The sequence below is a fragment of the Miniopterus natalensis genome, chromosome X, assembly GCF_054644295.1.
Source record: "Miniopterus natalensis isolate mMinNat1 chromosome X, mMinNat1.hap1, whole genome shotgun sequence".
Taxonomy (NCBI): domain Eukaryota; kingdom Metazoa; phylum Chordata; class Mammalia; order Chiroptera; family Miniopteridae; genus Miniopterus; species Miniopterus natalensis.
Window position 1 is genome coordinate 74,949,017 of NC_142103.1, and position 68,923 is coordinate 75,017,939.

The 68,923-nt window shown below is 46.0% G+C and overlaps 5 protein-coding genes and 1 long non-coding RNA gene across 10 annotated transcripts in view; 1 reads left to right on the plus strand and 5 right to left on the minus strand.

The window, feature by feature from the left end:
• Positions 1–2,921: 2,921 nt before the first annotated feature.
• RBM3 (RNA binding motif protein 3) lies at positions 2,922–6,328 on the minus strand. Of its 2 annotated transcripts, none has more exons than XM_016218456.2 (7): positions 6,225–6,328; positions 5,491–5,610; positions 5,155–5,261; positions 4,405–4,510; positions 4,210–4,303; positions 3,694–3,777; positions 2,922–3,531 (listed from the first exon to the last, which is right to left on the minus strand). In XM_016218456.2, the coding sequence occupies exons 2-6, from the start codon at positions 5,591–5,593 to the stop codon at positions 3,720–3,722; spliced, it is 468 nt and encodes a 155-aa protein (XP_016073942.1). In that variant the 5' UTR covers positions 5,594–5,610; positions 6,225–6,328; the 3' UTR covers positions 2,922–3,531; positions 3,694–3,719. The 2 variants fall into 2 exon arrangements, with proteins under 2 accessions (XP_016073942.1, XP_016073941.1); XM_016218455.2 differs by having other exon boundaries at positions 3,694–3,780.
• A 6,187-nt stretch (positions 6,329–12,515) lies between these two features.
• On the minus strand, positions 12,516–24,984 carry TBC1D25 (TBC1 domain family member 25). The gene is made up of 6 exons (XM_016218396.2): positions 24,804–24,984; positions 23,142–23,251; positions 22,043–22,197; positions 14,711–14,838; positions 14,387–14,575; positions 12,516–14,110 (listed from the first exon to the last, which is right to left on the minus strand). The coding sequence occupies exons 1-6, from the start codon at positions 24,924–24,926 to the stop codon at positions 12,749–12,751; spliced, it is 2,067 nt and encodes a 688-aa protein (XP_016073882.1). The 5' UTR covers positions 24,927–24,984; the 3' UTR covers positions 12,516–12,748.
• Positions 24,985–27,891: 2,907 nt separating this feature from the next.
• Positions 27,892–32,760, minus strand: EBP (EBP cholestenol delta-isomerase). Of its 2 annotated transcripts, XM_016218449.2 has the most exons (5): positions 32,622–32,760; positions 31,393–31,748; positions 29,632–29,668; positions 29,373–29,503; positions 27,892–28,386 (listed from the first exon to the last, which is right to left on the minus strand). In XM_016218449.2, exons 2-5 carry the CDS (start codon positions 31,691–31,693, stop codon positions 28,163–28,165), a joined length of 693 nt encoding a protein of 230 aa, XP_016073935.2. In that variant the 5' UTR covers positions 31,694–31,748; positions 32,622–32,760; the 3' UTR covers positions 27,892–28,162. The 2 variants fall into 2 exon arrangements, with proteins under 2 accessions (XP_016073935.2, XP_087669564.1); XM_087813438.1 differs by lacking the exon at positions 32,622–32,760 and having other exon boundaries at positions 31,393–32,515.
• A 774-nt stretch (positions 32,761–33,534) lies between these two features.
• Positions 33,535–44,008, minus strand: PORCN (porcupine O-acyltransferase). 2 transcript variants are annotated; one of them, XM_087813436.1, is made up of 13 exons: positions 43,947–44,008; positions 43,119–43,291; positions 41,499–41,691; positions 41,152–41,195; positions 40,583–40,764; positions 40,372–40,502; positions 38,506–38,631; positions 38,247–38,347; positions 37,083–37,159; positions 36,929–36,992; positions 36,736–36,821; positions 35,598–35,708; positions 33,535–33,974 (listed from the first exon to the last, which is right to left on the minus strand). In XM_087813436.1, the coding sequence occupies exons 2-13, from the start codon at positions 43,252–43,254 to the stop codon at positions 33,873–33,875; spliced, it is 1,353 nt and encodes a 450-aa protein (XP_087669562.1). In that variant the 5' UTR covers positions 43,255–43,291; positions 43,947–44,008; the 3' UTR covers positions 33,535–33,872. The 2 variants fall into 2 exon arrangements, with proteins under 2 accessions (XP_087669562.1, XP_087669563.1); XM_087813437.1 differs by lacking the exon at positions 43,947–44,008 and having other exon boundaries at positions 43,119–43,312.
• Positions 41,923–58,939, plus strand: LOC148090577 (uncharacterized). Its single transcript, XR_015713703.1, has 3 exons — positions 41,923–42,104; positions 57,734–57,847; positions 58,885–58,939. It is a non-coding gene; the product is annotated as an uncharacterized LOC148090577 (long non-coding RNA).
• Positions 58,940–61,521: 2,582 nt separating this feature from the next.
• The window catches only part of FTSJ1 (FtsJ RNA 2'-O-methyltransferase 1), a 7,906-nt gene continuing 504 nt past the window's right edge, over positions 61,522–68,923 (minus strand). The window contains exons 2-13 of one of the 2 annotated variants that reach the window (XM_016218438.2): positions 67,489–67,633; positions 67,318–67,387; positions 67,140–67,230; positions 66,690–66,768; positions 65,171–65,223; positions 65,032–65,085; positions 64,843–64,945; positions 64,611–64,694; positions 63,841–63,938; positions 63,553–63,750; positions 63,296–63,337; positions 61,522–61,855 (exon numbers count right to left, since the gene is read on the minus strand). In XM_016218438.2, coding sequence (XP_016073924.2) covers positions 63,305–63,337; positions 63,553–63,750; positions 63,841–63,938; positions 64,611–64,694; positions 64,843–64,945; positions 65,032–65,085; positions 65,171–65,223; positions 66,690–66,768; positions 67,140–67,230; positions 67,318–67,387; positions 67,489–67,609 — 984 coding nt within the window. In that variant the 5' untranslated portion in view covers positions 67,610–67,633 and the 3' untranslated portion in view covers positions 61,522–61,855; positions 63,296–63,304. Of the gene's footprint in view, positions 61,856–63,295; positions 63,338–63,552; positions 63,751–63,840; positions 63,945–64,610; positions 64,695–64,842; positions 64,946–65,031; positions 65,086–65,170; positions 65,224–66,689; positions 66,769–67,139; positions 67,231–67,317; positions 67,388–67,488; positions 67,634–68,923 lie in introns of both variants that reach the window. The other variant, XM_016218437.2, reaches the window with a different exon arrangement.

Here is a 68,923-nt window from a genome sequence, read left to right on the forward strand (position 1 = left end):
AGATATTTCCCACATCTTGACTCATTTAACAGGTATTATCCCCACGTTGCTGTTGAAGAGACAGGCTTTTAGAGGCCGGGGTTTTGGAGGAGGGAAGGCAAGATCATGCTGGGCAAAGGGATGGTCCTTATGTCCAGAAAATCTAGAGGGGTCCTGAGGGGAGGTGAAGCAGGAAGCCATTACCTGGAAAATACAAGGTATGTCAGATGTCAAGAAATAGAAGCTAGCATTTATAGTGTGTCTTGAGGCCTGGAGTAGAAATGCCTACAACTATGGAGAAGGCTTTGGGAGACAGGGCAGGCCTGCAGAAAACAGTTGACAGCTACCCACTTCCCACACCAACATGGCACACCTCTTTAGAGTTTTCTTTTTAACTTTTTATTATGGAAAATCTCAAACTTACACACTAGTTTTGATAGAATGAACTTTCATTTCATGTACCAATCACTAAGATTCAACAATTATAAATATAGCGTTTTTCTTGAGGATTTTTTTAAAAATTGATTTTACAGAGAGGGAGGACAGAAACATCGGCGTGAGAAACATCAATTGGTTGCCTCCTGCATGAGTCCAGACTGGGGATCAAACCCCCAATCTGGGCATGTGCCCTGACTGGGAACTGAACCCATGACCCTTCAGTTCATGGGATGCCACCCCAACCAAACAAGGTACATTGACCAGGGCTAAACACAGCAGTTTTCAAACTGCAGGCTCCATAAGCATGAGTGGTTTTGGGCCAGCTGACTTTAAACAAACACAATAAGCTAGGAAACATCAGGGGACTCTGCACATTCCATCATTAAACTTTTCTTCCACTTACACAAATGGGTGGACTGGACCCCAATGAAGAGAAGTGTACTTCATACTATGGATTGCAGTCATAAAGTTTAAAATAGACTGCAAATTCTGTGCTTGAAAGTTTAAAAATTTCACTTGCTGGCGTATTAGGAATGTTTATGCAGAACAATGACACAGATTTTTAGAAAAACTTATCTTTATTGAATTAGATGTCACCTTTCTTCCCCCATTGACCCCTTCTACCCTGCACCCACCCCAGGCCTTCACCACACTATTGTCTGTGTCCATGGGTTATGCATAATGCCACAGATTAAAAAAAAAAATTATCTTTGTTTAAAGTACTAGATATCCATTTTCCCCCCACTGATCCCCTCCACCCTGCATCTGCCCCCATCCTCCACCACAGATTTTTTAAAAAACAATTTAGAAGCTGTAATTTTCTTTGAGCATTCACTGTAGGTAGGACTCCCCCCACCCATAGGATTTAGGGAGGCTCTCCATAACCACTAACATTTCTCCAGTGTATTGTATGCACATTCACAGAGTGGGAAAAATAAAGTTTATAAAAAGCAAGTCTGTCCTGTCACCAAATTTAAAAATCCTTTTCAGATCTTGAGGCACTCTGAATTACAAGGGATCCTGGTCCTTATGTTAACACAGGAAGGGGTGGGAGATGAAAGAGGTATGCAGCTGGGCAGGGACATGGCATGTTTTGTCTTGATAAGCAGAGTGGTAGGAACACTGGTACTGATCCTTATCCAATTCTATTTTTTACATACCTTAAGTATTCACAGCATCTTTTAAAAGGCTAGTTCAAAGTTTTCTACACCTCTACATTTAGAATGGGAACAAGGGTGTGGGGGTAGTATCAAGGACCCTTAATTCCTCCATCAGGTGTGGACACTATTCCTTTACATACTTTGAACCTGAGGCAAAGGAAGGAAGCAGGGTCTGAAACAGTGATTCAGCTCACATGGCACCCCATGTGAAGGGCAGGGCTTGGGGTTTGTTCTGGACCTTGAAGTAGGGGGGTTGTTCATTGGGTGTTTGTATAGTTTTTGGTATAAGCCAAGATTCAGGGCTTGAAAAGTATTTGCACGCCAGGGGTCTGGTCTTCACAGGCATTGGGACACAGGTTCTAAAGGTACCTTTGAGTGTTTGGGAGGTCCTGTTTTCTGTGGGTTCTTGGGAAACATGGATGTTACTGAGATGCTGGTAGAACTGAAGCAGAGGAATAGGTACTTTTGTCTTAAAATTTTGATTAGCATTTTTAGTGCCAGAAAAAAACCAACTGTGAGTTCTCCAGGCCCTTCCTTAGAGCAAATAAAACAGCAAGAGACTAGGCCTCCCTGGGTTGGATTACTGCAAGGCACCTTCTGAAACCAGGAGGGCAGAGCAAGTTGATCAAGTTATCCTTCAGGTCTAGGTGGCTATTTATTGTCTGTATTGATGTCACTTAGGGGATGGATCATTTTGTTGTAGGAACTTTGTCGTTTGATAATGGGATTCTCTATCAGGTGGCACTGGGGGTGATGACATTTTATTCCCAGAGGTGCTGGGAGCAGAAAAGCCCTTCCTCACCCCCTCACAAGGCTGTATTAGTGGTCTACTGCCTTAGCTCCTTGAAGGTCCAGCACAGAATGCCTACTCAGACCAAGTACTCAACTGTTAAGGGCAGCCACAATGCCTTTACCTGGGTGGGAGGAAGAAGTGTCTGTGGGGCCTGTCCCAAATAGCTGGTAGACCCGGGAGCAGGCTGCCTATACTGCACTCACAATACAGGGAGCCATGCTGTCAGTTTGGGCTGCTTTAACAGTACCATAGATTAGATGGCTATAAAAAGAAATTTGTTCTGAAGGTTTGAAGTTCAAGATCAGGGTACTAACATGGTTCAGCTCTGGTGAAGGCCCTCTTTCCAGAATGCCTTCTATTCTCACATGGCAAAACAGAGTGGGGAAGCAAGCTGCCTCCAACATCATGAGGGTCCCTTTGAGTCACCCCCCAAAGGCCTCACTTCCTGCCCACCTCCCCTAAATTCTTTGCTCAAAGTCTCCCTTCCCAATCTTCCTCTATTTTTAAATTACAAACTAGGTAGAGTAAGGAAAAAGCACCATTGATATCAATTTGTTTTTAGGTTTCATTTTTTTAATCAGCTCCATGAAGGACATCCTAAATACTACATGAAACGCAACAGAAACTTTTTCTTCCAGTATTTAAAAAAAACCGACATTCACAAGTATTTTAAGAAACTTCTAGATAATCAGGGCAGTGATCTTCAGTAAAAACACAAAAACACAAAAACAAGAAAACCTCTAAGTAATCATGATTTGAGATTTCTTGCAGTTACATTTGGAAATTGCTTCCTAACCATGATAAACACTGTGTACAAATTTAAAAAATGTCCCTAAATATATACTCTTTCCTGGAGGGGATCAGTCTGGCCAAACTTTTTTTTTTTGGCCAGGACCAATCCTGAGAGCCCAAACTAAAAAAACTGGTAAAAGGAAAAATTCTGGACTCTATAAAATGGCCCAGAATTTGTCTTTAAATGGGAGAGAAAAAATAAAACACACGGAGCTTTCTAAAAGGTCTTTAACAAGCTACCCTGGGAGCTCAATTCAAAAATAGAAGTCGACGTACTAAAACAGATGTTTCAGTGCAGCTCCAAAACTCTTTATAAATACAGCCATTTGGAAGGATGATCCTGGATCAGAAGTTTTATTCCTTGTGTATCTGAGAACAGTAAGGAGAAGTATTGGGATGTCAGAAGGAACAGGCTGACACGCTCACCTTCTGGGGTTGGTAAGGTTACTGAGGGCTTCACAACAAGGATACCCCTTCATCTCCATGCCCAGCAGATTACAGGGGAGACAGGTTTTCACATATAAGTCTCACCTACATTAGGTGCGGCATGCCTCATCTCAGTTGTCGTAATTGTCTCTGTAATTTCCTCCTGAGTAGCGGTCATAACCACCCTGGCTTCTGGGAAAAAACACAGTGTTATAGAGGAATGTATCAGAAACTCCTAGCTAATATTAAAAACCATATTTACATATTCCATCACATTTTATTTTCTAAATGTCAATGTGTAAAACAGGATATATTAAACACAGGAACATCATGTAGAAGTCACAATTATACGGTATACAAACACAGCATTAAGTCGTATTAAATGTTAATGCAACAGACACAATTAACCAACACAGTACAATAAACATTACCACAGACTACCATCTTGTGATCTTACATGTAATGCATTACACGTTTTAACTCAAAATATAATGCTTCATACTTGTCTGTAAAAACAAACATTAGTAACACCACAGTGATAAGTATGAACACCGAAGCAGACCAGCTCTTAAGGAGATAAAGGCAGCACCATGAGAATGCTCCAACTCTTTAGCTACCCACCTGCCACCATAATCTCTGGACCTTCCATATCCATATCCATATCCTCCAGGTCGGCTGTCATACCTGCCACTCCCATAGCCCTGGTCCCCACCACCTACATGAGAGACAAATATTTAAATTGGAATTGTCCAGACATAGGCCACTAACAGGTAGCTCTCCCTCACACCCCATGATGAAATTTACCATTGTAGTTACCTCTAGAGTAGCTGCGACCACGCCCATGGGCCCCAAAGGCACCCCCTCTGGTTCCCCTGGCGGACTTGCCCGCATGGTCCACACGGATCTGGCGACCATCCAGAGACTAGGTGTGAGGAGACACAAAGAGGATGGGTTGGTGGTCACACAAGGAAGTGGTAAGTAAAGAGCGGGCAGGGCAGGTGGGCAAAAGAGCCCAGAAACTCCTTCTGGGCACCAGGTTCTGGGTGCCATGTTCCAGAACAAGCTCCTTTGACCAGAATGGCCTTATCAGGAGCTATAGAATCCCACAAAATGACCTAAATCCACCGTGTTCCCCTGCTACTACTTACATCTTGACTGAACTCAGGTGAGTTCTCCTCCCCACTCCTCTAAGCTGCCCAACTATTAGGGCTAGATAGACACCTCTCTTGGTTTGAGGCTTCAGAGTCCATCCCAGAAGACTCACGAGGTCCTCTCCGGGCCAGGCCCGCAGGTCTGCAGACTCTACTACCTAAGCCCAGGGCAGGTCAACCATCCACAGGTGGCTTCTCGGCCTCATGCAGGACCAGTCGTCGCCTCCCAGGCAGCCCGGCTCTGTCTGCCGCTGCCCTCCACCCCCTAGAACAGAAGGCAGTCACGCTCCTGTGAGTGGGCACTGTGGGGTTTGGTGGCCGCGCTGCCCCTAGCAGACACAGAGGGAAAAACAGAAAGAATGGTGGAAGTGGTAGAGATGGGGGCAGGACCCCTAATGCAGGTAGAAGGCCTCACCTCTCCATTCATGGCTCTCATGGCATCTGAGGCGTGCTCTGGATTGGTAAAGGTAATGAAGCCAAAACCCCGGGATCGCTGAGTCTCCCGGTCCTTGACAACGACCACTGGGGAAGAGAAAGAGAAGATGGATAAGAGGAAAAGTGACCAATCCTCAATTTAGAAGTTATCTGATTCTCCAAAGCCTGAACTACACCTTAGACTTAGGAACCAAGCAAAGAAAGAGGTACACGAAGGCCTGGCGCCCTGACCTCACTCTCAACGTTGGCTGAAATGTAAGGGTCCCAGGTTTCCTCTAACTATCCACCCCCATCATGGGTCTAGCCCACCTCTCACCTTCAGAAATTGGCCCGAAGCTGCTGAAGTGATCTTCCAGAGCCTGTTCATCGGTGTTGAAGTTGAGCCCTCCAACGAAGAGCTTCCCTTCTTCAGAGGACATGGCAATGAATTCAAGTCCTGTGGGGAGAACATGGAAGAGGGTGGGGTGGAAGTGGGAGAAAAAGGTTGGAGAAAGGATGAAGAGAAAAGGCGGGGGGAAGAACAGAAAATAGACACGAACAAAATAAGGCGTAACTAAGAAGAAATCAATAAGGCAGATCGAAAAGATGGAAATCTGCGGGCAGGCTGAGCGAGGTGGCCATTTGGGGGCCGCCTTCGCGCATGCCCACAACATCCCCTGACACCACGCCCGTCATTTTGTGCCGCTGCGCAGGCCCAGAATGCCCATGCGTTGGCTGCGCCCGCCGAACAAGATGGCGGCGGTCACGTGGGAAAAGTCCCCCCTCCCCCGCAAGTCTCGGCCGCCGCGTGTTCACTCGGGAGACCAACCCCAGCCCCTCCTGTCCCAATCAATCCCCCAGCCCCTCCCAGCACTCCTCGCGCTTGGATACAGCTCGCCAGCCTCCCACCAAACCAAGTTTGACCTCGAAGCACGGGACCCCCCGGCCCAGAAGCCCAAGCCTACGTGTCCGAAGCCGCTACTCTTCCCACTTGCACGCCTTGCTCTAGGTCGGCGCGGCGCACACCAGTGAGGCGAGGAGAGGCCGCTCCTTAAGTCAGACACCGCTTACCTGAAAATTAAGTAAAAGGGCTGGAAGGACAGTTACCGCCAAGGAGCCGAGCGACTGAGGAGGAGATCGCGCGGGAAGACGCTTAATAAAGCGTACGTAGCGTACACGTCACTGAACGTCCTCCCACGCGCGCTCATTGGCTGAGGCCAGCGAGGGGCGGGGTGGGAGGAATGGACAGCGGAGCAAAGGAAGCCAAGTGCTTTGCATGCTTCCGGGAACTGAGGAGAGCTTTTTGTGGTCCGGGCACTATGACGTAAACATCCTTCCACAGACCCCAGCCAGCTTCGCCCCTTTTGCGCACGAACCTTTTCGCTTTCACATCCCTTTCCCTCTCTGCTCTCACTTCCTTGACGTCATTTCCCCATTGGTTCCCACGACTTTCTCACCATCTCGGTCGTCTTTCCCTAGGTCCCTGATGACACAATTACCGTCCTCTGATAACCTCCTTCACCTTCTAGTCCTCTAACCTCATCTCTCTCGAGGGCCCTATGTTTTATACCCCAAGGGCCCAATGTTTAATCCCCCACTTTCCCTGACAGTCCTTAACATCAGACCTTACATCTTCTCAGTGCCTTACCCTGACCTCTACGTTTTCTTCTCTGTGCCCAACATCTAGCCGCCTGTCGTGGGACCCTTTTCCCTGGCATCATTCCTCCTCATTTCTGACTTCAGCCTTCATCTTTACCTGATAGCCTCCTGAAGCCAGTCTTTTGATTTACCCGCCAGTAGTTGTGCCTGAGGTGCCTTCTAAAAACCAGGATGCTCCAATCTTCAGAGGAAATAAATCCCAGTCCACACATTTATTGCTGTCACTCAGGGTTGCTGAGCTCTTGATACACAGAAAGGACATTGACAATACACAGTGGACTTATCCAAAGCAAGGTGTGTCTGAGCCTACTACCCACAATGTGGTCTTGTGCAGCCTTCAGAGTGTCTGAGCTACTTTTGCAATGAAAGGATTTGCAAGACTTCATTTCTGAGCTCCCTATCCAGGAAGAAATGAGTTAGTTTGCCCTCAAAGACTAAATTTCTCATCCACAGAATGGACTTGTCTAGCTTTCTAAGGGTCAGCCCCCAGAACACAGACTAGATTTGTTAACTTTCAGAGTACAGTATCATATGCATCCACAAAATGAACTTTTCTGTTTTTTGCTATATTCAGACCTCCTATGCCCAGGATGGACATGAACAGATTTCACACTGTCCACATACATGCAGGTCTTAGATAGCTCTCAGAGAATCTGAGCCCCATGCAAAAAAAAAAGAGGTACTTGTTTGCATTTCAGAGTGTCTGACCTCTGATCATATTCCACAGTTCATGACACATAGTCATTGTTGTTCCATGCAAAGCCCCTCATTTTATTTATTCTCTTTTATTCCTGCACCTAACTATCATTCCCTTCCTCCCACAGTTGACCATTTTATTGGGTTTAATGTGTATCTTTTTGTGTGATTTCATATAAAATCTACATTTTGACTATGCTTTTAATTAAAGTAAATGGTAGTATTATTCTGTCCCCCTACCCCAACCAACATTATGTTAAGATTCATCTGTGTTGTTATTGGTGCAGCTAACCTATCTGTTGCTTCTAATGGTTGCAATAAACTCCAATGTGTACATCCACTGCATCATTTTACCCCTAGGTGCTCCCAACGAGGGACACTGGGCTGCCTCCAACACCCCATTTCAATAAATTATGCCTTGTAAATGCTCCCTTATGGGCCAGTGTGAAAATTTTTTTAGGATATATACTCAGAGGATAGCTGGGCCACAGAGGATGTACATAATTTCTGTAAGCAGTGCCAGATTGTTATCTGGAATGGGTGGAACAATGTATGAAGGGGCCTACATTCCCCCGTCTCTGTCAACACAGCATTATCTAGCTTTCTAAAAATTTCCAGTCTAACCAGTGTAGTCATATTTCATTAGTTTTTTTAAACTTGTATTTTAAAATAATTGATATGATTTTGAGTAGTTTTCATGTGCTTGTTTGATTTTTGTGTTTCCTCATGTAAGTTGCTTGTTCATATCTATAGTCCTATTAGGCCAATTCCCATATTCCCATATTTCTCTTCTTGTTGATTTTCAAGGGCCCCTCACTTAATCCAATTATGAATCCCTTGATATAGCCTTTCTTCATCCTTTAATTTTCTTTCTTTCTTTTTTTTTAATCCTCACCCAAGGATAATTTTTCCATTGCTTTTCAGAGAGAGTGGAAGGGAGAGAGAAAGAAACATCAATGGGAGAGAGACACATCAATTGGTTGCCTCCCACACGTGCCCCGACCAGGGCTGAGGATCAAGACTGAAACTAAGGTACATGCCCTTGGCGAGAATCGAACCTGGGACCCTTCAGTCTGAGGGTCAACGCTCTAACTGCTGAGCCAAACCGACTAGGGCCATCCTTTCATCTTCAACATTTCTAAATCTTTGTATGTGTGCGTATGCCCTGGATCTTTTTAAAAAATCCTTTTTGTAATTACTATGAAAACTTCTGACATCTCATTTCTTTTTTATTTTTTAAAATATGTTTTTATTGATTTCAGGGGGAAGGGAGAGAGAGAAACATCAATGAGAGAGAATAATTGATCAGCTGCCTCCCCCATACCCCCTACTGGGGACCCAGCCCACAACTGGGGCATGTGCCCTGACCAGAAATCAAACTGTGATCTTCTGGTTCATAGGTCAATGCTCAACCACTGAGCCATTCCGGCTGGGCTGACAGCTCATTTCATATTCTCCATTTACAGTGTTTTTCTGTTCCTTTTTTTTCTACCATCGTACTCATACCTAGTATTTTCTTTGTGTCTTTTTTATATCTCTTGTGCCTGCTTTATCTTTCTTATATTATCTATTATACTTAAAATTATTCATCTGTTCCAATACTTCTGCTTTGGATATTATGTGTCACCCACTATGGTAACCAGCCAACGATATAGCCCCCAATGATCCCTGTCTCCTGGTATTCACATCCTGCGTAGTTCCCTCCCATGTTGTACTAGGGTTGGTCTATGTGACCAAGAAAATAGAGCAGAAGTGATGGAATGTCATTTCTGAGGTTAAGTCATAAATAGACACTGTGGTTCTGTCTTTTTTTTTTTAATCTTCACCCGAGGATATACTTTCCATTTTCAGAGAGTGGAAGGGAGGGAGAGAGAGAGGGAGAGAGAAAAACATCGATGTGAGAGAGACACATTAATTCGTTTTTTCCAACATGTACCCTGACTGGGGCTAGGAATCAAGCCTGCAACTGAGGTACGTGCCCTTGGCCTGAATACAACTCGGACCTTTCAGTCTGCGGGCTGATGTTCTAATTACTGAGCCAAACCGGCCAGTAGTTAGGGTTGTAGTTCTGTCTTTTTATTTTCCTTTTTAAATTTCATTTAGATTTATTGAGCATGGGGAAAAAAACAAAAACAAGCAAAACCCCACTATGCTCGGTTTTCTTGGTTTGAGAAAACTGAGAAGGATCTATCAGTCTTTTGAAGGACTGTTGTTCTCTCTTGATCACAGTCTCTCGCCTGATCACAGTCTCCCGCCTGTTTGCTGGGACCACGTGTTGTGAGGAGGCCCATGGAGAGGCTCAGGTGGTGAAAAACTGAAGCCTCTGTCAACAGCCCCATGAGTGGGCCATGTTCAAAGTGGGTCCTTCAGTCAAGTCATGCCTTCAGCTGACTGCAGTCCTGGCTGACAACTTGAATGAAAACTCAGAAGACACCCTGAATTAAAACTACTCGGCTAAACTGCCCCCACATTCCTAACCCTCAGAAACTGAAAAAATTGATTTGTTGTTTTAAACTGCTAAGTCTGGGGGTAATTCGTTATACAGTAATAATTAATACATCCAGTTTGTCTCTGGAGATAGTTATACTGCCCCGGTGCCTAGTTATTTTGGTGCTGAGCTCATATTCCCAGTGTGAGCAGCTGTTCTGATTGGTAAAATGTATTGAGGGAAGGCAGAAGGCTAGACTCAACTTTGTTCAATCACCTGAACTTCAAGGGGTAAGTGGGTATGTGATGAGATAAGCCAGAGGATGGACAGTCCCAGGCACAACAGCAGAGCTCTCCCACCTGTTATCACACCACCTGACAATTCCTCTAGCAGGGGTTTCATCTTTAATCCCTCAGAGGAGGCCATCTTCCTAGGTGCCACCACCAGCCCTGGTGTCTGGAGGGGGAGAGATGGAGTAACTACTTCTGGCTGCTCATTTCCTCCCCTCAGCAGAGGTTTGGTGCCCTGATACTAGCCCCCCAGACACCTGTCCCAGTGGTGGGGATGATTTCTGCAGTGATGGGGCAGACAAGGGCCTTCCCAAGGCAACATGGGGGGGGGGGGAGGCAAGAGCCAGAACTTAAATCTCTAACCTATTATGTAATTGCTGCCTCCAGCCATCTGCCACTCAAAATACTGGCCAGTTAGACAGCTTTCCATTTCCCCATAGGTCTTCATAGCTGTGCTAGTTTCTTTGGAACTCATGTTTCTCTCTGTGGTTTCTCCAGTGTTTCTTTCAGGCAAGGGAATTGATGGTTTGTGCTGTTTGCCATCTTGGCAGGAACCAGATGCCCCAGTCAGGAATCCTTGGGGAATAATAGAATTTTCTGCCCTTCAGGGTTATCTTAGCCTCCTATTCACAGAAAGGAGTCCTCTTGCCCTCAGAGGTCCCAAGCTGCCATACACAGAATTGACTTGTCTGGCTCCTCGAATATATGAGCTCATTAATCATAGAATGCACCTGGGGGGTACCAGCTGGTTACTGACAAAGGGGCACATTTCAGCTCTTCAGAGGGCAATACCCCAACATCTTGGATGGTCTTCAGTGTGTGTGTGTGGGTGCCTGAGCCCCTTTTGTGTACTTGTAGACCCACAGTCTTGGAGTACCCCAGACACAGAATGGTCTTGTCCTGCTCTTCTAGTTACTGAGCCCTTATCTGAGGAATGGTCAGCTTCTCTTTTAATATTGGGGTGTGATGGGAGCCTTTTAAGAGTTATCTCCAGCTTCACATGACATTCTTGGGGAGACAGATGAGAGGATGGCTGCCCTGATGCTCCTCATTTCTGTTAGCATTGCCTTGCGCAACAATTTCTGGCCAGAACCTGGCACACTGAGGCTACAACCTATAGGACCTGTTACCCCACCCATTTTCTGCCACATCCTTGTGGAGGACAGCACCTGACTTGTGACACAATCCACCTTCTGAGAATGTAAGTGGGAAAGAAAGACCTTCTTTTGATCATTAACCTCCAAATAAGTAGGTGACTTCTTTTAGGGCCTGAGCTTTATCAGCGTTTTATTTGTTCACAGTAGTGAGATGGAGAAGGCAAATAAAAGGTGTGTGTTGGTGAAACAATTAAGACAGGTACCCAACAAGCTGGAAATCCAGTTTAGGGCTTAGAGCCCTAGGCATGGCAAGGCCAGTCCCTCAAGCTAGACCCAAAGCAAGTGAAAAGAATAGGAGCCTTAGACCTCTGCCTAGGACTGCCAGTATTAGTGCAGAAGACACACAAGGAAGGGTCTGGATCTAGAACTGGAGACATGTGGAAGGCTAGAGGTGGCTGGCCCAATGTTTCTAAGTAGCCCATACTGCCCATCCTTTGTGATGAAACTTGCCCTTTGTGAATCAGGAACTCTCTCATTCCTCATTCAGGGGCCTGTCCTGAAAACATATATTCACAGCTACAATCCAGACCCTTACATGGAGACAAATGTACCACACAACGGCCTCAAGTCTTCCTCCAGCAATTCTCCACCCAGGCTCATCTTTTATTTTATTTATTTATTTATTTATTTATTTATTTATTTATTTATTTATTTAAATCTTCACCTGAGGGTAGTTTTCCCATTGCTTTTCAGAGTGGGAGGGGGGGAGAGGAAGAGGGAGAGAGAGAGAAAGGGATGGAGGGAGAGAGAGAGAGAGAGAGAGAGAGAGAGAAAGAGAGAGAGATCAATGTGAGAGAGACACATGGTTTGGTTGCTTCCTGCACACACCCCAACCGGGCCGAGGATTGAGCCTGCAACCGAAGTACATGCCCTTGCCCAGAATAGAACCCAGGACTCTTCAGTCCACGGGCCGATGCTCTATCCACTGAGCCAACCTGGCTAGGGCAACCCAGACTCATCTTTTAGAACCAATTCTCAGCATCCATTCTCCCACCACTGGGGAAGAAGGCACCACATGACCCACCCTCTACCAAGTGAAGTATTTCAGCTCCATCAGGTAAAGAGCCCCTGGGGACTCCATCTATAACAAAAACCAGAAAGAGGGCAGAGAAATAAACAGACCACAGTGACCTTCATGTGTGCAAAGTACAGTTGTTAAAAACAAAGGAACAAAAACAGAAAAGAGGCTGTAGCCTCAATGGGACAGTGCCGAAACAGAGCTCCATAACCTCAGACCTGCAGAGGGAGGGTCCATGCTCCAACAGGTCTAGGGCTGGCAGGCAGGGTGGTAGGGTCTCATATGGAGGCCCTCATGGCAAAGAATGGAGATCTGATGGGGCTGTTGGTGGGCTGGAAGGAGCCTGATCAAGATGGGGCTGTGGCCTCAGCTCCCTCCTCTGAGTCCCACACCTCAGACTGCAGGTAATCAGCAAAGAGAACCTTGGCCCGGCGTAGGACTCGCCCCAGGTGGTGTTTTCGCACGAGGCGGTCAAAGTGCATGGCCAGCTCATTATAATCCAGCCCGTTGCGCATGATGTGGTCACGGTGCTCCAGCAGGATGGCGAGACAGAGGAAGAGCATGAATGGGTTCCCCTGGCCAAACTCCTGGGGTGGGGGCAGGCCCAGTGGGTGTGGGGGTGGCAGGGACTTCCCAGGGTCTTGTGGGGAGCCCACCTCTGGCATCAAGGGGGATCCTGCAGCCACATCACCAGCAGGTGAGGCCTCCTGGGAGGATGGTGGAGATGAGGAGGATGGGGAATCAGGGCGGGAAGAGGAGGAGAGCAGTGGGTCTGAGGAGTTTAGCAAGGGCTCAGAGAGGGACTTGGAGCTGATGAGGGCAACCGGGTGGGGAAGCTGGACCAGAGGGTCCCTCCTGGGGCCAGTGTTATCCCTGAGTTGCTGGAAGTCATCCAGACTGGCTTGTCTCAGGAGACGCCCCCCGCCACCAGGCCCCTGGCTGGTTATGGTCAAGTGGTCAACTGCATCTTCAAATGCACTGCCTCCCCCACCGGCAGGCCTCAACATGTGCCTCTGTCGCACAGGCCGCCCCCTGTGGCTACCGAAGCCAGTGTCTGCCACTTGGCTTGGGGGTCCGATGAGCTCTACCTCATGTTCAGGAGGATCGGGAGGCAGTGAACTCCAGGTGACCTCAAGCATGCGGAGGGCATCATCAAAGGCAAACTCGCGCTTGAGCTCGAGCAGCAGCCAGCGGTAACAGAAGAAGAGATCATCAGCACCAGCTTCTTGCAGATACTGGTAGAAGTCAGGGTCGGCATGTCGCAGTAGCAACTTGAGGTGAGCGAACTTGGTGGCCATGGCGCGACCATCAGGATGGAAGTTCGCAGCCAGGCGCTTCATGATGCCACAAAAGCAGACAAAGGCATGGCCTTCATGGTCCATGACGGCAAGGATGGGTGAGGCAAGATCGCTCATGCCCTGGCAGTAGGACACCTGTGGGTGGGTAACGGCATAGGTGGTGAGTAGGTCATGCAGTGCCCGCAGGTGTGGGCCATCCTCAGGCCCCGCATAGTAGGGGTGGGCCCGGTCGGTACGCAGCACATCCTTGAGGACCGTGCTGCGGATGAATTCCAGGTCCTCAGGGCTTGCTCTCTGTGCCCACTCGCTCTTAAGCTGCTCATATTCCCGACTCTTGCGTTTCATGTAGTCCATCCTTTCTCGGCCTGTCAGCCCATCTGGGTACACATTCAGCAGGTACCGCCACACCACCTTGCCAGGGACAAAAAGGATGAGGCTTAGGATCTACAGGTGAGCTGCCACATCTCAGGGTGTATCTGTCACCACCCACCCACCTGCCCTGGACCTCTATCTTCCTTCAGAAAAGTCTGCCTTCCCACCTCTGACTCCTAGCCCCTTGTGAAGGAGAACTTATAGCCATGGAACATCATCACGCCATCCCATGATGGTGTGGTTCACTGCATGTGTGTCATGAGCTACTCATGATTGTAAGAGTGATGGATCCAACGAGTGGTCAAGGAGGCTCACCTTTCGCAGGGAGGGCTCAACACCACCATGATAGATCCGCAGACGCAACTCTTCAGGACGGGAGAGCTGGCCCTCATGGTTCAGGTATGTGTGGAACTCAGCATCACTCAGGGGTGGCTTGAAAGGCTTGACATCCTCCCCATATGACCAGCTCAGCACCTGCTGGACCTTAGACAAGGTGCGGCCCACCTGTGAAGGAGGTGGGGAGGCCATTGGTCAGCTGGGCAGACTAGGGGCAGGTGCCAACCAGCATGCTCAGAATTAGGGGAGCCAGGTAGGCCCTGCCCTACAACCACAGCTGGGCCTGGAAGTCCCTGAAACCACCTGAGAGATGATGGACTGTGTGAAGGGCAGGGCAGCTGTTGTCAGTGATGACCGTTTCTCAGCCAGCAGCACGTCGGAGCCAATGACATCCTTGGGGCTGATTATGTCCCAGTCTTCCAGCAGTGGGCCTGGACACACAGAGTGAAGCAACATGAGAATGGGGATGAGAACACCACACCTCAGGGATGGGTTCCTCTCCTACCAAAGCCAGGCAACCACAGGGCAATGAGCGACTCCCACTTTCTCTTTCCATGTCATCTAAATCATGCAAAAAATAGAGCCATAAATAATTCTTTTCTATTAGGCTGTCTTTTATATTAGGTAACCATCTCACAAAATGGCTGGGCAGATTCTAATAGTAATATTTACTATGTGCCAGGTACTGTGACAAGGGCTTAGCTTTGATATAAATAATAACATGAGACAACATTTCCATAGTGCTAAGTGCCAAGAAGTGTTCTGAGCCCTTTGTAAATATTAACTTATTTTTTTTTTTTTAGAGTTGAAATTTTTTTATGGATTTTTTAAGAGAGGGGAAAGGAGAGCAAGAGTGAGAGAGAGAAACATCGATGTGAAAGAGAAATATCAATTGGTTGCCTGCTGCACATGCCGCCACTAGGGATCGAACCCATGACCTGGGTATGTGCTGACTGGGATTGAACCCACAACCTTTTGGTGCATGGGATGACATTCCAACCAACTGAGCCACATCAGCCAAGGCTTAGCTTATTTAATAGTCATATCCATCCTATAAGTTAGGCACTATTATTATCACCACTCTTTCTATGAGGAAACAGGCACAGTCAGGATAAAGATAGCTGTCCAAGACCCCACAGCTAGTGAGTGAAAGACCAAAATTTGAAGCCCAGGCTCAAAGCTGGAGCACCCAAACTCTTAATCTCATATTCTCCTCCCACAATCAGTATAGACAACCATGACCATTACAGATGATGACAAAAGGGTTGGAACAACTAGTAAATGGCCAAGATTCTACAGCTAGGAAATGGTAGGGCCGGGATGTGAACCTCATTTACCTTACTCCAGAGCCCAGACAGATTTGGAAGACGTATGTTGTGTATGTTAGACAGAGGAAACAATGCTATGCTTGACTTTCTCCAGTTCTGGCCCTTGGAGCATCAGCAGGAGTCTGTTCCTTCTCTCACTTCTTATTTTATTTTATATTATTTTTTTATCCTCACTCGAGGATATTTTTTCCATTGCCTTTCAGAGAGAGTGGGAGGGAGAGAGAGAGATAGAGAAACTGGAACATCGATGTGAGAGAGACACATCAATTGGTTGCCTCCCGCACGTGCCCTGACCAGGGCTGGGGATCGAGCCTGCAACTGGAAGCAAACGCAGGGCCCTTCAGTCTGCAGGCCGATGCTCTAACCACTGAGCCAAATGGCTAGGGCCCTTCTCTCACTTCTTCAAACCCCCTTGCATCCTTTTTACCTGCCTCAAATGTGATGTGGTGACTGAAGCTGCAGTGGCCACCTGAAGGTTAAGTTTGAGAGATTTAGGAGATGTCATCCCTGGCACCACAGAGCTGCTAAGTTGACAATAGCAATATCCAATGGCTTTCAAATTCTACTATATGAAACAAATCAACTTGGCTTCTTTTAATCCGTTGTCATCTGTAGGCAAGTGCCATCCCTAAGCAGCATGTCCATGGAGTTCACTGTACTTTCTCCTTCAGAGCTGAGGGGGAAGCAAATCCTAGACCACATTTGATGTCACTGCCCCTCCCTGGATGTCTCACAGTGCACTGCAAACCTAAGGGGCCTAAAAGGGGAGCCTGAGAGCCATTCTGCACATGACCTCTTCCTCTTTTTCTCATGAGAGTGAACAGTATCTCTATCTGTTAGGTTGCTTAAGCCAGAAACCTGACAGACATCCTTGCTGCCTCCCACTCTCTCAACTCCCAGGGCCAAACCATTGCTAAGCCCTGTGGCTCCTGCATGCAGAACGTACTTTAATTCCACCTCTTCTCTCATTTTCACCTTGTCACCCTATGGGAGCCACCACATCTCTTACCTGAAACTGCCACCTAATCAGTCCCTACTTCCTTTGTGTCCCTCTCTACTCTCTCCCAACAGCTGCTAGAGTGGTCTTTCTAAAACATTAGAGCATTAAAACACAACAGGTAAAATAGAGGTCACACTACTGAATGGGTAAAATGAGGAAAGTCAAACTAATGGTCTGAAAGACCAAGAAGAACCCCCTCAAGTCACAGAGCTAAAGCTTGATGAATTGAGTAAAAAAGTAGAGAGACCTGGAGGGCAAGTCCAGAAGACTTAAAATGCAAATACCAAATACTAGGAAATACAGGGGAGAAAGGGGATCAGGTAGAGACATTATAATCACACTGGCATGAAGGAGAATGTCCTTGAGATGAAGAAATGGCTCACCAAGTCTTAGACAGGATTATTTAAAAAACAACACATACAACAGGCCTCCCTGACTCTATCTAGATGCTGGTGAAATACCCAAATTCCAGGAAGGAAGAAAAACTCTTGCCTGCTTCCAAAGACAAGGAATAAGCTGCTTACAACAGAAAGGTCAGAATGCTGATGGACCTCTGTTCCACAACTCTGGAAGCAGGATGGTGGCTTGCAGCACCTATGGAGCGCTGAGAAGAAAGGCCTAAGATCCAAAGGCTCCATGCCCAGCCAAAACAGTACATATCTGTGGCAGCCAAAGAAAGATGTTTTTGGTCACTAGAGTATATCTAGCCCACATACCTTATTGGAAGTGAACAAAGAAGTTCTCAAAGGAAATGACTATTGAATGACTATGAGGGCTCAAGGTAGGGAAGGCAAAGGAAGGGTAAATGGTGATAGGCCACAAGTTTGTAATATATATAGTTAAACATAAAATGACAGAGATAATGTGATGGAGAGTTTGTAATCTTAAGTGTTACTTTAGCATTCCTGAAACATAAGCAACCTACTATAAAAAAAAGATAATGATAGCCTGGAATAGAAAAAGAAACAAAAATTACCACATCAAGGAAACCCAGAGTTAAGGGTTAGGGATCAGAAGAAAAATTAGAATTAGAAGTGTTCCAGCCTTGGCTGGGTAGCTCAGTTGGTCTGAGTGTACGTAGTCTTGATACACCAAGGTTGCAGGTTCCATCCCCAGTCAGGGCACATACAAGAACCAACCAATGAATGCATAAATAAATGGAACAATAAATCTTTCTCTCCCCTTCCCTCCCTCCCTCCCCCTCTCTCCCCCCAAAAATTAATGAAAAAAATAAAGTGCTCCAAAGCTTTCATTTCAAAGGCCAGGGAGGGTGGGAAACACTGGAGGAGAAAAGTGGTCTAAAGATTTTACTGTCAATTGTGTAAAAAATCATAAATCCAGCTATGGGATTTTTATGAGAGATATACTTAAAACTAGGTGACAAAGAAAGGATGAAAATTGAAGAAGCCTGAAGGTATGCCTGGCAAACACAAATAGAAAGAAAGATTAGCAATAAGAATGTCAGAAAAAACACCACTCAAAGCCAAAAACATTACAGGAAAAAAGAGATATTCTACATTGATTTTAAAAAGAAAGAAACCATTGGGTAAAGGATTTCTACAAGCACAAACTCGTCTAGTTGCAAAACCTGATCTGAACTGACATGAGACTATATATAGTTTTTATGTAACCCACTAAGTGTGAATATGCACACATTTCCCCGAAGAAACACCCAAGTGTTTCATTACAGGGTGTTGCCTCAGGCCCTGCATGCGGTATTACATAATATATGCTGTATGTACTACATTTCCTCATCATAAAATTGTCCAACTTCTCAAACCCTAAATTAATACATAAATCCTGTGTAATGACAATCAGAAATCCAATGTTTTTTTTTCTGGAACTAGATAAAAATTATTTTAAGGTTCATATGAAAGAATTCACATTTAAGAATAATTAAGAAAAAGAAGAGTCAAGAAAAAGAATAGTGGGAGGATGGCACTGCTTGCCTTACTAAAATTTACCACAAAGGCCCTGTGATAAAAATATGTTGTTAGTATAGCAATAGACAAAGAGAGCCAATTGGTAGAATGCAATAGGAAGCCCAGAAATAATTCCAAGTACACATGGGAACTCAGTATTGAAAAAAGTAGCATTTCAAATCAATGTAGAAAAGGTGGTTATTTGAAAAATGATGCTTCCCTGGCTGGTGTGGCTCAGTTGGTTGGAGCATCATCTTGTACACCAAAAGGTTGCAGGTTCGATCCCTGGTTGGGGTGTGTGCAGGAAGTAACCAACTGGTATTTCTCTCTCATATTGATGTCTCTTTCTCTCTCTCTCTCTGAAAATAAATAAATAAATAACATGTATAAATGATACTGACATAATTAATTGTCTGGAATTTTTTTTAAAAAAAAGCTATGTCTAGCCCTGGCTGGTGTGGCTCAGTTGGTTGGGCGTCATCTAGTGCACCAGAGGTTGCTGGTTTGATTCCCAGTTAGGGCACATGCTTGAGTTGCAGGCTCAATCCCTGGTAGATGTTACACTCTCACATTGATGTTTCTCTCTTCTCCCTTCCTCTCTCTAAAAATCAATAAACTAGTCTTTTAAAAAATAAAATAAAAAATTACATCTAGTTATCACAATGTTGACAGAGTGGAGATTTATATGTAAAAAAGAAAGTAACAAGCATATTAGGAGATGTAAGAGAACACTTGTGTAACTTGCGGATGGGGAAGAAGTTCCAAATTAAGGAGAAACTCAGAAATCATAAAGAAAAAGATAGATAAAAGATGCCACAGACAAAGCCATAAAACAAAAGGTAAGCCGGGAAAAAATATTTGCAATACATCTAATAGGTGGTTATTTAAAAAAAAGGTTCATATAAAAAATGCATAAATTGGCCGAAGGTCTAGGCTTGTTAATGTCCTGATTGTAGAGGTGACAGAAACTGACTTCTTCCCAGAAAGAGGGACTGGACCATCCAAATAGTCACAACATGCCTGTTGCTTTCACTATCATAAACACAATCACAAGAATGCCGTTAATAATATTTATAACAAATGCTCCATCTATTGGATACTTATTAATGTATAGTATGATACCATTTATGTTATAAGTATATACATTTGTGTATACATACAAATATACTTAAGTATCTCTATATGTGGATACATTTCTGTGTGTATGTGTGTGTGTGCATGCATGAATAAATAAAGGACCTGCAAGGTTACATTCAAACTAATCAAAGTGGTTCCTGCAGGGCAAAAGGGCAGGGGATTGAGATAGGCATAGTGGTTTCAGGAGACTTCAACATTAATATTTGAAATGCCTTCATTTTTAATAAGGAGAATGTATTTAATGGGTAATTAAAATTTAGTTTCTTTTAAAAATGCAACTCCAAAAAAAAATGCAACTCCAAATTCCCATCAGGATTTTAATGGAATGATAAGCTAACTCTATTAAATGAAAAGAATAGTAAGTACACAGAATATTTTTAAAAAAGAACTCATTAAATATATCATAAAGCTATGTGATTAAAACAACATGGGACTGGCTTAAGATTTAACAGAGATCAGTGTTAGAGAATCAGGAATTTAGGAACAAACATGTGTAAATGCAGGAATTTGATAAATAAGACACAGGAGGAAAAGATGAACTCATCATAACTGGAAAGTTGATTCCCTTAAAAAAAAACAACCACTTTTAAATGTCTTTCTGCCAAATTGATCGGTGTCTGTCTCCTTGCTTTATTTGCATTCCTCTCAGTTCTTATGCAGTTGGGGTTTTCTTCATGTATTTATTAGCTGAGCAGATTTGATTTCTTTACTGAAATAGTGCTACTATGTCTATTTTACAGGTACGGAAAATGAGGCTCGAGGAATTGGTTAAGAGACTGGCCTAAACACATAGGGCTATTCAGGGGCAGAAGTTCCTGTATCTCTGGTTACCTGTCTTCTTTTTTTAATCTTCACCCAAGCACATGCTTTTATTGATTTTAGAGAGAGGAAAGGAGAGGGGGAAAGAGTGAAACATTAATCTGTTGCCTCCCGCACATGCCCCGACTGGGGATCAAACCAGTAACCTAGGTATGTGCTCTGCCTGGGAATCAAACCCAGGACCTTTTGGTGCAAGGGGCGATGCTACCACCAACTGAGCCACACTGGCCAGGGCTACCTGTCTTTTTCCATTGGTCTCTCTGCCTGTCTCTGTCACCATCTTTCTCTCTGACTCTTGTTGTTTCACTCTCTATCTCTTTTTCTCTTGTCTCTTTTTCTGAAGGCTGCCAATCTTAGCAAGCCCCAAATTCTGTAATCAAATGATTAAGACTGGGGAGCCATTTCAGCCATAACTTGGGCTCAAATCCTGCTCCCCTACTTACAGTCTGACATGGACAAGTTCTGTCCCCTTTCTGAGCCTTAGTTTCCTCATCTATAACATGGGGATAACAATTGGCCCTCCTCTACAGGACTGTTTTGACAATCCAGTGAATGAATATTATGTGTGTAAAACGGCCCCAAGTGTTTAACACATGTTAGTTATTTATATTATTATGATGTCAATAAAATGCCTCAGTTGTCCCAAATGGCCACAGGATTTCCCTGAGTCTGGGAACCACATCTTCTATTCTACAACTTTTTATTTAAAAAAAATTCAAATCTACAATAAAGTTAAAAAGATGAATACATTGAACACTCATACAACCTTCACCTAGCTCCCCTAACTGGTCACAATTTTGCCACATTTGTTTCATTTCGTTCTCTCCATGTACATACATATTATTTTTGGGTGAATGTGTGTGCTCTGAGGGACCAACATAGGCAAGAGTGGGGGAATAAATATGAGAAGAGTAGCTAAGAGATCAAGGGAACAAATGAATGAGTGAGCAATAACACAAACAAAGGAATATGAGTGCAGGATAAGTGAATAAATAAATACAACTGCCATTATTATAATCAGCATTGCTACATTAACATATTATTAGAATTGAAGCATACTATTTTGTATTCTATAGCTCTATTGTTATATTGCATTATATAATTACATATTACTAAATTATATGCTACAATAGTAAATATAATGTGATAATTACTGTTATTAGAGCTAATACTTTTTGAGCATTCACTATGCAGTCATGCACCATTACAGGCATTTTACATGAATTTCTCTGTTTAATCCTCTTGATAGCCCTAAGATACCCTTATCTCTACAGGTAAAGAAATTGAGGCCCAGTGGCCAACCCAGGGCTTGAAACTAGGCTACCTTGCTTCCTAGCTGACTGTGAGGGAGTGTATTGCAAGGGGTGGTGTCATCCTATGGGGACAGGATAGGTCCCAGAGCAGTACCCCCCAGACACTGGGTACTCACTGTCCTCAGTGGGCCGAATGTCTACACGCAGCTGCAGGTAAGGTTTGGAGGCAGTGGCAAAGGCTGTGCTGAGGTCCCAGTCAGACAAGAGTGAGAGGTAAGCTTCTTGCCCCAGCCGATCCCGGCCCAGGTAGCTGATGCCAAAGTTCTTCTTCCTGGACATGGGAGGTGTGGCAGCTCTCAGTGCCCCAGTGCCCTGGAGGCTTCAGGGACAGTTTCCAAAAGAATCAGGGAAAGGTAGATGGTGTTGACAACAACTTTCTACTATGTTCTAGATATTGTGCTAAGGAATGAGGGCAGCTCGTTCATCTCTACTTTGTTACACAAACACAGAAACAGACACACACCTGCTTGTATCTGGAGCGCACACTGGAAACTGGTAAAATGTTGGTACCCTCTAGGGAGGGTAACAGTACGGTAGTTGAAGGATAGAAGTGGAAAGAAAGCAGCCTTCTTACTGCATTAAAAAAAGCAATCTTTATGATTGTCATTTTTCACAACAAAAGATGTTTATGCAAGAAAGTCAAATAACAACTAGGAATTTGTTCTCAGATATACTGGTGTAACTATGTAAAGAAGTATGTTGTGTGACGACTACTGTAACCATGGAAATATCCTAAATACCCATCACTTTTGTACTCTTTGAGTTTGTTACCATGTATATGTATTCCTCCAAAATAACCACAACAAAATAACCATCACACCTGCCCCCAAGAGACCCCACTTTTCATCTGTCAGATTGGCAAATTTTCCTGTGTTTTCTAGTAACCAGTGTTTGTGAGGGTGTAAGGGAAACAGATATTTTATATGCTACTGGTGAGATTTTAAATTGGTAAAATCTGTCCGGAGAGAATTTTGGAACCACCCATTGAAAATTTTAAAAGCATACACCCTTTAATCCAGCAATACCAGTGCTAGGAATTTATCCTATGACTAGATTTCCTCAAATACTCCAAGATATGCATATGTGGCTGTTCACTGTGGGATTACTTATAATAATAAAACAAACAAATAACCTACCAAACAACAATAAAAAAGCCAAACAATCACTGTTGAGGTGGGTAGTCCAATGGTCAGTCACCAGCATCCCCTTACTCACCCATTCAAGTCAAATGCTCGGATGAGAATGTGCTGCAACACATCAAGTGAGGTGATCTGGGGGTCAACGGCAAAAGAGCGGAATTCAGGTGGCAAGAAGCTCTCACATTTCTGGGGAGAGAAGACACAGAGTAGGTTATCAGGGTCCATATCACCATGCTGAAGAGTGAGCAGTAGGAGGCAAGGTCAGAGAAGCGGTGGTGGCCAGATCAAGGTGGGTGTTCTGAACGATGGTGAGGACATTGTTTTTTTATTTGAGTGAGGCAGGAGCGTGGGAGGGTTCTGAGCTGAGGAAGGATGTGGTCTGACTTAAGATTTACAGGATCCTTCTGGCTGCTCTCCTTAGAACAGACTGTGGGGGGCAAGGGAGAAAGCAGAGGTCTAGTGAGGAGGAGGCTACTGCAATAGTCCAGGCACCCAATCCTCCCTCTATAACCCATCAATGATGGTTGCCAGGATCACCACGTACAGTCTGGCCTCTATTAAATCAGTCCTCCATGCTGCAACCAATCTAGCACATCAAGCTACAATGCTCCCCTGCTTAAATATCTTCAAAGGGTCCCCAACAGGTGGGCCTGTAGGACCCAGCCAGCCTCTCTCCCAGCAGTTTTTTTGAACTTTACACTCTGGTACTACCAAACTGCTGTAAGTTACTTTGAACACATTCTGGCTTCAGGCCTTTTGCTTCTGCTGATCCCCCTGTCTGGAAGGTCCTTCCCACTTTCTTCAAGTGGTTCACTCACAGCTCAGGTATCATCTCTTTTCTTAATTCCCAAACCTCTACCTTAGAGCTTCCTCTAGTATATTTAAGTGATCCATTTCCTTCTCTCCAGAATCTACCGTCTTCTCAGCACCACCAATGCCACCACCCTAGTCTGAGCCACCATTACTGCTTGCTGGAACTAGTGCAACAGCTTTCTTACTCAGAGTACACACCAAAGGGCCTTCACAATCTGCCCCTCTCTCACTTCTCTGATTCACCTTCATCCAGTCTTCCCCTCACTCTCTTGGATCCAGGAATATCGGAACCTAGGGGCACATGCCAAGCTCATCCACACCTCCCAGCCTTTGCCCTTGCTGTTCCCTCTGCCTAGAACACTCATTCCCCCTGGTAGGCACATGCTGACTCCTTTTAATTCGAGTCTCGGCTCCTTCATTACCTCTCTGGGGATCTCCCTGTACAACCTTGGCTAAAGTAACACCCTAGTTGAGAACCTTTTTCATTATTTCCTCATGACATTCACCACTGTCCGAAGCATCTCATTTATTTAGCTGTTTGTCTCCCTCACCAGGTGGCGACTTGCACAAAAGTGCACTCAACACATATGTTAACTGACTTCGGCGCCTCCTTTTCTGACAGCGACACCCACCCCATTCCTCTGGGCCCCACTCCTCAACTACTAAGGCTCCTCCTCCATCCCTATAGCCCCTCTTCTCTACCGAAATCTCCGCACACCCAGTTTTAGTCTCCACGCCTTCCAGCCCTGCCCCCGCATTCCCAGGTCCAGCCTACTCCACCCCTTGCCACCATCACTAGGCCCTCCAGCCTCGCCCCTCAGGTAACGTCTCAAATCTCAGGTCCCGCCCTCCACCCTATGACAGCCACTGCCTTCTCCTCCCTTGGGAGGCTCGGGCAGGCTAGTTGAACGGCTGCCAACCTCACCTTGACTCGGACCCGTACCACCTCTCGCTCCTCCTCCTCAGCCGCCGCCGCCGCTTGGACTCCCCCGCCAGACGGGGGCGCTCCGGAGCCGGCCAAATCCGAGGACCCAGAGGCCGTCGCCATCCTGCCGCCACCCTCCTTAGGGTGACGGGTGACGGTTGCCCCACTACCCCTGCTTGTACTCCAGAGTGCCGGCGCCCGCAGCCCCACCTTGCGCCCGGGCGCAGGCGCAGAAGGCGTTGAGCGACCCTAGCACCCCCCCCCACCACACACACACCTGGCTGAGTGGAGGTTGCTTCTGCGCGTGCGCACAGAATACTGTTGCCAGGAGCCCCGCCCTCCAGCGCCGGGCATTTTGCCTCACTTCAGCCAGTGCGCAGGCGCCTACTGAGGTCCCGCCTCCCCTTGTCCGTGGTTTGGCTGTTTGTATAGTTTACTTCCGGATTCACCTAGTTAGTGTTAAAGTGATGACCCATTCCAGAGGGAAGTGGGCGGAGAAAGGAAGCTGCTGAGCGATGACGTCAAGGCCCCCCACAGCCTACTCCAAGTAGCCTTTTGCCTCAGCTTACAGATGATGTCATCTCTTTCAGATGCTGTGGCCCTCTCTTCAAATGAATCCGCTGAATGGAAAAATAACCCTTTTTCCAGAATCTTTTTAAAAAATAGTTTACACATTGTGAAAATTCATGGAGCTGTACATTTTAAATTTTTGTAATTTGTTCTCCAAAAAAGCCGTTTTTATGCTTTCTGGAGGTCTTAGTTTTTAGTTCGCTTTCATTTTATTTAATCCTCAAGGACAGCATGCTGAGGTCGATCCTGTTATTAAATGGTGCGTGTCCACTAAATATCAGCTAACAATTGAACATATCTGATTCCTTTGAGAAACTTTATGTATGGAAAAATGCAAAAGGGCATTCTCCTCACTTCATTGCACATCCATATGGTTTGGGCAAAATACAGTCTGCTCTTGCAAATTCAATTTTTGTGTGTGTGTTGTATTTTTTCGTGTTTATTATTTTTTCTTTTTCTTCAAATGTAATTTCTAATAAAGGAGTCCTGTAAGATGCCTGGACTTCAGCTATTGTTGGTATTGTATGGCTGCTACCCTTAACATTAACTTTTTATAAAGAAGACTGCAATTCTATTTTGGTATCTTTTAAAATAATTTGTTGCCTTGGTATTAATATTGACATCTATTTTCTGGAATGTATAAATAATGGGGAATTTTTTGAAAGCCGGAAGAGGGTTATTGGCACATTTCTTTTGCCCCATGTGCTGGAATCAAAAATATTTCTTACAGCACTGCTTTATTTTTTTATGGAAACAAGGAGTTTGAGAGTCTGCTTTTCATTAAAATTATCATAGGGTGGTATGAGCAAAACATTAGCCTGGAGCTTGGAGTTTATCCTGAGGGCACTGAAGCACAGGTTTTAGATGTGGGTATGATATGGTCAGAAGCCTCTGTCTTGGTTGTGGAGAGAGCCTTGGATGGAAAGATAATGGAAACAAAATAAAAAAGGAGGTCCTGTCCGGCCGGGCATGGCTCAGCCATTGAGCATCAACCTAGGATCCAGGAGATTGAGGTTTAGTTCCTGGTCAGGGCACATGCTCAGGTTGTGGGCTTGATCCCTAGTCGGAGGCGTACAGGAGGCAGCTGATCAATGACGACTCTCTCATCACTGATGTTTCTCTCTCTCTCCCTCTCCCTTCCTCTCTCTGAAATCAATAAAGATATATTAAAGAAAAAAAAAGGAGGTCCTTACCATGGTCCTGGAGAGAACTCTCTCTCATTTATTTATTCTTCCATTCAACAAATACAAATTGTATGCCAGACCATCTACATATTTTAATTCATTTAACCTGCATAAAACCCTACAAGGTATTACTAGCATTTTACAGATGAGCACTGAAGGTCAGGAAGAAACATCCTCAAGGTCAAGGGGATAGTAAGTGACACAGAGAGTAGACAGTGCAATGGATGGAAAGTAGGGCTATGCCTGGTGTGTTTGAGGAAGAGAAAGGCCAGCATGCCTTAAGTAATTACGAGGTAAGTGATGGATATGAGATGAGGAAGTAACTCACAGCTTTGACCTTAAACGTGAAGCATTTCTCAAAAGCTATATTGCAGGCTCAAGCAGAACCAAGATTGGAACTGAAGTCCTGCTCTGTACAGGACACCTGGAGCCAGGGTAGAGGTATCTGTAATTTTATTATTCATTCTTTGTCACCTCCTCAAAATTCCTCAAGTACCCATTTGTTTTATGACTGAAGGTCTCTGAGGTTAATGACAAAGACTGTGAGATGAATGATGATGAATTCTGCAAGGTGAGTTATGGCGAGTTTAAAGAGTGGATGATGGGGCATCTGTAGGGTGTGATGAGAGGCCGATAGGGTAAATGATAGGGATCTGTGATACATGATGGGGGGAGTCTATAGGGTGAGTCATGGAATTGTCAGGTACATGATGGGAGGTCTGTTAGGCAAGTGATAGGGTCTGTGGTGTGAGTGATAGAGGTCTGTGAGGTGAATGATGGGTAGTCTAGAGGGCAAATGAAAGGCTGTTGTGGAGAGAGTGATAGGTATCTTAAAGGTTAATGATGGGGTATATGGGGTGAGTGATGGGAGGGTCTGTGGGGGTGAGTTTTGTGGGGTCTCTGGGGTAAATGATGGGAATCCTTAGGGTAGTGATGGGTGAGTCTGTGGGGTCAGTGATGGGTTTTTTTGGAGTACTTGGGGGTCTTCGAGGTGAGGGTATCTGTGGGGTGCCTAATCAGGAGACAAGAGATTGAGTAAATTTAAGAACTTGAAGGTTCGGAAAATTCTCAGCCTGTCCCTATTGCAAAAAAATGAGAAAGTGTGTTCTGGAGAGAACACCAAGGGTATGGGTAGAAGATCAGTCCTTAAAAGAGATTGCAGGTGTGTGACTCATGAATCTAATCAGCTACCATGGGAATCTCTGGGGTTAGTGATGGGGGTTTGTGAGGTGTATGTGATAAGGATGGGAATCTATGGCTGAGATAATGGTGGTCTGTGGAATGAGTGAGTGATAGAGGTGTCTTTGGGGTCAGTAATTAAAGATCTCTCAGTGTTAGGGTCAAGACATTTTATTTCATGGTTTTAAAAATTACCATCACTGCAGACCTCCTAGGTTCTCTTGGACTTTTGTCTCAACAGCTCCTGGCAGTGGCTCCACACAGCTCCTTTCTTCCCTGTTGCTGGCCCTTTTGGTGCCCACCCATCAGCCTGAGTATGACAGATCGATTTGCTTTGTCCTTTCAACCTGTGGGAGCAAGGATTGGACTATTCTGGCAGGTTGAGAGTTCATCATCAGCCAGTGTTCAAGCGCAGTCCATCACTTATCAGTTCTGCTTGCTCTTGGCTTTTGTAGCTTTGGCGTCCAGCAGTCTCTGGGCACGGGTGAGCTGCTTCACAGAATCGAGCACAAAGATTCCGGGCAGCACCAGCCACAGGGCATTCATGAAGACAAAATAAAACCAGAAGTAGAGCGGGTGGCCCAGCTCCCCATGCTGGAATCCATCACGGTACTCAGTCAGGAAGTATAGCACATCCCCATAGATCTGACCTGTGGGAGGTGGAAGGGAAATGAGGAAACTTTATGAGGAGGAGGAGCTATTCCAAGGCATTTTCCAAGTCATCATTTGAGGTCTCAGCACTTAGGATTCCCAAATTCAGAGAGCTAAGAATTCAGAGAGCTAAGATTATATAGCTGAAAAGTTGAAAAATCAGAAAAGTGAGAATTCCAGAAACTGGAAGCTGAGAATTTCAGAACCCAGGAGAGTTCATATCTCCAGAATTTTTTTTTAGCACACCCATGAAATCTTTAATAGTAATTCCTTAATATTATGAAATACCATTATTACACCTAAAATATTAACAGAAATTATCAAATATTCTTATCATACCTAAAATAAATTAATAGTATTTACTTAATATTTCTAAATATCCAACAATATTCCTGATTGTTTCTTTTTTGTTTGCTTGTTTACTTATTTCTGTCCTCATATCATTTTAAGTTAAGGTTCTTTTACTGAGGGATATCAGTAATATTTTGAACAATAATAATAAAAAAAAGAAAACAGAGATTGAGGGTGGACCAATAGATTAAAGAAGACTTTAGAAACGTATCTCCAGAATTTAAGGAAGCTCAAAATCCTTTCATTCAAGACAGCTGAGGATTCCAGGACTAAAGAGAACTCACATTTCTAGAACTAAAGAAAGCTAACAACGTAAGAACACAAGAGGACTGAATCTCAGATGAAAGAGGCTCAAAATCCTGAGCCTACAGGACTCAAGGGCTTCCTGCCAGCATAGGCCACCTCATGTAACTTTCATAAGAGACTGTGATGGAGGAGGAGAAATGAACACTTCCCACTTGAGAACACAGGCTGAGAGGGGCATGGCTGTTCTAAAACCTTAGGGAGTTTGTCATTCAGTCTGACTCAGCCCTGGACGGGCACAATTGAGAGATCCCACCCACACGGATGCGCCTTATCGGATCTGTACATCCCCGATAATCCCTCCAGCACCCAGTATAGGCCCTCTACTCACCCACAGAGACCACAAGCTGTAGGACAAAGCGAAGAGGCTGCTGGCGGAGAAAGGCAACCACCACCCAAATGCTGAGTGGTCCCCACAAGAAGGCCGTCATAGTCTCCATACATATCATGAAGTTGTCATTCCTGCAGGAGAAAGGATGGGGTGACACTGGCAGCACTGTGCTCTAACCATAGGGCACCCCATTAGTGTTCCCTGACTCACCCCTCCCCCAAACCAATTCAGGTCTCCTTTGACAGAGGCAAATACTTACAGGATGTATCGGCTGTCTCCCTTGGCATACTCTTTCCCTGAAGAAGACAAGAGACACACATGAAGAATAAAGGCAGGAAAAGGAACTCAGACTTGTGAGAGCTGAGGGCCCATCTAATAAGGCAGGCTTTATAACCTCTCCATGCCTCCATTTCTTCATCTGAAATGGGGCAGCTATTTGGATTTTAGAGTTAATATATGTATATAAGATATGTGTGCAAACCTGACATAGAACAGTAAGTGTTGCTATAATTATCTGGTATTCAATAATTATCTATAGAATAAAAAGGAGGCAGGTATTGCCTGGCCTGTGTTGCTCAGGGTTTAGAGCATCGGCCCGCACACCAAAGGGTCTTGGGTTTGATTCCCGGTCAAGGGCACGTACCTGGGTTGCAGGTTTGATCTCCCCTGCCCTGGTCAGAGCTTGTTCAAAGGCAACCAACTGATGTGTCTCTCTCACATCAATGTTTCTCTCTCTCTCCCCCTCCTGTCCTCCCTTCCACTCTCTCTAAAAATCAACCGAAAAAATATCCTTGGATGAGGATTAACAACAACAAAAAAAGCAGGCAGGTATAGATGATGGAGTGAATTAAGTAGCCAATGATAGAGGGAAAGAGAGAGAGAAAGAGAGGGGGTAGGGAGGGACTGAGAGAGAGAATGAAAGTGAACAGATGAATGAATGAAAGCACCAGCAGAGAATCAATAAGAAAAATGCAGATCACATAATATAAAAACAGGCAGGAGAATGGAGTAGGTTCTTCACTAAAGAGGATTTCCAAATGGTCAATACACAGATGAAAGGTGCTTAAACTTTCTTTAATCATTAAGTAAAAGCAAATTAAAATCCCACAATGAGATATCACTCACATCCACAGATGGACTGCAATTTAAGAAACACCTGACCATACCAAGTGTCAATGAGGATATACAACTCTCATATACTGCTGGTGGGAATATTAAACGGTGCAGCCATTTTTGAAAAGTTTGGCAGTTTATAAAGTTAAACACATATCTACCATACAACCCAGCCACTCCTCCATATTTACCCAAGAGAAATGAAAGCAGATCTCCACACAAAGACTTATAACAATGTTCACAGCAGCTTTATTCATGAGGACAAAAAGGAGTATTGGTTATAACAGCAAAAGACTGGGGGAAATGCCCACCGATGCTAGACAAGTCAAATAATTCTGTAACATCTATGCTTTGAAAGCTCTTTATGAACTGATGAGGAGTGACTTGGTTTAAAAAAGCAAAGTTCAGAAGTGTATATAGCATGTTACCATTTGTTTACATAAAAGGGAAAAATAAAAATGATGATGATGATAATAAACAGTTATATAGCATCTATTGTCTGCCAAATAATAATAATAATAATAATAGTTACATGGCATCTACTGTTTGGCAAACACTGTTCTAAGTGCCTTACACATATTTGGGTAATATTATTACCCCTCTTTTACAACTGAGCAAACTGAGGCTTCTGTGTGTAATTTATGTATGAATAAACCCTGGAATAAAACAAGCAATTATTAACAGTGGCTAATAACTGGGAAAACTTGGTGGACAGAAGGTAGATTTTCACTGCATACTTCTTTAAATGGTTTGTTTTTTGAACCATGTGAATATATATGTGACAAAAAAGTTAAATAAAAATTTTAAATAAATTAATAGAAGAAAAGTTGTTAGGTGGGTAAACATTTAAGCCAATCCTTGCAGGAAAAATTCCCTCCCACAGCACATGAAAGAACTCAGGACTCACAGAGTTGGGACAAGAAGGCTTGGTCTCCAAGAAGGTCCTCGTGGTACAGGCTGAACCAGCCCTCAATCACCAGGTGGATGAACCCACACACTGCAAACCAGCATAGGGACAGTCGTCGCCAGGTCCCCAGTGGGATGGTGGCAGCACGTCCTGACAACAGCCACGTGGTCACAACTAAGACCCCAGAGACAGAGAAGAGGCCAGCTAGTATATGCCAGGTAGGGTAGTCATTAGGCACAAAGTTGTCCAGTCTCAGGTGCCGAGGCCAGTATGGGTGCAAGGGGCTAGCACTGGTTGCCATGTCTTTGTAGGCTGATAGCTGTGTGTGGATAAGTAGAAAGAAGGAAACGAAAAACCTGAACAAATAGAAAGCACAGAATGAGATCATAAAATCAAATCCAAATGGTTTATTATCATAAGAAATGTAAATGCACTTATAAAACTGGACTAAAAACAAGATCTAATTATATGCTGTTTTAAGGCCACAGAAAGGCTGAAAGCTTGTTCCAGCCCTCTGTGAACCATACGATGTGGTAACCAGACCAGCTCCCTGCCCTCAGGGTCAGAGTCAGCTTAGGAATACAAGAACCAGGACCGGTCCCTGCCCTCATTGGTCACAGTCTGGTGGGCAAAGAATCGGAATAGGTCACAGCCCTCACAGGTCACACCCTGGTAAGGGTAGACACAGGAACTAGGCCTGGTCCATGCCCTCAGGGGTCACAGGCTGCTGGGAGACACAGACAACTGGTTGGGTCCCATTGCAGGAGTCAGTTGTCCTGCATCGTTCAGCGGAGAGCAAGTCCCTCTCTGCAGTCCTGGAAACTGCAGGACAGAAGAGAGAAGACTAATGAGAACTACAATCCTCAGGTTCAGTGCGTGGAAAGCCAAGTGCTTCCCGCAACACGGCACACCATCAGCAGACTGCAAGAAATAGGAAAGCGGAAGGCACAGGTCTACCGCGCGGTGCTTAAAGAAGAAAAGGAGGGTTAAATACGGAGACCACCAATCAGAACTAGAACCCTTTAGTCCAGCTGCCCAATGAGAAGGAGGATCTTCTGTGCTCCGGAGGACCACGCGGTAGCCAGGGGGTCTCGCGCAGGCGCGTGGGGTTGGGTGGAAAGGTGGCGGGCTGGAGGGGGAAGGGTCTCCTGCAGGCGCGCCTGTGGCCGGCCGTTTACCTGTGGAGAGGTAGGGGATAGAGTGGCAGGCGAGGCAGAGGGGGCACTCACTCAGCGGCGCTGTCCAGCGACCTCTCCTGCAGGGTCCGGGCTTTCTCAAGGCTGTCCTGTGGGCTCTGTCACAGCCCTAGTTCAGACCCATTTCCTCACAGGTTCCTCGTCTTATGGAGTTGGCCAATGGAGGGGCTGGGGAGGTGGCCAGTGCCGCTCTCAACCAATAGGAGCTTTCTGTGTGCCGCCGGCCCCGCCCTTACGTGTGGTGCCATTTTCATTGTTGACTGAGCCAGAATCTAGAGGTGGGTGAAGGCGGGGTGTGCCGAAGTGGGTGGGCGTTTTCTGCCAAAGGTACCAGCAACGAGTCTTGGCTTGAATTTCCCTAACCTCTTATCCGTCAATCATTTTCAGAAATTGGGTAGTCATCCTTATCATCTGCTGTTGAATCAGCGTTGCTTAGCGTCCTCTTATCTTTGCCCCCGTTTTCTAAGCAGACCAGTTAATCAGTTTCCAGACAAAACCTTCATTCTTAATGCCTGAATGGGCAAGGAAACAATACTAAGACAGATCACAGCCTGTACACTACGTCTCCATCCTTTACCTCAGCGCTTAGACTCCTTAGCGGTCATCCTCACCTCTCCTGACTTCAAGTCAGAAAAACCAATCAAAACTCCTTGAGGGCCAGTTGGCATGGAGATCCTCAACCTCCCTATGCCAGCTCCAAAGAACCAATCAGAACTCCACAACTCTAAGCCAGCGGGCACCCAGACCCCACAATCAGTGAGAATTCAGACCCATCCCAAACCTCCTGTCCACTTACAACTCACAACCCTCAGTCCTAAGGACCACTAAGCATCTACTGTCTTACTTTCTCTTCTCTCTGTCCCAGTTAGAGCAACCAATCAGAATGGGGACCCCCCAGTTTTCCAGCCAATTGGTATCAGACCCACTGAGCAGTGAAAAAAGAGTCTTTTGTATATTTCCTACTTTTATTCGACAATAACAAACTATATAAAAAGGGAGTAGGAAGGCAGGAAGGCTGTGGATCTCCCCCTCTCTGCTTCCCTAAGCATCCCCCACTCCTAGGCCCCAGCAAGGATCACCCCCTTCCTGCCTTGTGGTGGGGTGGGGATCAGCAGGCATGAAAATGGTGTGTGTGTGTGTGTGTGTGTGTATGGGTGTTGGGGGGGGCTATGATGGAGAGGGGTCAAGAATTAGAGAGAGGCCTTCCCTCATCCTCCATCAGAGCTGGCACCCTGAGGAGGGGTCTTGAGTCTTGAGGGAGCTGGGAGGGTCCACAGATGTGCCTCAGCCTATGAGACGGTAGAAGATCCAACATCCAAAAGTGACCCAGTGACTGGCCCAGCTGAGCTCTGACCACTTGTGGACAGTGTATGCCATGCCATAGCCCTGTGGGAGAGAAAGAGGTGATGGTCCCACTCAGCAAGAACAAAGAAGATCTCAGGAAAACCCATCCTTTGCTCAAGACCATATCTGTGACTCCGTGGTAACCTTAGGTGAGGCCCCAGAGAAGAGACTGGGTGCATATAAAAGGTAAGCAGATTTAGTTCTTTTTCTTTCATGTTTTCTTTTTTAAAAATAATTTTAAAAACAGGACAAGACAACCCCACTCTCTGACCTGTACTCTCCCTTATATGTAAAGAGTTCTTAGAAATCAATATTTTAAAAAGACAAAAATTGGCAAAGGAGGTGAGTAGGCCATTCTCAGTGAAGGAAATACTTAAACTTATGGCCTCATTCATAATCTTTCTCCTCTCAAACTGGCAAACACATCCAGGAAGTCTGAGAGGCACTCTGTTGGTGGGGTGACAGACATGTTCACACACTGCTGGTAGGGGGGCAAAAAGGTAACTTCTCCATTTCCACTACTAAGAATAGATCCTACAGTTCTGTCTTCACCTGTGTGAATCCACATGGGTACAAGGATATTACTTGCTGCAATGTCATCTGCAATAGGAAAGAACTGGAAATCATGTGGGTGTCCACCGATAAGGGACAAACTACACTGTGTCATATCCTTACAATAGAAAAAAATGAGGACTCTGTACTAATGTGGAAGATTTTCAAGGATTATTATATAAAAAAGCAATATGTAGTACACAGTATCATTCATGAGTTACTTTTAGGGTAAAAACTGGGGGGGGATTAAAATATATTTTTATATTTGCTTATTATGCTTAAATTTTTGAAAGATATTTTAATAAAATGAATGAAAGTGGTTACCTGTAAGAGGTCAGTGAGTAGACAGAGGAGCAAGTCTTTTCCCCTGAAAATCTTGAATACTGTTTGGATTTTGAACCTTGTGGTATACATTAACTATTTTTAAATGTTTTAATTAAAATAAGATAAAAAGTTATTTAAAAGAAGCAAAACCCAGATTTTGCACACTCAACCTGAATAAAAATTAAAAATTGCTTTTAATGATGAAAATAATACAAAATAAAGTTTTATTTTTAATTAAAAATAAAAATTTAAAAGAGAAGCAAAACCTGGATCCTGCAAGAGCCATATGCATAGACATTATTTTTAAATTTGTTTTTCATTTTAAAAGGACTAAAATCTGGAATGTGCTTATTCCACATGAATAAAAATAGCATACCCATTTTAATATACATTTTAAAAGTAGAATCTAGAGTTTGCACACTCAACCTGAGTAAAGATATTTTTAAAAAAATTTAAATGAGAAAGAAAGCTTGCAGATTCTACTTAAACAAAAATATGATGACTAATTGAAAAAAAGTAAAACCTGGATTTTGCATTCCACCTCTATAAAATAAATTTTATAAGTAAAATAAACATATTTTGTACACTTCACCCAAATAAAAGACCCAGCAGTGCTAATCATCCAGAGAGACAATGGGAAAGAAGGACCAAGGAACAGTGGCTGCACAAGTGAGAGACACTGCACAAGGTCCTCACACCTCAGCCACCCTGGCCCCCTTTGTCCTCATGGTTCCCATGAACAGCAGGTGGCACATCCTTGGGTACCCCCAGCCCAGGGCCCCACCTCACCTGCTCTTCTGTGGTATCATCCACATCGACATCAAACAGGGAACCCAGGTAGGCCAGGTGGAAGATGGCCAGGGCCCCAAAGAGCAGGTTTAAGGCTCGTACCCCCAGGCCCTGTGGGGGACAGATGGATTTGCTTGGCAGCTGGACCTACTCACTGTCTCTCAGTCCCACCTGGGCAGGGGAGCCCAGGGAGATGTACAAAGTGCAGTGGGTTCCAGGAATGAGGATGTCCGTGGCACCCCCGGGGTAGGAAAGAGATGGTTCAGATCTTCCTATGGGAGCTCAAGAGGTATCCAGGGATCGGGGTACTGTTAGCATTGAGGGCATCCAGGCTGGGGGAAATGTGAGTATTCAGACAAAGGAGGCAGAATGGTGGAGCTCTGAGTTCTGGGTTTATGGTGATAAACATCAGTTGAATGGTAGACAAATCTGAGGTTGTCCACACTTCTTATTGCAAACAGAATGAAAAAATAAAACAGAAAAACAAAAGCAAATCCCCAGCATGTCCTACAGGGCCCACTACTCTCCCCCTCTCTCACTTTGCTCAAGCCACACTAGCCTCCTCACTGTTCCTCAAATATTCCAGGTCCTCTCCCATCTCAGGGCCTTTACACTGGTTCTTCCCTTTGCCTGAAATGCTTCTGTCCCTCACCTCCCTCAGTTAAAGAACTCAAAAGGCACCTCCCTATTTAAAATGGAATCCACTTACTCCCTGATACTTCCCTTCTCCTTTCCCTATGTATTTCCTCCTTGGCACTAATCACAGTCTAGCAAACTATTTTACTTTACTAACTTATTTTTTATTTACTGTGTCCTCTGTTAAAATGTTTGTCCCAAAGGCTAGAACTTTGTAGTCTGTTTTGTTCACCACTGTGTCTCTAGCACCTAAAACCGTGCCTGGTACCAGTAGGTGTTCAACAAGTGTTCACTGGGGACATGAATGCCTGCTGTGTATGCAGCAGGTGTTTGATAAACGTTTGTTAGAGAGTTGGATGGCAGTGAATAGAGGTGAGGTTCTGGGGATGGCTCAGGTACCAGAAGAGGAAGCTGGGCACCCTGAGACAGACATAAATGGAGACAGAAGTGACATATTTGAGGGGGAGTGTTGGGTTTGAGGTTGCCTGGACTGAACTCTCACCAAGCGATGCTGGTGTGAACAGTCTGGTGGGCACCGTTTTGACAAGACGCAGGCACTGAGGATCCGAGCCAGGCGCTTCCGGAGGACTGGGGTTGATGGGGGAGGGAAAGGAGTCAGGTTAGCCTCAGGGGACAGAGGTTCCAGCCCCCTACCAACCTTCCATCCTGTCTGTTAGGCTGGGCTCTGTACTCACCGTGCTCCACATAAGTGATAAATGCCAGGGATAGCAGCACCGCAGCCAGGTGGAAGCTGAAGCCCTGGTGGGGCCCCAGGGGGCAATGAGGTGAGTGAAGAGGCCCTGCCACCCCTGCCCAGCTTCCACCCTGATCCCACTTCACCCTGCTCACGTGCAAGAGAGCACTGGCTGCATAGGTGACCAGCACGGCTGAGAAGGTCCCCAGGCGGAGAGCATTCTTGAAAACATCTGGAAGAGGGAGATGCGGGTCAAGAGTCTCCCAAGATTCCCTCCTGCCCTTCTTGGGGGGCCATAGGGCAGGGTGAGGATGCACGTAACATGTTGGAAGCCCCAGCACAAAGTCTTTATAATGGTCTCACACTTCATATGTCTAAAACTTAGCTGTTGAACTTTCCTCCCAAACTGTTTTTCCCACAGCCTCCCAAAGTTCTGCCAATGTCAACTCCACTGTTCCAGTTCCTCAGGGTAAAACCTCACTCCCACGACCAAACTCAGCAAATCCTGTCAGTTTCACGATCAGAATTCATCCAGAATCAGACCTCTCCTTTCCACATCTGCAACCATCATCACTGGCCTGGACTACTGCAGTGTCCTCTTCACTGCTCTGATTCTCACCCCCTCCCCATCTGTCCTCACAGTAGCCAGAGGGTCCCATTACAACCCAAGTCAGCCCAAAGCCCTCCTCTGCTCAGACTCCTGTTGTAGCTCCAGCTCTCTCAGAGAAAAAGCCAAAGTCCTCCCTGTGGCCAGTGAGGCCCTACAGGACCAGACCCCTGTCACCTCTCTGACCTCACCTCCTGCTATTGGCCTCCTCACTCTCTTTCCTCCTGCTGAACTGGTCTCCTCAAACATGCCAGGCATAATCCTGCCTCAGAGCCTTTGTAGTGGCTGTTCCCTCCATCTGTTACACTCCCCACCACATAGTCACACTGCTTGCTCTCTCACCTTCTTTAGATCTTTGCTCAAATGTCACCTCCTCCATGGGACTCGCTGTGGCTAATTTATTTAAAATTGCAACCTCCCACTGCCAACACTCCCAGATCATCCTTTCCTGATTTATTATTATTACTTTTTTACCATCGCACCTATCATCATTTGAACTATTGTGTATTTTTTTCTCTTATTATCTGCTCCCCCCACACAAATGCCAGCTCCACAAGGGCAGGAATTTGGGTTTTTGTGTTTTGTTTTTTTTTGCCCCTGCAGTACCTGCAGTGCTTAGCACACAATGGGTTCTCAGTAAATGTTGTATGGATATGTGAAAAGGCCTGGGGTGAGGACTCCCCACTCTTGGAGTAGTGACTTGGTGACTCACAGTTATTTAGCCAATAAGACATGGGCAGGTTCCAGCTTGTGACAACTTCAACCATGGACCGAGGCAGCTCCACATTCAGTGGCTTGGATACTGTCAGGTCCCTGTGGGCAAAAGAAATACAAGTTCATCTAGGATATCAACTCATCTGACTGCCACACTTTTGTCTTGGCTATTTCCTCCCGTGGGAACACCCCCCTCCTCCCTGCAGCTCCTCTATGCAGCACCCTGTGGGAGAGGATGGCCTCCCAGCCCTTCCCACCATTCCAAGTGATCCTTCTCGTCGGTGAAGCCAGCTCCCGCCAATGTGGTTGTGGCCTCAGACAGGAAGCCCACAAAATAGTTGCTGAAGTGGAAGGAGACAGCACTCTCGTAGGCTCGCAGCCACCTGGGGAGAAAGGGGCAGGGAGAGAGGCATCATGCCCAGGGGCCAGCATGATACCCCACCATGTGTCATCATCCCCAGCCCCTCTCTGTAAACTCACCTTACCATGGTGCCCCTAAGGCCCCCAGGGGTCAGGAAGGCAGCAGAGAAGAAAGGAAAGAGAGTCAGAAGCCCAGGAGGCTGGCCTGAGTTGTTCGTAGACAAGACAGAAACATAGTAGCAAAAAGAGGTGCAGTGTGATAGCCACACACATATATACACTGCCAGTTTCATGGGGCTCAAATGGATGTATGAGCTGCTCTACAATATGACACAGTCCCACATTCTTACATGGCCAGACATCCAGACCCAGCCACTGTCAGAGGCCCAACCTAACAGCCCTATACCATGACAGAGCCATGTGGCCAGACACAAATACTATCAGACTCCAGGCCTCACAGCTCTCTAACCTGACTCAATGACCATAAGACACACAAAAGTCCTGTAGTTAGGCACAGAGGTCATCAAGCACCGTGCTATGCACACATACACAAGTCTACACTCAAGACAGTCATCCTGTCAGTCATACAATAGACAGTAAAGCCTGAGCAGTGGTTAGAGCATGAGCCTGTGGACTGAAGGGTCCCAGGTTCAATTCTGGTCAAGGGCACATATGTTGGTTGCAGGTTCAATCCCCTGCCCCGATCAAGGTGCATGCAGGAGGCAACCAATTGATGTGTCTCTCTCACATTGATGTTTTGCATGCTTTCTCTTTCTCTTTTCCCCCCTTCCACTCTCTCTGAAAAGCAATGGAAAAAATATCCTTGGGTGAGGAGTTAAAAAAAAAAAGAAAGACAGTAAAAAATAGTCAGAGTCCCGCATTGGAAAAAGGGTTGGTTCTGGAATCAGTCCTGGGATTAACACCTGGCTGCTTAACTGGGTGTCACTGGGCAAGTCACAATCCAGAGGATCATTCAACATCAGACACAATCAGTGGCCAGTGAATGGGGGTGGGGAGAGGGGTCATGCAATCAAACAGCTGGGTGAAATCCTACAGTCATACCAGAGGCTGATGGTCAGTCCTGCAGACAGGCATAGGCACACAGTAGGTCTCAACCCCTCAGCTAGACAACACCATGCAGCCAGAGAAGGCAGACCCACAGGCAGAATCCATCACAGACAGGCACCATAACATGCTCCAGTCAGACCCATTTCCAGCCAGAGTTACGGACAAGCCAGACTTACCCAATGACAGCCACAATGGGGTCATCATTGACAATGGCACAGCCAGAACTCCAGTCTCACATAGGGAGTCAGTGACCGAGAGACAAACAACCCATACACATCCCTAGCCAGAGTCACAGGTCAGCATCACCAACCAACCCATACTTGTCATTCTGTTAGTCATGTAATTGGCTTCTAATGGTGAAACAGTGGAACAGATGGACAGTCATACAGTGTGTCAGACATATATGGGTTCACAGAGCCAATCTTGGCCACAGACAGTCATTCTCTGTCCAGTCATGGGGTAGATGGTCAGATGGTCTCAGACTTAACAGAACCAAGAGGTCACAGACTGTGCCCCCAACCCCCAGTTAGCCCACTCGCCCTCAGCACCTGCCCTCATTTACCTGGCTTTGCGTTTCTTGCTGTAGTAACAGAAGACAGATAGAAGCATTAAGAGACAGGCTTAGAGCTGGGGAGACCCCAGGTCCCTACCCAACCCCCTCACGGCAGGGCAGAGGCCTCAAAGGCCATGCTCACTTTCGAAGGAGGCGGTCACCATCAAGGGGGATGAAGTATGGGAAGAGGTAAGGGCCCACACAGGTGGACAGCACAAGGCACAGCAGGGCCAGCGACAGGCTTTGGGCCACCTTCTGCAGCCACCGGCGGCTCTGTGGGGATCAAGGCTCCATGAAGACTGCCCCATGGGGGCTCCCTCAGTCCCTGCCCACCTGTCCACCCAGAACCTCACCAGTGGGCGACCTTGGACAGCCTGTAGGTAGCTGTGGAAGGATATCCAGGGCCCAAAGACGATGGTGCCCACGAAGTAGAGGTAGCCCATGAACTCCACAGGTGAGGGCACTGCACCCACCTCGCCCCGGTCCAGGTCGAAGCCCAGAGACACCGCCTTCATGGCCACGATCATCTGGGCCCCTATGTGTGGCGCCCATGGTCAAGTGAATGGGCAGAGAGCAGGTCAGCATGGGGGGATGGGGAACACCAAGTGAGGGGTTGTAGGAAAAGAGAAGTTCAAGGGTGGAGAGGTAGGCACAGAGTCAGATAGGCAGATAAGCAGGTGGGCCCAGGACTGGCCGATGCCCCTTTTCAAGAGTCAGGCACGTACATGAGATGGGAAAGACAAAGGGGGGGAGGGGGAGGAGGCATGGTAAAGAGAGATAGATGTAAAGGGGATCTGAGGCCTGTACGTTCAGTGGGGTGGACAGATGAGGAACAAACATGGGGAAGGAAAGACAAGGTTCGGGAGTTAGGAGATGTAAAGTGGGGCAGGGGGTTGGGGCAGGTGAGAGAGCCAGGAAGTACCTCGCATCTTGTGCCATGTCACAGTGTCCACCATGTGCATCTCACTGAGGGAAAAAAGGTGGTGGTCTTGGGCCCATGACTCCCATGGCCTCAGAGACCACAAAGGGGGGACCAATGTTCAGAGGGGCTTATACCTTCCCCTGTCTTGCACAACCTCATGGAGGAATAATTCTCCAAGACTCCCTCCTCCAGGGGGAGCCCAAGCCCAGCTTGTCCTGTACAGCCTTTAGAAAGAATTAGTCTCCCACATTCCCTCCAGGAACACCTCATGCTCTTCCTGTCCTGAACAACCTCACGAGGAGCAGCCTCTCTGCCAACAGTGTGGGGATGCGGGCTCACACTCATACCCCATGAGCAGGTAGATCAGGATGGTGACGGAGAGGAAGACACCGCGATGGGAGGAATGTCGGCAGAGAAACAGGACGAGGTAGCACAGGAGGCTGAGCAGCACAACCCAAACCATGTGCAGCTGGAAGAAGTGGTAGAGGCTGAAGAACCCGCCTGCCACGGTGCTTGCGTGCTTCAGGTAGGATGGCAACCCTTCAGGTGAGAGAACAAGAAAGAGGAGTTGAGTGGGCTGGCAGGAAGGGAGGGCAACCTGAACAGGGGTACAGCCTGGGCAAAGCTAGAGGTTGGAATGTGGTGGGATTGCAGGGGGCCCAAAGCAGGTGTTGGGGAGCTGGAGAGGTGGTGACACCTGAGTTTATTTATTTATTTATTTGAGAGAGGGGGAAGGGGGAGGAAAGGAGGAAGGAGGGAAGAGAGAGAGATTTGTTCCACTTATTTATGCATTCATTGGTTGATTCTTGTATGTGCCCTGATTGGAGATTGAACCTGAAACCTTGGTGAATTGGGACAATGCTTTAACTAACTGAGCTACCTGGCCAGGGCCAAGGCCTGGGTTTAAAGAAAAGGAACACCTATAAAGAACATTTGGGAACCCTCAGAGAAATGTGAGTATCAATTTATATTGGGTAATATTGCATCCAGATTAAGTTTCTTGAGGGTTGATGGTTGAAGCTGTGGTTGTTGGGGGAAGGTGTCTTTGTTTTGGGGGGAAACACGCTGATGGATTTGGGGTGAAGTATCAGCAGGTTATTCAAGTGATTTAGGAAGATGGTAGATAGATAGATGATAGATAGATAGATAGATAGATAGATAGATAGATAGATAGATAGATAGATTAGATAGATAGATGATAGGTGATAGAGTGGGCCAATGTGGGAAGATGTTGACAGCTGGAGAATCTGGTAATGCATATATGGGTGTTTATTGTATTATTCTTTCAACCTAACTTCAGTAAATGAAATATTTTAAAATGAGAAACCTATGAAAAAATAGAACATCCAATTAAAATAAAAGAGAAGAAAGAAAGTGTAGAATCTTTGAATTTCAGATTTCCAAAATTCTCAGCATCCTAAAGGGACCTTGGGAACTTGGGATCTTAGCATTTGGATATAGGTTTGCTGTGATTGTGGAAACATTCCAGAATCCTAGAATCCAGAAATCTCATCATGCCCTGATTCCAGAACTCCAGAATGCCAGCATTTTGGAAGCCTAGAATGTGAGAATATCAACTTGTCAGATCCCCAAACCCTGTAACGTGGTACTTTGGGATTCCATTTGACACCAGCATTCCAGAATCTTATAATATTGGGATGTAGACATTTCAGGATCCCCAAATCCAAGAACCTCCGCTTTCCAGAATCCTAGAACCCAGGAATACTGAAAGGCCTGGCTTGGCATGGCTGGGTTTCACTTGGCATGGTGTAGCATAGGGTGGCTGGGCATAGTAGAATGTGGTGTGGTAGAATGGTGGTTGGCCTGGTGGGATGTGGTGGGCTGGACATATTGGCACCTGACTTGGCATGGCAAGATGTGGCAGGATAAGGTGTGGCTTGGTATGGATGAATGTGGCAGGTGTGATATGGCCTGGAATGGTGGCACATAGTGTGACAGGCACTTACCGAGCCTCCAGAAGAGGCGGCAGGCGAGGCAGATGGCAAGGAGCAGCCAGATCTGGTCAAGGCCCTGCTGGGCAGTAGGCAGGAGACAGCCCTGCAGCAGCTGCTGGAAAAATTCCTGGCGGCTGAAGGTGGCCATTGCAGCCCCTCAGGGATGGATGGACAGATGGATAGACCTGTCAAAGTGGAGACACAGAGCCAGGATGTCCATGGGGCAGACCATGCTCAAGGGATAGACTTGAGCACGCAGATTTCAGTTTGGGGCTGTCCAACCCATTTAGACACACCGTACTGGGGGGCTGGGGGAGGGTGTGAGTGTCAGGTACATCAGATTGAGCCGCCAACTGTGTGTGGGGGGTGTCCTGGGTGCGCGCACACAGCCCATGACCTGTGGTGAATGAAGGATCTGTGCCCCTTCTATGCTGTGAGGAGTCGGAGTCGGATGGGGAATGAATGATGTACATTCTAGGCTGGCATATCAAATGGGGAGGCTCTCTGGTTTCCAAGGTAGAGTCACTTTGTGTGGAGGGCAGAGAGGGAGATCCTGTGACACTTGGGGGCCGTGTGCATCTCTCCTTGTACGGATGTGAGGGGTGTCCTGTATCCCCCGCGTGCCCCATCTCACCCCCACTCGGCCACTCCTGGCCACCAACAAAGCCCTGCTCAGGCCTCGGGGCTTCAGGGAGGTGGTGGTGATGGTTGGGGTCAGAGCAGAAGGGGGAGTCTGAAAGGTGATGGAGAGGGGACCCCAGAACACGCGCTGCAGACCAGTGCGGGGAGGCCGGCTTAGGATGGGAGCGGAGGAGCCGCGCGCGCACTCCTGTGACCTACCTGGCAGGAAGGAAGCTGCGGTCCCGGGGCTGGGGACGCACCGCCGCCGCCACCGTCGCCGCCTCCTCCGGGCAGCCTACCCCGCAGGCCGCAAGGCCGGGACCAGCTGCGGCTCTGAGGGCAGCGCGGCGAGCGGGCCCTTTAAATCCTGGGGAGGCCCGGCCGGCCAGCTCGGCCAATGAAAGGGCAGGAGCGGGGCGGGGCCGACGGAGGAGGAGGGAAGCGGGAGGGTCGAGGGAAAGGAGGAGCGCGAGGTTGAGAGGAGCAGGGTGCTGCGGGTTTTTGCGCCTGCACCTTTCCGGCCCTGAGTGTTGCAGCCCCTGAACATTCCGGTCCAGAGGTGTTCTGACCGTCCAAGAACAAATTTTCCAATCATCAGATTCCTAATCCTTGGCAGCTGAGATGGGAAAGATGGGGGAGGGAGGAGGGAAAGCCCCCTCACCTTGACTTCTCACCCGCGCACCTCCTCTCGACACTGTTGTGTCCCGGTTCCACAGATGGGAAAACAAACCGAGGTCTCTCCTCCCCCATCCTTTGAGGGAACTAAAGGAATTTCCAATCCTCTCCGCTCCCAGAGACGGGCCAGAAACATTTCTAAGTATTGACTGTGTAACTGAGGAGCACCAATTAGGCTCCTGTGCTTCCCCTGGGGACTCCTTGTGAGCCCTTGGCTGGTCTTTGAGAACTGATTTGCTTGCTTAATTTCCCATCCCTTAATTATTCACCATGCATTGAGGGTGACCCCAGCAACTGGTGAGTGTTCCCTGTGAATCAAGAGGCTAGTACATAACGCCAACCGATCCTGAACATTTATGAAGCTTTTACAGCGACCCCAACAACGGCTACTATTGGGCTCTGTCTGCACCAACACTGAGGATTTACACTACACCTGCTGTCTGCCTCCCCTCCACTGTGTCCCTAGGCTGAAGAAGGGCCCATTTTTCTAAAGGAGCATTTGTTCTGCACGTACTTCATGCTTAGCTATGATGTAGAAGGGAGAAGGAAGCCCAGGTGAAGCTGGGACCCCACCGTGACCTGAGGAGCTGAGGAAAACAGGTTCTAATCAGATTAGTACCTGCCTGTATGGAGCTGGGCAAGTCATGCCCACTCACCAGGCTTTAGTGTCCCTTTCTGTTAAACGAATGGGATTAGCAGTTCTTTGCTTGGAAATACCTGTGGCAACTGAAGAGAAATGTGTAAGTTTCCATTCTTAAAAAAAAAAAAAATCAACATGAAGTTAAATGGAGTTTTAACTCATAAATTAATATTCATGTATTATAAACAAAAAATGTTGAGCCCAGTAAGAATATATATAATGAATAAATTACATAGACCAGATGTATGAATGTTAATCCCTTTTCTTCTTTTTATTTATTTTGTTCTTTTTGCTAATCCCTTTTCTTAACAGCAGAATACAGGCCATATATTTTATAAATTAGACCTCATTCTCTTTTTTTTTTTTCCTGTTTTCAGACGTACTCAAGTAGAGTCAACAATGACCCATAGCACATGCCAGAAATATTTCCCTTAATTGCAAGACCTGGCATTTAAAACTGAAAGATCCTTAGTATATGCCTCACTGAGCTTCACAGACTTGATTGTTTCCATCTAGTCTTTTGATGTGTGTGATAAAGAACTAGTATCTAGATTCCAGGATGTACAAAGGACATCTAAAAATCAATAAGGAAAGGACAAACAATACACCAGAAAATGGGCAGTGGATATGAATAAATAATTCACAGCAGAAATCCCCTGAAGTGGCCAATATGTATAACCTATGAAAAGATAACCCAATCTCTCTCTTTTTTAAAAAAAATATATCTTTATTGATTTCAGAGAGAGGAAAGGAGAGGGAGAGAGAGAGATAGAAACATCAATGATGAGAGTCATTGATCGGCTGCCTCCTGCACACCCCCGACTGGGGATCGAGCCCACAACCCGGGCATACGCCCTGACCAGGAATCGAACCCTGATCGCTGGGATCCTAGGTCAATGCTCAACCGCTGAGCGACGCCCGGCCGGGCCCAATCTCTTTTGTTATCAGGGAAATGCAAGATTAAAACAACAATTAGATACATTTTACATCTACTACGTGTGGTGTTTCATATTTTTATCACTGGAGCTTAGTAGAGAGTGGGCACTCAATAAATATCTTTCAAATTTTATGGCTTTTGTGGTCATGCTGCATTATGGTTTCTGGGACATTTTAAATAGTCTTTCCATAATGAAAAGAGATACAAATTAATACAGTGAGATCACATTTTTCACTTATTAGGTTTGTAAAAATTGCCAAGCCTCATAATAATAACATTTTATCTATTTATATACATTTCTTTCTATATATTTTTCTATACTATTTGATAGTTGTTGCAGACATGATGTCCTTTCAACTAAATAGTTAAGTATGAGTTTCCTAACAAGGATATTTTCTTACATTCCTACCAGCAGTTTCCAGTATCTCCACATCCTCATCAATACTTTTTATCTGACTTTTTCATTTTAGCCGTCATAGTGGGTGTGCCAATAATGTCCCTCTATAGGAAAATAAAATCCTGGGTCACAAGCTGCATTCTGTTATCAGGTCTCTTCAGTTTCCCTCAGTCTGACCAAATGCAACACTCTTCCCTTAACTCTCATGATCTTGATGTTTTCAAAAAGTCACAGGCCCATTATTTGGAAGAATGTCCTTCAATTTTGGGTTATCTGATATTTCCTTAGGGTTAGATTTGGATTCTGCATTTTTGGCAGGAATTCCACAGAATTAATCTGTGTTTTTCTTAGTGTATCCAGAGGCACAAGGTACTGGTTAATTCCCAAGTTGTTATTAGCTTCCCCCCCCCCCCAATCTTTATTGATTTCAGGGAGAGGAAGGGGAGGGAGAGAGAGAGAAACATCAATGATGAGAGAGTCATTGATCAGCTGCCTCCTGCATGCTCCCTGTGGGGGATTGAGTCCAAAACTGGACATGTGCCCTGACTGGGAATCGAAACTCGATCTCCTGGACCCTAGGTCGACGCTCGACCACTGAGCCACGTCTGGCCGGGCTGTTATTAGCTTTGATCATTTGATTAAGGTGGCATCTTCCAGGTTTCTCCACTGTAAATGTACTATTTCCCTTTATAATTAATAAGTATCTTGTAGGGACATACTTTGAGACTATGTCACACTCCCATTTTTCTTCAAACTTCCACTCACTAGTTTAGCATCCATTGGTGATTCTTGCCTGAAGCAATTACTACTATTGTGGTGGCCAAATGATGATTTTCTTTTACATGTACAGCTGGGATTTTGCTGTAAGGAAGAACTTTCCCTTCTCCTCCACATATGTATTTATACGTTGGCTTATTTGTATCAGTATGAAACTCATGGATTCTTCTTTTATTTTACAGGTTAAAGTCAGTTACTTTATTTATTTATAAAAGTAGCTTAATTGAGGTATAACTTACATACTATAAAATTCACCTGTGTTGTACAATGCTCAAATTGTTCTAGATGTGGCCAGTGGGAGTCCCCTCAAGTTGGCTCCTGTGTCCTTTTGGCATATCTCCATCATTTTTTGAGCACATCTTTCCTTTAGATTACATCAGGATATTTCAGGCTCATCTTGTACTTTCCCAGTTCTGGTCCTGGAGTCAGCCATCTCCCCCAAGAAACCTTGTTTCCTTTTAGTGGAGAATGGCATTCAGGAAACCAAGATCTGGGCACTAGAAGTACTTATTGCTTCTGTAGTGTGGCTGATTCTAGGCTCTCTCGGTGGGCAGAGTTAGGATATATGTATAATCTCCTATATATGTACCATACGTAGTGAGTCTGTATACAAATACAGATTCTATATACATATGTATATAAATACATACATACATCTATCTTATATATCCACTTATATATTAAAATCCATGAATTCCTATTGACATCTACAATACCAATCCCATACCAGAGTGTTCATCCTAGCCTTTCCCTTTTCAGTATTTGTAACTCTGTTCTCCAAAAGTGAGAAACCTGATTCTCATTATCCACAAGAATTTTACTTACTTACTCAATCCTAGGATACACATTCAAGTTTCAGATTCACTACCCATACCACTACAGAAGATAAGTCTACTAACTAGAGGTCAATATTTGTTACAGTCCTTTTTGTCTTTAGCCTGATGGACACCATGTTCAAAAGTTACTTGGGTTAGTTCTTCCCACTCCCCTTGAGTGAGGCTGTGTTTAAAATACAATTAATGTTTCTAATTGTATTCTGTTTTAGGATTTCCCTCCATCCTTGTTAATTGTATTTATTTTTTAAGTATGTGAAACATTAACATAGTTTCAAAAGTCAGAACTATTCCAACAAGTAAACTCAGAGAAGTGTCACTTTTTTGTCTGTTCCTTCTAGCCTGCTCCCACCCAGTGCCTCTAGGCAACCAGTCTCAATAGTTGCTAGTTTATCCTATGTTTCTTTTTTGTAAAGATAAGCAAATATACATGTTTTCTTATTAATCCTCTCCCGAGGATACTTTTTCCATTGAATTTTTTTTTTTTTTTTTTTTTTTTTTTTTTTTTTAGGGAAACTGGGAGGGAGGGGGGGTAGAGAGAGAGAGAGAGAGATCAATGTGAGAGAGACACATCAATTGGTTGCCTCCTGCACACACCCCAACTGGGGCTGGGGATCGAACCTGCAACTCAGGTAAGTGCCCTTGACTAGGGATCAGACTTTAACCCTTAGGTGCTTGGGCTGATGCTCTAACCACTAGCTAGACCAGCCAGGGCACATATGTTTTCTTATATCATCTTATTTTTTACATGAAGGCTTGTATACTATAGATACTGTTGTGCACTTTGCTTTTTTCACTTAACTGTATGTTCTGGAAACCACTCCTCATCAATTCATAGCTTTCTTCCACTGCTGTGTAGGATTCCATTGTGTGAATGTATCACAGTTTATTCAACCACTGCCCACGCCTGGGAACTGACATTGTTGCTGTGTGTATTTTTTTCAATTATCAGCTAAGCTACAATGAATAACCTTGTGCATATGTATTTTCACACTGTTGGAGGTTTATCTTTAGGGAAAATTGCCAGAAGTGGGATTGCTGGGACAAAAGAGAAACACATATTCATTTTTGTTAGATGCCAAATTCCCCTCCATCGGGGTTATAAAAAGGACATTTAAAAAAGCACAAAGAAGAGACCTGCTATTCACAAGAGAAGCTACAGTCTTTCTTGCTGCCATTTAATAGTCCGTGTTAGTTTTAAGATTGAGGGATTTAACTTTACGAAAACTGGTTTTTACAGAGTGATTAAATTTCACCAACACTGTTGGAGCCTCTGCCAGTGCTTACGCCCTCCCCTCCCCCAACCTGATGCTGCTATCAGAGTCACCCATTTCACAGAGGCAGAAACTAAGGTCACATGTAATAAGCCACAAGAGGGACCACCTATGGACAGGTATCTGTGATCCAAACCTTGTCTGTCTGGGCTACAGGTGATTTTAGAGAGTAAGCATTTGTTTCTTTGTGGGATCCCAGGCTTCCCAGAAAATCTGATCAAAGCCTTAGGAACACACTGAGAAAGAGAAAAGCAACCCCCACATCCAGGAGCTGGCCTCACATTCAGCCAGACCTTGGTGTCCTGTTGAACATGAACAATTTTATAGACCATCAGCTTCAGACAAGGCAGCTCTGTGACTGGGATAGATTGAGATAAAAACAAGAGCACTCCATAATCACATTTGAATACAGACAGAACGTGAGCATTGTCCAAGCCACACAAATGACCCTCTGACTCTCCCACATAGAACTTAATCTGTAATCATCCAGAAGAATAAACCTCCTTCTTTAGAAAGGTCCCTCTTCAATGTTGGAAATTGATGCTTGGTGAATACACACCTATACAACAGCTTTGGAGCAGATCTGCGGTGGCCGGCGGATAGCTGGACATGTAGATTCCCTCAGAGGAAGGGAGCAGAAGAGCCTAGAGCTCTGACATGCCTGGGGGGGTGGGGCATCAGCCTTGAATGGAGACCTAAGACGAGAAGGAGCTGTTTCTTCTCACCTCCCTGGTCCTTTTGTCCTACTGCCCTAAATTCTACCATTAGATTAATTCCACCGTTTCCAGTGAGGCTTTGCCTTCTTCCACAAATATGTTTAACTGCTTCTGGGAGACGTTGACATTTTACTATAAACTACCTTTAATCTGTCACAGGAGGTAGAATTTCTGGTGGCTGAGAGAGATGAGGTAACTTTACTGCATAAAACTGAGGACCTCCAAATGATGGGCAGAGAGGGACCAAGGCTGCCAGTGATTTCATTTAAGGATACAGCGGTGGCCTACTGCAATAGGCAGGCATTCCTTTCATCAACTCAGCACCCATTCCCTCTTCTATTAAACACCACCCTCCATTTTCTTTTGGTGACACACCTCACTCCACCCCAGTGGATGTAGTTCCTATGGGGATAACTCCCCCCAGCCCTTCCCAAAGCTCTAGGAGTGGACTCATGACTAGCATAGTCCATTAGAGCAATCTGTCATCCTGACCACAGAGTCAGGAGTGAGTATGTGACCCAAGCTCGACCATATGACCTAAAGCTGGGACTACAGGGAAGGAGGTGTTTCTCTACCTTGGGGATCCTAGCTGTTCAGGTGGAGGTGAGGAAGCACTTGCTGAGTGTCTTAGCCAAGGATGGAGCAGTTGGGTCCTGGTAGGCCAGCATCTGGAAGGAATCCCAAGCATCCTTTCCCAAATGTCTGCCACTGGAAGTTCTGTAAAGCAAACAGACCTACTGACTGACAGCTGATATTTATTGAGAGTTTACTCTATGCTGAGCTATTTAAAGAGCTTCATACCCACTATCTCATTTAATCTCCACACCACTGTAAGGCAGGAACCATAATTATCTGCATTTTATTGATAAGGAAACTGAGGTGGCCCAGCAGTTGAAACAACCCACCCAAGAATAAAGCCCTTCACACAGGTGTCACCAACACAGCATCCAGGATGGCAGTGGGGCATTTCATTACCTGCATGTCCTGAATAAACCCTCCCAAACTACCACTGGGGGTGAGGAGCTGACTGCATCTTGAATCTGAATGAAGGCACCAAACAAAGGCTGAGAACCAACAGGGGGGACCAAAGGGGTCATTCCACATCCTCAGAGTGGGGGTGTGACACAGCCCCCTTTCCACATCCTGTGCAAAGCACAGCCTGATCCTTCCAGGAGCAGGGTAGAGCCCAGAATGGTGTGGATTCAGCTCTGTCTCCCAGTCCCAGTCCCTGAGAGTCACTTGAAGCAAGTCTTCCTCCCCACTCAGTGACCTCAGCTGTACTCTGAGCTGGTAGATGCAGTTAAAGGATAATTTTCAAAATGGTAATATCACTACTCATACAAATATAAAGTGAACATGCATCAAAGATCTTACTTAGGTCTTTTATTAATGAAAGAACTGGTAAGATGTTAGCAATTCTCAAAGGAGAATCTGCAGAACAGATAGATACAGGGTGTCCCCAAAAATGTGCACACACACACTTTGAATAATTATAAAGGTGGTGTTTATTAAAATACATTTCATTTTCAAAATTGAGGTATCAGCTGTTAAAGTGCATATACATTTCTTTTGGGACACCCTGCATATAGGCTACCATGATACTGAAATGAATTTGCCAATAGATGCACTAGAATATTTGTAATCATCTTTTTTTTTATTTTTTATTTTTTAATATATCTTTATTGATTACAGAGAGAGGAAAGGAATGGGAGAGAGAGAGATAGAAACATCAATGATGAGAGTCATTGATCGAGCCCGCAAGCGGGCATGTGCCCTGACCGGGAATCGAACCCCGATCACCTGGATCCTAGGTCGATCCTCAACTGCTGATCCACGCCCGGCCGGGCTGTAATCATCTTTTCTATAGGGCAGAAATCAACTGTATCTCAACAGGACCAAATGCATTTGCATGTTTATGAATGGGAATTGTCAGAGCTGCACATGTTAACTGTTGTCTGTACAGGCTCAGAGACACATAAGCTGGAAAGGTAAGCCATACACCAGCATTCCATTGAAAGGACACCTGTGGCTAGTTCTTTCTGTCTATTAAAAAGCCTTTCAGAGTCTTTCCTGACAATGCCTAGGGCTGGACTAGACAATGGCTGAGACTTTTCTGGCTCAGAAACACCCTGGGCTGAGGCGTGCTCAATCCTCGGACTATGTCCACTTTCTGACTCATCTCCTGACTTCTTTGCCTTTAAAGACCTGGACGGTGAGGGGTGCCACTAGCTTGTTCACATAGTGCCTTTGTGAACTTCATAAAAAGAGGCCCCTTCCTCCTGATGGATGCAGCCCTAAGTCAGGATATAGGGTACAAGAGGGGCCCAGGCTTCATTTCTGTCCCTGCTCTCCTCCTTGGTCAGGCATCCTTTGTTAGGGCACAGCCTGTGCATCTGTGCACAGTGGCCTGCTGCTGCCTGACGGTCACAGTCAGTAGTTGTGGCCCCTGGGAGGATCTAAAAGAAAGTAATCAGCTTGGAGTTGAGGTGGGGCATAGAAAAGTCCTGACACTGCACCTGAGGGGCTTTTGGGGGGTGAAACTAGGCAGGGCTGGGGTGCTGAAACTGGAAGGGGAGAACACTCTGCCCTCCCCAAACCTGCTCTACATCTGAGTCAGACTTGGAATTCAGTAGCAGCAGCATCCCTTGTTCAACCAGAGCCAGCAAGAGAGTTGTATTCCCTGTGTTTCCTCTGCCATGCCCAAGTGGGTTGGTGGGGGACTGGAGCTAGTGGTGGAAGTGATCCCTCCTAATCCAGGGTTGTGCCCCCACCAGGTCTGGCCTACCTGCTGCTGATGGGTCAGTGAGCATGGCTCCCCTAGCCCATTTCTAAGCCTTGCCCTTAGGAGCAGGGTGTAAGTACTCAGAGGTAGCAGATGAGCAGGAGGGGGGCCCAATCTTGGGGTATAGCCACCTTCCTGCTCACTACCTGTGAACTACTCTTTTAGGCTAAATGCTTCCCTGGGCCTGGGCTTCAGACAGGAGAGCTATTTGGCAGCAAAGAGTACTGAGGCCTAGAAAGGGCAGGTGGCTTACCCTAGGCCTCTGTGGCACATGGAACCTTAAACATCTTCTTAAGTACAGGCTACCTGTTCCAGGGACAGAGAGACAATTCCCCTGCCATCAACCTTCATTCATCTCTGGATCCCTCCCAGACTTGAGCACCTGGTCTCCTATAAGTGATGAGAGAGCCACAGGCAGCTTCCTAACTGAACAAACTCCCAGACCTTTGCCTTCTGAGTCTCCCTACTCCCATCCCTGAATGTCCAGGCTCCCCACCCCATTGCTGTGTGCTCCCTTCCCTGCACTTTCCTACCCGATCCTCCCCCCGCCCCTCCCTCCAGGAAACCTTACATGAGAATCTTCCTGTTCTGAGCAGTATCCTGGCACTTCTGCTTCATATGGTGGCTTATAAGCATCTCTCATCTTTCCTGGAGTCTGGAGTCTGGCCACATTGTCTTTGGGTTACCACAGAGCCCAGAGCAGTGCTCAAGTCGGGATCACAGGGCTGAATAAAGAAAGGGGCATTTTCTGAGCTCCAGCTTTGTCCCAAGTAACAAGGTTTGAGGAAAGCAAAGTGGTCCCAACTTCCAATCCCCTGGTTCTGTCGAAACCTGGATTCCTAGAGGCAGTGCATTCTTTGGTTATTTCCTTATAGTCCCAGTCAGGTGTAGGTGGAAGTGAAGCTGCATACCCATCCCCCCACACTACCACACATGCATGCACAGATACCATATGTGGACCCCAAGGAGACATGTGCACAGACACCAAGATCCAAGCCCACAGATAGGCACATCTGAACTCATGAGCACGCCCATGCATGGGCCCCTGGGGATACACGTACACCCATGCCCTGACCCAAACCCATGACCACACCTGAAACCATGAACACACACATGAGTTACATGAGTTACATGAGGCACCCAGAATTACACATGCACAGATACTGAGGCCCAAGCCCATGTGTACACTTGCACCTGTTCACACATGCATGTACATTCATACAGGGTGCATGTGCACAAGCACCCAGACCCAGGCCCATGGACGAATATGCACTTGTGTGCACACACACATTTATGAGCACCTAGGGGTACATGTGCACAGATTCCCAGGCCTGAGTCCATGGACACACCTGCACACGCACTCATGGCTGCCCAGAGGTCCCTGTGCACAGACACCATGGTCCAGGCTACTGGGTGCTTGTGCATTCAGGCACACACACGTGTGCACTCATGAGCACCCCCAGGGGACATGAAAATATCCATGGAAATATCTGCATCCATGCCACACACATACCCAAGGACAGGCTCTCAGGAGTACACATGTACTGATATCCAGGCCCAGCCCCATGTGTGCACATGTTCACTCACACTTGCACATGCATGGGCACCCAAGATATACGCGCACAGACACTAGACACACAAGCCTGGACCAATGGGCTCCTCTTGCACCTGTGCACTAACACACAGCTTACATGTGCACCCTGGGGTACACATGTACACACAGACACAAAAACAAGGGTTTCAATATGGAATCTCATGCATAAACACATCCTCATGCATATGCGCAATTACTTTTCACAAACACCCTTGTCAGGGTACAGATCCCTATGTACCTGCTGGGCTCATTTGCACCCTAGCATCTCCACAAGAATTCACACTGCACCCAGACCAGCAAAACTGAATGCTCACATATCTACTACATATGCATGTATGTATGAATGCATCATAAATGTGCACACACACAGGCATAAGCACACCATGCACATCTTTACACATGCTGGAATGCATTCATGTGTGCATACACATACCCATGCAGACATGCACACCCAATTACCTTTTGAGGCTCTCATTCACCAACCCTGCCTGGCTGGTAATTGCTCCTAGCTTCTGCATCTGGCAGAACTTTCCTGTGCGATGGAGGCTGTCACCCCAGCTTCCCCCCGCCCCTGCCATGTAGAGAGACTCAGACATTTGCCCATTCCCTTGGGCTGCCACCAGGCCTGAGATGACATTAAAGCTACTCTTTTGAACTGAGGCATCGATGGCTCTAGAGTTGCGTACATGTTCCTTGGGAGAACAACCTGGCATGAACCAGGTTTAGGCGGGGCTTTAAAGGGCGACTCAGGGACATTCTGAAAGCTCCCCAAACAAAACTTACTCACCTTGCAGTGTGGTCCAGGATGCTCTGTGGACACAGTCCCAGAACCGATCCATGGGAGTGCTGTAGATTTCATCCCTGGGTTTCCCAGGGCTGCACATCCCTTCTCTGGGCTCCAGAGCCCCCTTCAACTAGACAAGGAAAATGTGCCGAATTTTCCTTTCTTTCACTTGAAGCCTGCTGCCCTCACACATGGCTGAGATGAGTCTCCTGAAGTTAGATCTGAAACTGAGAGGCAATGTATTAGTTTGCTCAGGCTGCCATAACAAAGTATCACAGACTGAGTGGCTTAAACAACAGATATTTATTTCCTCATAGTCCTGGAGGCTGGAAGTACAAGATCAAGGTGACCGCAGGGTTGATTTCTGGTAAGGACTCTCTTTCAGGCTTATAGATGGCCGCCTTCCCACTATGCCCTCACATGGCCTTTCCTCTGTGCATGTGTATGAGGAAAGAGCTCTTCTTATAATGCCACCAGTCCTATTGAATTAGGGTGTACCCTTATGACATTACTCAACCTTTACTACCTCCTTAAAAGCCTATCTCCAAATGTAGTCACATTGGGGGTTAGGGGCCTAACATGAGTTTTGAGAGGACACAGTTCAGGTCCTAACAGTCAACAAACAAAGCACTAGCTTGAAGAGCTTCAGGATGCTCATGGCGCCTCCTTTCCCTGAGGTGCATTCCTGAGACATGTCTGTGCAGACACCACACGGAGAGGAGGGGTAACAAGAGGCACGATCACAGCCCTCTCATACACATCGAATTATTTATTGCTTGCAAAGTATTGTACTTAAAGAAAGGTCATGTTTATTGAGGTATATTTTTCATACAGTAAAATTTCCCCTTTGTAGCGTACAGCTCTCTGAGGCTTGACAAACACAAATAGTTGGTTAAGTGCCACAAATAGGACACAGAGCAGTTCTCTCACTTCAAAATAGTTTTTTTCTCACCCAAGGATATGTTTAGAGAGAGGAAGGGAGAGAGAGAGGAGAGAGAGAGAGAGAGAGAGAGAGAGAGAAACATCCATTGGTTGCCTCTGGTACACACTCCAATCAGGGAATTGAACCTGAAACACCTAGGTATGTGCTCTGACTGGGAATTGAACCTGCAAACTTTTGGTGTATGGGATGATGCTCCAACCAACTGAGCCACCCAGCCAGGGCTCGAAATAGCTCTTTGTGTGGCCACTTTGAAGTCAGTCCCTCCTTCCACCCCTAACCCCTGAAAACCACTGATCTGTGTGCAATTCCCATAGTTTGGCCTTTTCCAGAATGCCATATAATGGAATCATACAGTATGTAGCCTTGTCACCCAGGCTTTCACTTAGCATTGAGAATTTGAGAGTCATCTATGTTGTATGCATCAGTAGTTTATTTTTCATTGCTGGGTAATAAGTAAGGATGTATCAGTTTGTTTATTTATTTGCCAGTGGAAGGACATTTGAGTTGTTTCCAGTTTGGGGCGATTATGGATAAAGCTGCCATAAATATACGTGTATAAGATTTTCTGTAAACATGAGTTTCCATTTCTCTAGGATAAATACCTAGAATTGCTGGCTTATGTAGTAAGTATATGTTTCACTTTATGAGAAACTGCCAAACTTTTTTCCAAAGTGACTATACCATTTAACATTCCCACCAGCGCCATAGGAGAGTTTCATCCTTGATAACAATTAGCATGGTCAGTCTTTAAGTTTTGCCGTTCTAGTAAGCATATAATGATACCTATCCCATCGTGGTTTTAATTTGCATTTCCCTAATGACTAAGAATGTGCATCTTTTCACATGTTTATTTGCCATCTATATTTCCTCTTTGATGCAGTGTCTGTTCAAATCTTTTTTTATTTTTTATTATTTTATTTTATTTTAAAATATATCTTTATTGATTTCAGAGAGAGGAAAGGAGAGGGAGAGAGAGAGATAGAAACATCAATGATGAGAGAGTCATTGATCGAGCCCACAACCCGGGCATGTGCCCTGACCAGGAATCGAACCCCGATCGCCTGGATCCTAGGTTGATGCTCAACCGCTGAGCCATGCCCTGCCAGGCTCAAATCTTTTTTTTTTTAAAAAAAATCTTTATTTATTTCAGAGAGAGGAAGGGAGAAGAGAGAGAGAGAAACATCAATGATGAGAATCACTGATCGGCTGCCTCCTGCAAGCCCCCAACTGGGGATGGAGCCCACAACCTGGGCATGTGCCCTGACCGGGAATCAAACTATGATCTCCTGGATCCTAGGTTGATGCTCAACCGCTGAGCCACGCCCTGTTGGGCATTTGTTACGTAATTTATCATGAAAATATTTTTTCCCAGTCTGTGGTTTATCCTTTCACCTTTGCATTATACTTTTATATCTATTATTTTGCTTCTTTTAGCCTTTCAACAAATATTTATAAAGAACCTGCTGTGTGCCAGACCCTGTCCTAGGTACTAAAAACACAAACGGTAACACAACAGACGGGTCCCCCTGTTTTAGGGACCTCCCATGCTTGATATTATTCAATAGACACTGGAAAACACTAAGTTAACCTGTTGGATATTCTGTTTGTCCCCCAATTCATTTTCCCTTTTTCCATGTCCTGCTCTGTGTCCCAGGAGGTTGACCATGTGGACTTTATCAGCCAGGCTCTGCCCCAAGTGGCTTCCAGCTGGGTTGGCCAATGAGAGGCCCTGGCAGATGACTGGACAACAATGGACAGAGAGAGCTGGGTATTCACTGCTCATATTCTTGCTGTTTTGGCACTGGGTTTCTGGTCATGGCTTCCCCTGGGTTTCAGGATCATTGTTCCCTTTCTTGACCCTTCAGGCCTAGGAATGGTGACAGCACCTCTCCAATGCAGTTGCAGACTAGGAAGTGACACCCTGGTGGTCACAGAGCCTGGGGTATAGAGACTTCTTTGATCACACAGCTTGTGGTGTAAAAACCCTGGAAGTCACATAGCCAAGGGTGTACCACTCTGGGGACACACAGACTGGGTGGTAGCCACTTTTGTCACACAGAAAGTTGATCATCGTGGGGTTATGCAGACAGATTATTGTGTGGACACGTCTAGAAACAAGGTTGGCTGTGGGCCCTCCTGCAGTTACGTAGAGTGGGGTGTGGCCACCCCTGGCATTTTACAGTCTGAGGAATGCTCACTCTTTTTTTTTTTTTTTTTAATAAATATATCTTTATTGATTTCAGAGAGAGGAAGGGAGAGGGAGAGAGAGAGATAGAAACATCAGTGATGAGAGAGTCATTGATTGGCTGCAGCCCGCAACCCGGGCATGTGCCCTGACATGGAATCAAACCCCAATCTCCTGGATCCTAGGTCGATGCTCAACTGTTGAGCCACGCCCGGCTGGGCTGAGGAATGCTCACTCTTAAGGGACACTGACTGGGAGGTAGAAAGCCCACTATGAAAGACTGTAGTGTGAACAATTCTGTAGTAATGCAGACTGTGGGTGTGCTTCCCTGAGAACAGGCATTGGGGTCTGGAGACTCTTGGGGTCATAGAGAGGGGTTGGGCACTCCTGTGGTGACAAAGGCTGACTTATGACTATTGGTGAGGTCACCCAGATTGGGATATGGGCACTATCACAGACTGACATACTTGGCAGTGGCCATCCCTGGGGTCAAATAGACTGGAGTTTTCACAACTCTGGGGTCACAAACTTTGGGATGTGGACACTTATGGAGTCACCAGACCATGTTTTATTTTTATTTTTAATTTAATTTTTAAAAAATATATCTTTATTGATTTCAGAGAGAAGAAAGGAGAGGGAGAGAGAGAGACAGAAACATCAATGATCAAGCCCACAACCGGGTATGTGCCCTGACTGGGAATCGAACCCCGATCGCCTGGATCCTAGGTTGACACTCAACCGCTGAGCCACGCCTGGCCGGGCCAGACCACGTTTTAAATACTTCGGGTGTTACACAGACACTACAACTCCTCTGGTGACAGACTATGTTGTAGACACCCCTGTGGGTGATAATGACTGTGGTGTGGTAACCCCTTGGGTCACAAAGACTGAGGAATGGCCACCCATTGTTGTTATATAGTTTAAAGAATTGACAAACCTGTGGTCAAACTGACTGGAGCATGTACTCTTTTGGGGTGACACAGGCTGGGTTGTGGAAAGCCTGGAGCCACACACACTGGAGAAGTTATTCCTGTCATCACAGATGGGTGGGAACATTCCAGGAGTCACTTAGACTAAATCACTCCACTGAGGACACATGGTCTGAGGTAATATGTACCCCTGTGGACAAACTGACTTTGGTGTGGAAAGTTCTGAAGTCACACAGAAGGGTGTGGACACTCCTGGAGTCACAATACTAGGGCATCCACAATCAGGGCTGGATAGATGGAGAGAGGCGCTCCTGAGGTCAGAGATGGCCTGGGTCAGGCTGGTCCCTCCTGGGCCACACACTAGGGGGTATAGACACCACTGGGTCACACAGACTGGGGATTAGACCTTGCTCCTGTTACAGTGATTTGCATGTGTATACTGTTGATGTCACACAGATGGGGGCTGAGCAACTAGGGACACACAGCCTGAGGTGAGTATACTTGCGAGGTACCAAAGGCTGTGTTTATGTTCCTGGAGATTTAGATGTGTACACTCCTGGGGTGAACAAAACTGTAGTGTGCGTACTCCTGGGGCCTCACAGACTGTAGTGTTGTCACTGCTGAATTCTCATGGCAATGGGCATGGATACTCCCATGGTCACAGAGCCTCTTGTGTGGACACTTCTGTCATACATTCCCGTGGTCACAGTGACCTGGGTGGGAAGAATCTTGGGTTAACACTCTGTGGTGTGCCGCCCCCAACCCAAGGGTTACAGAGACTTGGCACTCTTAGGGTCACATAGTCAGGTGCAGAAACACAGGGTCACAGACTGGGATGTAAAGAGTCCTAAGGTCACTGGACTGGGATTTGGACAGAGAACGTGAGTTTCTAAAGATATGGAAGTGAGTTGCAGAAACTGGTTCTGTCCCAGTAGCTGGTGAGTTTGTCAGCTCCTGTTTGCTAAACTGTAGAAATTCAAGACTGCAGTCAAGACAGGCTATCTGACATTTCTTTAAGAGAAGAGGTTTCACATATTGTTCTGTGGAACCTTTGGCATCTGGTTAAATCTGTGGAACCCTTAACAGAATATTTTAAAAGCATGCACATACAGCCCTGGCTCAGTGGTTGGAGTGTCGGCCCGAGCACCAAAGGGTCATGGGTTCAATTCCCAGTCAAGGGCACGTACCTGGATTGCAGGTCTGATCCCCAGCCCCGGTTGGGGTGCTTTCAGGAGGCAACCAATCGGTGTGTCTCTCTCACATTGATGTTTCTCTCTCCCCTCCCACTCTCCCTAAAAATAACGGAAAAGAATATTCTCTGGTGAGAATTAACAACAAAAAAGCATGCGCATACAAAAACACACTCAGATACAAAGGATTACTACAAAACCAATTGAATAGTACAGAGCTTCCTCAAAAAGTTAAATAGAACTACCATATGATCCAGCAATCCCACTTCTGGGTATTTATCCAAAGGAGATGAAATCACTAGCTCAAAGAGGTATCTGCACAGCTATGTTCACAGCATTATTCAAAACAGACAAGATATGGAAACAACCCAAGTGTCTGTCAATGGATGGATGAATACAGAAAATATGGTGTATGCATACAATGAAATATTAAAGCTGCATGTATGCCAATTCCACTCCTAAGAACTGACTGCTAGAATGTACAGCCATAAAAAATGAAATCTTTCTATTTGGGACAATATGGATGGACCTTGAGGGTTAGGGTTAGGGAGATAAGTCAGACAGACAAAGACAAATATAGTATGATTTTACTTATATGTGGGATCTTAAAAAAAAAAATGAACTCAGAGAAACAGAGACCAGATTGGTGGTTGCCAGAAGTGGGGGAATGGTCAAAAGGTACAAATTTCCAGTTATAAATAAGTCATGGGGATGTAATGTATAGCATGGTAACTATAGTTAATACTACGGTATTGTGTATTTGAAAGTTGCCAAGAGAGTAGATCTTAAAAATTCCCATCAGAGGGAAAAAAATTTAACTATGTGAGGTGATGGATGTTAACTAAACTTACTGTGGTGATCATTTCACAATATACACACATATCAAATCATTATGTTGTATACATTAAACTCATATATCAATTATATCTCAATGAAACTGGAAAAAATATGACCATCTATATTAAAATGAAACATTGGCATGCAGTAATATATGAACTTTTTAATTAGATGAAATTATAAGATCTTCCATGATTCCAATTAGTGATGAATGTGAACAATATTTCATGATGACTGCAACAACCCTACTATAAAAATGAACTGATTTGATTTGATTTGGCGGGAAAATTGCAGGCACTGCTTTTATGATCATAATTTATTGCTAGAATTCATATTTGGGAATAAGGGTAAATTTCAGTTATATTAGTGAAAATAAAGATGTAGTATTTTCATCCATCAAATTCATGGATACTCCTGGAAAGATTTAGAGAGAAGGGAAGATCTCAGTCAAGGACCCCTTCTGCAGTTCAAACGAACATTCCGTGATGTTTTTTTTCTGGCTGTGTTCATGGTGGTCGTTTCCACTTGGAGCTTGTGTTCAGGACCCATTGATGAGATATTTGAAAAACAAGTTCATTAATGCAAGTTCTGGTTCTCCTGACGGCAAACAGCTTCTGAGTTGTCGCAACTGCCAGCTATTAAGAGGTCAAAGAGAAAGCTTTAAACAAAAATGTATTTCCCCACTTTCTTCTACTGAATCATTGTTCGCTTGGATACTAACATTTTGGTGAAGTTTTTCCCCTACTTTTATTGTAAACAATGACATACAGAAAAATGCATAAAACATATATATGTTCTGTTTAATGAGTAATAATAGGGTGTAATTTCATATAATTGTAGGATGTTCATTCTCACTGCCAATAATTCTCCACCATGAATATACCATGATTTAATGATCCATTTTACAGTTGATGGATGTTTGTGCTGTTTCTAGTCTGAGGGTACTACAATTAGTGCCAACTAGGAAATTCTAGTACTCATTTATGAGCCATTGTCAGAAAGGGATATCCTCTAACATGAGGTCCTTAAGATGAGAAACCCTCCAGCACTGACAGGTTTAGCCCACTCTGCTACAGGGAAACTGGCCCCTCATTGCTCCCTCACACACCAGGCACAGTTCCACCTCAGGGCCTTTACATTTGTTATTTCCTCTCACTGGAGTACTCTCCCCTAGATAAAAACACGGATTCCCTCTCTTATCTCCTTCAGGTCTCTGCTCAAACATTACCTCAGTGAGGCCTTCTATGACAACACTTTTAAAAAGTGCACACACACACAAAAAAAAAAAAAAGAAAAAAAGAAAAAAAAAAAAAGAAGCCCGGCCAGGCGTGGCTCAGCGGTTGAGCATTGACCTAAGATCCAGGCAATCGGGGTTCGATTCCCGGTCAGGGCACATGCCCGGGTTGTGGGCTTGATCCCCAGTCGGGGGCATGCAGGAGGCAGCCGATCAATGACTCTCTCATCATTGATGTTTCTATCTCTCTCTCCCCCTCTCCTTTCCTCTCTCTGAAATCAATAAAGATATATTAAAAAAAAAAAAAAAGTGCACACTGCTGCCCCAGAATTCCTGATTCTCTTTACCCTGCTTTATTTAAAGACTTTTTCATACACATTATTACTTTTACATAGTATATATAAAATATATATGTATATACATACACATCACATATATATTACAACGCAAGCTATATAAATACATAGTGAAATGCAAGTGTGTGTATATACGTGTGTGTGGAGGAGAACTCCTGCATTCAGACTGTGTTACTGTTTATTACCTCTTCCCCAATCTAGAAGCTCTACAAGGGCCATGGTATTTGCCTGTTTTCCCCACTCTACCTCCAAACCTAGAAAATCCCCAGCACACAGTACGGGCTTAATAAATGTTTATTGAATGCCTCAATATGTAACATGTAAAATGCTTAAAGCAGTTCCTGACATACAATGTCAGATGCTTAGTAAAGGTTTGCTGACTGAAATCTTATCAGTTGATATAAAAATGTCAAAGGTGAAATTTTACTGATGTTTTTCTTAAAGGTGTCCTTTACTTAAGCTCTTAGATAAAAAGTCAGAATTACCTTAATGTGTTAAGATGAACAAGTCATTTCACTGTCTTCCACCTACTCAAGAAAAAGAAAAGGGACTCAGATACCAAGCTTTTCCATTCATTATACTTGGTTTTACCCACTGATTTTTATAGCTATTAGGAGGCAGGGAAGATAATTTTGACCCCAGAAACCACGTGATTTGGGAGCAGACAGAGAGGAGTACTGGGAGGGGTCACTGTGGGCACAAAGAAAGGGCACAGCAGGCCCTGGGCCACATGTGTCCAGACCTCAGAGGCCATCAGGGTGTGGTGCTGTGGGGCAGCCAGGGGCTGGGGCAATGTTTCCACTGTGCTGATGGAAAAGTTTTGGGGGCGGATCTCCTTGGCAAGCTGCCCCTTCTTCTTCAACGTGCAGGCCTCCTGGTACGGTGGTGAGATGGGGGGCTGTGTGGGTGGAGTGTACTTGTACTCTGAGCCGTCCTCCAGCTGCAGGGACACATGGCAGGAAGATGGTGAGGACCTGGGAACCTAGGAGAGCTCCCCCCTCCATCTGCTTACTGTCAGCTGGGCACTTACATCCAGTGGGTAACTGCGGTCTGAATCATAGGAGCTCAGGTCCCCACAGGTCACAAATGGCACAATGATGCGCGTGGGACCATTTAATTGGTTGAGATCTGGATCTGACAAGCAGAGAGAAATAAGACAGGACAAGGCTGGGATGCCTGGGACCAGTCATCACTCAGGCTGCAGCACGGGTCCCAAGGCTTCCCCACATATCCATGAGCTACTCTAATGCTCCTCCACCGGAAAGTCTTCATTTGGTTCAGACTTTCAGACTACCTTCTTAGGAAGGCCCTCCATGATCACCCCTTCTAAAACATTGCCCCCCTCTGCTTTTTTTGCACCGAACTTTTATGTCTACCTGCCTTTCTATCATATACAGCCTGGAACTTGTCTCACTCAATTGTGCTTGTTACATGAGTAGGCTCTGTGCCTTTTCCCAGAGAACCAGGTGAAAGAATCTCATGGGGCAAAATTCCCACATAGGTAGGGTTTCCACCTGGGGGGGTGTCTGAATCTTCCTAGGCTATAATCTCCTTAGGTGGGTGTCTCAGCTGGGGTAGAACCCTCCTGGGACAGAATTTCACCAGTTACCATTAGGGGACTGGACTGAAGATCCTCCTGGTGGTGGTGGTGGTGGTATTTCTACCAGAGGATGGGGCTGAGGATCCTCTAGGGACAGAATTCCCATAAGGAACAGAGTCTCTACCAGGGGGTGGGGCTGAGAGCCCTCCTGAGACAAATTCCAAAAGGGGGCAGAGTCTCCCTAGGGACAAGGCTCTCACCGTATGAGTGATCCAGCAAGGGTTTGGTCAGGTCCGGCAGGAAGCCCTCAGGGGGGTCATAACCCTGACAGACTGCGAAGGCTTCTGTAGGTGAAAGGTGGAGTGAGGGGCGACTGTCACCGCCACTCCAGGACAGGACAGGACAGGACAGGACAGGACAGGACAGGACAGGACAGGACAGGACAGGTCCCTGAGATTCGCATCACCTGCCCAGCCCCTCCACCCCACTGACCGATGCTGGAGTTCCGGCTGCTCCTAGGCTTGGCACAGAGCACGCTGGAGAAGAATACACGCAGCTGGCTGTAGATCAGCGTCACATCCCGGCCTCGGAAGATCTGCAGGGTGGGGAGGCAGAGACGGAGGCATGAGGGTGATCCTCAGGGACCCGTCTCTGTCCCCCACCAGGTTTTCCAAGGCTTACCTTGGCTACAAAACAGCCCCCTGGCTTCAAGACATGTGTAGCAATGTTCAGAGCCTGTGGGCAGGACAGATAGCTAAGGCTGAGGCGGACATAGCCAGGAGGGGGCCAAACTGAGTCAGGGGCAGCCAGGGTTACTCACGGCTAGGAGGAGCTGGGCCTGCATATACTCATCAACATCATGGAGGCCAGTTACTGCGGCAAGAGGAACGGCATTAGGGGGGCCATCCAGTTCTAGCTATCTTCTTGTCCCAGAGAGGTTAGAAGACTAAAAACATTTCCCAGGCTCTCTTATTGCTAAGGTTCTGCATGCAAACCTGTCAACTAGATTTACCTTCTGAGCCCCTAACCCTTAGGAGCTCATTTTAATTCTCAAAACAACCTTATCTGCAAGTCTCTTTATCATCATTTCCACCTTCAGTTTAGATTCTAAACTCCAGACTCAGATCAGACTTGACATCTCACACCTGACCTGTCTAAAACCAAATTCCTGCCCTTCCTGCACAAACCTGTTCCTCCCACCATCTTCCCCATCTCATCTGATCCTTCCAGTTGTTCAGACCAAAAACCTTAGTCACCTTTGACAAGCTCCATTCTCTTCTCACACCCACAGTCAAGCCATTAGCAAATCCTGTCAGCCCTACTTTTTCAAAACATCTCCTGAAATGACCCTCTTCTCATCACTACTGTCACCATTCACCTGGACTACTGCAGTGGCCTCCTCTTCCCTAGACCCCTGGCTTCGATTCTCACCCCTCACACTGCTCACTGCAGCCAGAGGGATCCTATCACAACCTAGAGTCAGGCACGGCCCTCCACCACTCTTAACACTCTCATGGTTCTCTCTGAGTTCTTATCTCAGTGAAAAAGCCAAAGTCCTTACTATGGCACACAAGGATCTGTCCTCTGTCACTTCACCTCCTATCACTCTCCCCCTCACTCACTCTGATCCAACGACACTGATCTCCACACTGGTGTTCGCACATGCCAAGCACCCTTCCACCTCAGGGCCTTTGCACAGGTTGGTCCCTTTGCCTAGATTGTTCTTCCTCCAGGCATGTCCCTGGCCCACTCTCTCACCTTTAGGTCTTTGCGCTAACATAAGTGAGGCCTTCCCCATCCACTTTAACATTCCAACAGGTACTCCCCACCCTCTCCCCTTTTCACTGATTTCCCCAAGGTGCCTATCACCTTTTGATATACTACAGAGCTCAGTCATGTTTCTTTTACATCTGCTCCCACTAGAACACCAGCTCTATGAGGTTAGAGATTGGTGGAATTTTATTCATAAATGTTTTCCCAACATGTAGAACAGTGCCTGACACACAACAGGTACTCGGTAAACATGTGTTGAATGGATGACTGACTGACTTACAAAAATGAATGGGCAGTAAGATAGACTAGAGCTGAAGAGAGAAGAGAGATGAGATATGAGAAGAGGGAAGGGTGGACAACAGACAAAACTGAAGTGGTAGAGTGTGAGGAGGGAGAAGACAGAGGCAGAGAGCAGGCAGCAGGGTACAGAGAAGTTGCCAGGTGTGGGAAACAGCTGACAGAGGAGGAGAGGCAGGGAGTTGAAGTGGTAAAAGAAGCCAACAAAGTGGGAGATACAGAAAGGACACACATGGGACTCCCCGCCTGGCCTCCCAACCCCTGTTTACCATCAGGAGCCCCGTCGCACACCACTAGGTCCGCAGGGCAGCCCTCAAAGTGCCGGATGATCTCCTTGGCTGTGGACAGCTATGGAAGAGAGGGTGGATGAGTGGCCCCAAGGTCTCCCCACACTGTGGCTGTCTAACCCCACCTGCCCATGGCTCTGGCTTATAGGCCCTGGGTCAACCAAACACTCAGGCTTTGGTCTAAAACCACACTCCATCTCTGGGGACTTAGACCCATAACTTTTTGCCATCTCTCTGGGATGACAACATGCTGGCTCTGTTTCTCTTCTTCTCTGTTACATTGTCTGTTACATTGGTTACTCTCTCTGTTACATTGGTTACTCTATCTTTGTCTTTCTCAGTCTGTTTCTCTGTCTCTTCCACTTTCTGTAGCCCCCAGGTTGAGGGATCCTCATCCAGGAAACACCTCAACACCCCCAGCCATGCTCTTACCTGGGTGATGTCCCCCTGGATCTGTAATACACCTGGTAGTGGAGCCATAGCCTGAAGGTCCACGGCCACCACATGGCCAGACCCCTGGCCCCTGTGGAAAACACAGCCCATGTCAGCCCAGTTTTCACTTCTGGCCCGTCCCTCACCTAGCCCCCCCAATCTGGGACTCCACACTCACCCAATCTTCTGGCTCAGCACCTGGCTCCAGCTGCCGGGGGCTGCACACAGGTCAACTGCCCGTGTCACGCCTGAAGACACACAGGAAGGTGTAGTGTCAGTTGTACCTACCTCTCTTATCTGTTCCCTGTGCCTGTCCCATCCCTCAGTGACTTGCCCGCCAGGTAGGGACCTTGGAAGAGTTGGAATTCCTCATTGAGTTGTAGCAGCTTGAAGGCACTGCGGGCACGCCAGCCATTCTCCTTGGCCAGGCGGTAGTAGACATCCCGCTTGTCCTTTGACGTCCGTCCCATCTTGCACACTGTTTGCCCAGGTACCTGCCAACAGTTAAGTTTATGCTACTCTGTATCCGTAACTGGGTGAGGGAGCCACCACCTACCTCTACAGGGCAGCCAAAAAACACACAAACCATGCTGGGCTCATCTGATCCACATGACAGCTCACTCAGCAGATCGGAAGACTGGAGCCCTGTCACTGATCCCACTGACCTCACGGAGCCTGAAGGACCCCAGAACTGAACTCTCAGGCTCCACCACTCGCTCCACCATTCACCCCACCAGAACCCCCAAACCCAACACTTATCTCAAAAATGACCCATTACTGACCCTGTCAACCTCTACTGCTGTCACCCACACTCCCATATTAAACTCCACGGCTCTATCAACCTTTTTCTGCCCACCTTATCCCCATTAGCATCTCACTGTCTCCCCAGCTGTCCTCTGTCCCTAGATTAATAGAGCCATCTTAGCCCCCCATCTTGCATTCATCCCCATTATCTTAATACTACCTCATTGTAATTCCCACTCCCTTAATCTGTCTCTCTCCCTACCCCACTCCCTATTAATCCCTGAAATAATTAGGCCCCCAGTAATTACTTTATCACTACATTGTTATCAACCCTCATTAATACTTGGAGGATCATGGCCTATTAGCTCCCATTAAGCTCTCAATTACTATGATTTATCAGCCCCCATTAGCTCAGCCTTCCAATTGATCTCTCATAGATCACAATATTAGTGCCCTGTAATTCCTTCATTAGCACACATTCATGTTAATCTTGGATGATCAGTTTCTCATTCTCCCCTCATTGCCCACCTAGCCCCCCAATAATCACTTGATGATCACCTCCCAACACCTTAGTATTACCCTTTCTTTGCTCACTGTTACCATTAATTCCTCAATGATCACGCCATCATCACCCATTAAAAGCTTTTGACTACAACACCTCTTCTGCCCCTTGTTTCCTCATCTTTGATCACTGTTTCCATTAGTTCCTTGATCATGACGTCCACTGGCCTCTATTATTCCCTCCGTAGCCTCACCATTATCCTTTCAGTTACTATGCCCACCACTCTTCAGTAACTTGTTGAAATCATACCTCCATCAATCCCTCAGGGATCACACACCCTCTGCCTCCGGTTACCTTCTAGTTGCTCACTCAACCACCTCCTCATTAATCAATGAACACATACCCACTGGCCCCCATGAACATGTCGACCATTAGCCCCTATTGATTCCCCCATAACAGCCCCACCAGACCTCAGTACAGCCCCATGCCCTCCGCAATTAACAGCCCTCTGGCCACACCCCCGTTCCTTCCTCTATGT

Bases quoted from the DNA above. Each gene is read 5' to 3' on its own strand.
- PORCN (XM_087813436.1), bottom strand. From the start codon at position 43,254: ATGGCCACCTTCAGCCGCCAGGAATTTTTCCAGCAGCTGCTGCAGGGC. The intron at 38,348-38,505 runs GTGGGAAGGGCT...TTTTGCCCACAG, and splicing joins GAGAAGGATCACTTGGAATG to GGACCTGACAGTATCCAAGC. The intron at 35,709-36,735 runs GTGAGAGTTCAG...TGTCCCCCACAG, and splicing joins GTTCACACCAGCATCGCTTG to GGCCTGGGGGTACGAGCCTT.
- RBM3 (XM_016218455.2), bottom strand. From the start codon at position 5,593: ATGTCCTCTGAAGAAGGGAAGCTCTTCGTTGGAGGGCTCAACTTCAAC. The intron at 5,262-5,490 runs GTGAGAGGTGGG...TCTCTTCCCCAG, and splicing joins CTTCGGGCCAATTTCTGAAG to TGGTCGTTGTCAAGGACCGG. The intron at 4,304-4,404 runs GTAACTACAATG...TCTCTCATGTAG, and splicing joins TGGTCGCAGCTACTCTAGAG to GTGGTGGGGACCAGGGCTAT.
- EBP (XM_087813438.1), bottom strand. From the start codon at position 31,780: ATGATCTCATTCTGTGCTTTCTATTTGTTCAGGTTTTTCGTTTCCTTC. The intron at 29,504-29,631 runs GTAAGTATTTGC...TTTCTCCTGCAG, and splicing joins GGAGACAGCCGATACATCCT to GAATGACAACTTCATGATAT. The intron at 28,387-29,372 runs GTGAGTAGAGGG...CACCTCCCACAG, and splicing joins ACAGCTTGTGGTCTCTGTGG to GTCAGATCTATGGGGATGTG.
- TBC1D25 (XM_016218396.2), bottom strand. From the start codon at position 24,926: ATGGCGACGGCCTCTGGGTCCTCGGATTTGGCCGGCTCCGGAGCGCCC. The intron at 23,252-24,803 runs GTGAGGTTGGCA...TTCTCTCCCCAG, and splicing joins TGGTACGGGTCCGAGTCAAG to AAATGTGAGAGCTTCTTGCC. The intron at 14,839-22,042 runs GTGAGTACCCAG...CTGTGTGTCCAG, and splicing joins CATTCGGCCCACTGAGGACA to GCCCACTGCTGGAAGACTGG.